The following is a 71,303-nucleotide window of genomic DNA, read 5'->3' as shown; positions in this document are numbered from 1 at the left end:
ATTATAGAAGGAAATTGTGCCCTAGTGATCTAGGTTGATAATGTTCCCAAGAGGAGCTCATAAAGATTGTCATGTTAAACCCTGTAGGTGGACTTAGTCCGACATGACGATAAGGTTGAGTGGTACTACTCTTGGATTAAGATATTAATTAAATGAGTTGTCAGTAACTCACTTAATTAGTGGACATTTGACATCTTAAACACAGGGAGACTAACACACTCATAATAAGAATGAGCCCAAAATGTAATTTGGGATTGGTGCGGTAGTTCAATAATAGTTCTTTAGTGGAATGAATTATTATTGATGGAATTAAGTTGTGTGTTCGGGGCGAACACAGGAAGCTTAATTTCATCGGGAGACCAAAACCAATTCCTCCTCTCGGTCCCTATCGTAGCCTCTTGTATATAGAGATTTATACCCACCACATACCCACCTTCTTACCCAACCAATAGGGGTCGGCCAAGCTAAGCTTGAAGCTCAAGCTTAGGGCAGGCCAAGCCTAAAGGTTGGCCCAATAGCTTGGAGTCCAAGCTTAGGTGGCCGGCCACATCATATTAAAAAGGATTTTTATTAAAATTATTTCTTATGTGGATATCATAGTTTTAAAGAGAGTTTAAAAATTAAATCTTTCCTTTTAAAGCTTTCTACAAAAGATTAAGAAAGATTTGAAATCTTTCCTTATTTGTAGATTGAAAGGAGATTTTATTTTTAAGAAAAACTTTCCTTTTTAACCATGATAATAATTTAAAAGAGAAGTTTAAAAATTAAATATTCTCTTTTATTAGTTTCTACAAAAGATTAAGAAAAGATTTGATATCTTTCCTTATTTGCAGATTGAAAAGAGATTTTAATTTTTAGAGATAACTTTCCTTTTGGAAATTATCCACATGTTTAAAAGAAGAATTTTAATTTATAAAATTTCCTTTTTATTAACCAATCATGAAGGGATAAAAATTATTGGAGAAATTTTTATAAATTTCTAGAAACAAATTAGGAAGTTTTAATTCTTGTGTGAATTAAATTTTCCTTGTTTTGGAATTAGAAGTGGCCGACCATTATTTTAATGAGAAGAAAATTATTTTTTAATTAAAATAAATTTTCCTTTTCATGGCAAAAGAATTAAGGAAGTTTTTATTAAAATTTCCTTATTTGCCAAGACCAAGGATTATAAAAGAGGGGGTAGAGGTGCCTTCATGGGTGAATAACTCTATTATTCTTCTCCTCTCTTTTCCTCCTTGGTGGCCGGCCCTAGCTTCTTCTTCTTCTCTTCTTCTTATGGCCGGCGGCAACCTCTCTTGGAGCTCTTGATGGTGGCCGGTTCTAGCTAGGAGAAGAAGGAGAGAAAGGTGGTTTTGTTTCTTGCATCCCTTAGAGCTTGGTGGTGGTGGCTGGACCTTTACTTCTCTTGGAGAATTGTGGTGGCTGAAACTTGCAAGGAAGAAGAAGGTGCTTGGTGGTTCTCATCTCGGAAGATCGTTGCCCACACAACGTCCGAGGTTAGAAAAGGAATACGGTAGAAGATCAAGAGGTTATTTTTGCTTACAAAGAAAGGTATAACTAGTAATTGTTTTCCGCATCATACTAGTTTTTCTTTGTATAGTTATTTATGGAAATACCAAACACAAGAGGCATATGATTCTAGAGTTTTCGAAATAGTTTTCTTTTCGAGTTTGTGTTTTCCTTCTTTTTCGAATTTGTGATTCGATTGTTCTTTTTGGTTAACCTAGAGTTATTTAAGGAAATAAATATTAGCTTTCCTTAAAAGGCTTTGCCTAGGCGGTGGTGGTTGCTCCCATATCCAAGAAGGCCATGTGCCTCGCCATGCAGTCCTGGAAGCCAATTTTGGAAATTAATATTTATGGAATTAATAACTTAAGTAGATTTGAATCAATAGTGTTAAGTTCCGCTTGCGATTCAAATCTAAACCATTAAGAACATATAAGTTAAATTTGGAATCAATGATGTTAAGTTCCGTCTGCGATTTCTAATTTAACTTTTAAAGAACACAATAGGTTATTTAAGGAAAGATTCGACACTTGTACAAAAATTTTTTGTACAGTGGAACTGGTACGTTTTCCTAGGACTAACCAACATAAGGAAGAAGAGAAGAGAAGAGGGAAAAAACTCTAGGGCCGGCCACCACCAAGGGAAGAGAGGGAGGAAAAATAGAATAGAGTTGTTTTCATGAAGGCACCTCTACCCCCTTTTTTATAATCCTTGGTCTTGGCAAATAAGGAAAATTTAAATAAAAAACTTCCTTATTACTTTTTCAAGAAAAGGAAAATTTAATTTGATTAAAATCAAATTCCTTTTCTTATATCATATGGCCGGCCACCTTAAGAGCTTCCAAAATAGGTAAGCTTTAAACAAAAATTAAAACATCCTTATTTGTTTCCGGGAATTTTAAAAATAAAATTTCTTTAATAATTTATCCCTTCGTTGGTTATAAAAAGAAATTTCTTTAAATTAAAATCTCTCTTTTAAAACATGTGGATGATTTCCAAAAAGGAAAGTTATCTCTAAAATTAAAATCTCCTTTCAATCTATAAATAAGTAAAGATATCAAATCTCTTCTTAATCTTTTGTAGAAACTTATAAAAAGGAATATTTAATTTTTAAACTCTCTTTTTAAATCATGAACATGGTTACAAAAAAGGAAAGTTTTCTTAAAATTAAAATTTACCTTTCAATCTACAAATAAGGAAAGATTTCAAGTCTTTTCTTAATCTTTTATAGAAAGCTATAAAAAGGAAAATTTTAATTTTAAACTCTTTTTTAAAACCATGGAATCCACATAAGAAAATTTTTAAATAAAATCCCTTTTATTTTATATGTGGCCGGCCACACCTAGCTTGGACTCCAAGCTAGGGTCAGCCACTAATCTTGGCTCAATCTTTGGGTTTTGGCCGACCCTAGATTGGGCTCCAAGCCAGCTTGGCCGACCACCAAAAAGTGAGTAAGAAGGTGGGTATAGGTGGGTATAATTTTCTATATACAAGAGGCTACGATAGGGACCGAGAGGAGGAATTGGTTTTGGTCTCTCGATAAAATTAAGCTTCCTGTGTTTGCCCCGAACACCCAACTTAATTTCATCAATAATAATTCATACCACTAAAGAATTATTATTGAACTATCGCACCAATCCCAAATTACATTTTGGGCTCCTTCTTATTATGAGTGTGTTAGTCTCCCTGTGTTTAAGATATCGAATGTCCACTAATTAAATGAGTTACTGACAACTCTCTTTAATTAATATCTTAGTCCAAGAATAGTACCACTCAACCTTATCGTCATGTCAGACTAAGTCCACCTGCAGGGTTTAACATGACAATCCTTATGAACTCCTCTTGGGGACATTATCAATCTAAATTACTAGGACACAGTTTCTTTCTATAATCAACAACACACACTATAAGTAATATCGTTTCCCAACTTATCGGGTCTTTTGATTTATCAAGCTAAATCTCACTCTTTGATAAGTTAAAGAAATGAATACTAAATATATGTGTTTGTTATTATATTAGGATTAAGAGCACACACTTCCATAATAACTAAGGACTTGTTCTTTTATTAAGTCAGTATAAAAAGAACTTTCCTTAAATGGTCCTGCTCAATACACTTAGAGTGTACTAGTGTAATTTATTAGTCAAGATAAACTAATACCTAATTATACTATAACTATTCCAATGGTTTGTTCCTTTCCATCTTAGTCGTGAGCTACTGTTTATAATTTATAAAGAATCGATAACACGATCTCCTGTGTGTAACACCACACACCGTGTTATCTACAATATAAATTAATTGAACGACTACACTCAGTATATATAAATGTAGATACTTGACCAATGTGATTCTTATTTCTAAATAAATATTTATACAAAAGCTAGGCTTTTAGTATATACTCTAACAGAGCGGAGTCGGAAAATCGAGTCACCGAGTTGGGAGATGTCGAGAGGAGTTGGGAAGCTAAGTCGCTAAGTCAAAAGACTGAGTTGTCGATCAGAAGATGGCAAGACATGCTTTCAAGTAGTTTTCTCGAAACAGGTTCATCCCACCTTCAGTTGTGCATCGAGGTTCTCTCGGATCATTTGTTTTCCAGAATACAACTACAGAACCACGCACACAACCAAACACTGGTTGTTTAGTCAAGCAGATGCATGATAATTGAGAGGAAAGGATCAGGGAACAAAGGTGGGGGAATTTTTTACTATTGCTTTTGCTCCTTTCTTTGCCTAAGATCTAAACTTCTTATTTTGGAGGGCTCACCCCTAGCTACAATGAATGATCGAGTTATGACCATTCAATGTTGAGTTTAATGTCAGTCATTATTATTGAGATGTTATGAAATTACCATTAATGGATTTAATATTTGCCATTATTGTCGAGATATTACAAAATCATCATTAATAGACTTTATGTCAGTCATTATTATTTAGACGTTATATAATCACAATTAATGAGTTTAATGTTTTCGTTACACTCTTGAGTCGGTAGCAAAAGGAGACTTAGGTGGTAAAATGTTGGTTCATTCACTTGAGCAAATTTTGCCTCGATCGGTTTGACATTTGACGCTCACAGGTCGTGTTCGCACATAAGTCAACTTGGTTCAGTAGAATTCCAGGCCCTGGATTTGCGCCCCTGCATACCCACGTGCGAGAGAGAACCTCTCCTCATATATATGTTTATAACATCAATGCATGTATCATAATCTAAACAACAATAAAGTTAAGAGACTTCTAATGCAGGACTAAAAATTTATGCACAATAAAGTCTCTTCTTCTTCATCACTTTATTCCATTCACATTTTCAACAATCCCCCACATGAATGAAAAATAAGATATGTGATAGCATTCAACAGTTGTGTCTAGTATAGGATAGGTAATTCCTTTGAATATTCTCTTATGAAAATCTGTTTACTTACTTGCTAACAGTAGACACGATGTTCTTGAACTATTATGTCGTCTGTGTAAACATTAAAATATCTCACCCAAGACTCTTTCTAATAACCCTAAGTTCTCATGAGTGTTTTTATTCTTGGCCATAAACACACATGGTTCTATGAGAAGTTCAAAGAATTGTGCTTCTAATTCTCTTCGAAGCGGTTCTACTTCTTTTTTATATAGGTGATCTCTTAAAAGTATTCCACATTACTCTACTGGATCATAAAAGTCATAAGCTTATCCTCTTTCCTTCATTGATCTATTGGGTCATTCTCTCATAGTGAGCAACATTGTCAGTGTAGTTAGGTTATCACTTTGAACCTAGTTCTTGAGATCTTTAGTTTGCATAGAATGGGTTTCTTTTACACTAATATTTTTCATCGGCATCATGCACATCCCTTGCAATGAACTTGCAACTAACTCTCTGTTTAACCCTTTGATTTGTTAGGACCAAAAGTAGCTAGAGGGGGGGGGGGTGAATAGCTCGTCGCGTGCTCGTTGCTCGGCGTCGCTTGTTTCTTCAAAGATACGCAGCGGAAAATACAGAAACAAATCACACAACGCTAACACGGTTGGTTTACTTGGTATCCACCTCACAAGAGGTGACTAGTCCAAGGATCCACACCACGCACGCACCCTCCACTATGAAAACACTCCTTTTCGGTAACTACCGAGGGCGGAGAAGCCCTACAAGACTCTCAGTACAAGAAGAAAGGAAAGGGAAACAAAATACAAGCTTACAAGCTTACAATGAGTACAAAACCCTAACCCTAGCTTCTCTTCTTGCCTTTGATCCGCCTCTTGACTTGGAAAGCTTCCAAGATCCTTCAAGAACTGGCGATCTGATCTTTGAGAGCGCTGTGGGAGAGTTGGCGAGAGCTCTGGAGTGAATCGGAGAAGATCTTTCGCAGCCATCGAACGCTGCAGCTTAAAGCGACGCCAGCGGTCGGATCCCGATCGATTCGAATGTTCCCAATCGATCGGGAGGCTTTGGATCGATCCACGGATCGATCCAGCTTCGGGCTGAAGGGCGGCGCGTTCCAGGCCACCCTCACCTATCGCCGGGGCCGCAACCTCAGCGACGACGCCGCGCTCGGCACGCTGCATCGATCCAGGAGGTCTATTGGGGACAGGTCTGGATCGATCCACGGATCGATCCAGAGCCTGGATCGATCCACGGATCGATCCAGCACTTGATTTTTGTCCAAAACCAAGTCCCAAACCTCCCAAACCAATATCCGGTCAACCTTGACCTGTTGGTATGTCATGCCTAGCATCTAGTCACTCCCTTGACCTGCTAGGACTCCCTTACCAAGTGTCCGGTCAATCCCTTTGACCCACTTGGACTTTTCTCTGTGCCAAGTATCCGGTCAATCCCTTTGACCTACTTGGACTTTTCTTTCATGCCAAGTATCCAGTCAATCCTTTGACCTACTTGGACTTCCCAACACCAGATGTCCGATCATCCTTGATCCATCTGGATTTTCCCTTGCCTGGCTTCACTCACCAGGACTTTCACCTAGCTTCACTCACTAGGATTTTCCATCTGCCTAGCTTTACTCACTAGGACTTTCACCTGACTTCACTCACCAGGGTTTTCCATCTGCCTAGCTTCACTCACTAGGACTTTCACCTGGCTTCACTCACCAGGGTTTTCCATCTGCCTAGCTTCACTCACTAGGACTTTCACCTGGCTTCACTCACCAGGGTTTTCCATCTGCCTAGCTTCACTCACTAGGACTTTCACCTGGCTTCACTCACCAGGATTTTCACCTGGCTTCACTTACCAGGATTTCCATCTGCCTAGCTTCACTCACTAGGACTTCCATCTGCCTAGCTTCACTCACTAGGACTTTCACTTTGCCTAACATCCCAGTTAGGACTTCCCAGTCAAGTATTTAGTCAACCTTGACCTACTTGACTTTTCTTCAATCAATATCTTATTGTCAAACATCTAAACCCAAACCAAGACTCAGCTTGGTTACCCAGGTCAACCTTGACCTGAGGGATATTGCACCAACATGATTAACGGATCTACTAGGTTATCCTTTGACTTCACATAATCAATAGTGATAACTCCAGATGAAAGTTGTTGTCTAATGTTATTATTGTTGGTGCAATCGACCTCTAGGGTTTCGATGTTTGACAATATGGCCAAGGGTTGACTCAAATAGGACTTGATGTTTGGGAGTGAGAAGTCTAGTCAGGACTAGATGACTAGCAAAGGTAAGTCCTAACCAAAGGTTAGGCAAAGTGGAAGTCTCGGTGAGTGAAACCAGGCCATAGTGAGTGAAGCTAGGTGGTGGAAGTCCCGGTGAGTGAAGTCGGGTCCTAGTGAGTGAAGCTAGGTGGTGGAAGTCCTGGTGAGCGAAGCCGGACCTTAGTGAGTGAAGCTAGGTGGTGGAAGTCCCGGTGAGTGAAACCAGACCCTAGTGTGTGAAGATAGGTGGAGGAAGTCCTGGTGAGTGAAGTCAGGCAATGAAAGTCCTAGTGAGTGAAGCTAGGCAACCCTAGGAAGTAACCCTATGTTATACTTGAATTTTGTTAATATTGTGCTAACTCAGTGTTGCAGGGAAGCTCAGCTAGGTCGACGGGCTGACCAGGTATCTGACACGATGTCCAAACGGGTCAAAGGGCTGACCGAACGTCTGACAGGTAAGTTGAGGTAAGTCACTAGAGGAAAGTGACTGTGAGGACGTCTTCCTGGGAAGGAAACATTAGGCGTCGATCTAACTTAGATCCATTTCAGAAATCTAAGTTGAGATCGTGACTAGATTCTGGTCTCGAGGAGACGGAATCTAATTACTAGTCCTTTTTATAACTATACTGTGCTAACATTTTATTTTGCAGGGTAGTTTGCATTTTACCTCGGACTAACACTTTTTTTGCATGTTGCTGGAAAAGTGGGGTCCGGACGCTCGAAAGTGCAAACTTATCCCCTTATCGCGTCACCACGTGGAGCTTACTGATTGGCTCGGCTACGTCACATTCAGGGCGCCCTGAAGGGATCCGGACGCCCCAAACCTCCTATATAAGGAGGGTAAAGGCTGGAGTCAAAGAACAACAACGAAACAACTCACGCTCTTCTGTGCTTCTGCGACGTTGCGAAGGCTCTCCGACAAAGCTCTATTTTTCTGTCTTATTGTCTATTGTCGGTATTTTCTTTCTAGCATTTCTGTACCTAACTTTTTGTAATCAAATATTCAAATTGCTAGTGGATTGCTCAACGAAAGCACTCAACGAGTACGGGCCTTGGAGTAGGAGTCGATATAGCCTTTGAACCAAGTAAAAAATGACACTTGTTAGCATTGCTCTATTCTTTTGCCTTACTTTTCCGCTGTACGCTCTACGTTTTTTTTTTTTATCTCTATTCACCCCCCCCCTCTAGCAAAACTCATCAATCCAACGAGTGGTATCAGAGCAAGTACCTCTCTGATTTGGTGCAACCACCAATCAGACAAAAGGTTTTTTTTTTTTTAAAAAAAAAGAAAAATTAGATATCGTTTGTTCTTAAAATATATTCTTACGCCTTTCATTTTTTCCCTCCAAAAATATTTTTGAAAAATTCATTTTCATTTTTTTACCATTGGTTAATATTAATAAAATATCGTATTTATCAAAATTTGAAATAATATTTATTATTAATATTTTATTATTTTTTTAGTGGTATATTATATTGTTTCTCCAACACTGCTAATCCAAGACCAAGTCTTGGGAACTTTCTTTTGTTTCCTTGTGTGCAAGACCAATGTCTCTTCTAGAAGGACGGAGCATCGACGAACTACCTCCATATGAGATATACGAGAGACATGAATTCAATTTGTGGAGGGTGCAGATGGAAAGCTTCATCTTCATGAATGACTTTGATAGTGGCTTGGCACTGAGAAGATCAACACAAAAACCAAAAGGTAATAAAGTTAGTTTTAGATTTATTACCTGACAAAGTTAATTGCAGGATAGGAAAAGTTAAGGGTGGCCATAGTTTTGGACCTGTCTGACCAAGCTTCACGAGAAGTCAATGGAGCTAGAGGATCAAGTCGAACTAGAGTTCGAATCTGATTTTGAATCCCCAGAGTCATTCTCAGAATCAAACCAAACAAGCTTTATGACCTTAATTGCACAAGAAGAGGTGGAAGGATCGGAATCAGAGTTAAAATAAAAGTCGGAATTCAAATCTGAGACAACGGTGGACAAGGAGGAGAATCCTAACAAGAATTCTAAAGGTAAAATTGAAAATTCAAAATTTAAATATCATTTAATATGTTGTAAATGCAGTGAAAGAGGGCATTACAAAAGTAAGTGTCCCGCTTATAAGACTCGAACCATATAACTAGAGGTAAAGGAGAAGTCGACACCTAAAGTTCAAAAAGGGAAGCAGTATATCCAATGCTTCAATTGCAAAAAGATGGGTCACTATAAACCTCAATGCCCAGAAAGAAGACTCAAGAATTTAGGGGAAGCAAAGGTTAGTAAGTTTACTATACATGACAATCCAATTTTTCTACGTATGTTAGTAAATTATATAATTATCATTGCTCTAGGTTTGATTTACCTCAACGATTAGATATGCATGCTCAACTAAATAAATTAATTAATAAAAATCTAAACAACAATTTAGAATATAATTTTTTAATCTTTGAAATTACATATTCAAGGTTTAGGAAATTAGAAAAACAAAACAATCTTTTGAAAAATAAAATTCGTAAACAAAAACAGATAATCAAATCATTAAACATAGACTCAAATTACAAGTCTAAACCAAATCTAAGATATAATAAGTATATTTTGATTATGTAATTAATCAACAAATATAATTCAAATAATTTAATTAATTCAAAACTTAAATTGAATTAAAACTTAAAAATTAAATTAAAACTTAAAACTAAAATGTAAATTAAAAGTTAAACATTAAATCTTAATTACACAAAAATCTTAAAAGAAAAATCAACAATTTAGGGAGAGGCTCCAGAATAGCTAACACTTCCAAAATTAACCTATCCGAGAGGGTAACTAAAACCAACCTACCCGGTAGGGTAATTAGGACTAGCTTAAAAAGGGATAATAATTTAACTTGACCTACAGTACTTGTGAAATTTTGGATGATAGTACGTTAGGGAAACTATGTCTATGCATGTCTAGGAAAATATGACTTCGACCTGGTACATTTGGCTTAGTGAAACTAACCGTAGCTACCCTTTATGAATCCTAACTAGTTAAACCAAGGTTTTGTATTAAGTTTAATGGATAGGACTATTTGGAAAACCTCGAAGGCATGGTAACTTTAATGATGTCCAAATAACTCACCATAACCTAGAAGTTTATCCAGAGAATAACTATTTGTTGAGCCTAAAGCTAAACCTGAATCTAACACAAAGTTAAACTAAATTCTAAAATTGAATCCAACTCATCTCACAAAAATTCTAGGATTCCCTGATTGAAAACCTAGATCGGTTGAGATTACTAAGGCTAGATTGGGTGAGATGACAAAGGACTTCGAATCGAATCGAAACAAATAGAATCGAATCGAAAAATATTGAATCGAATCAAAACAAATCAAATAGAAACGAAGTAAATAAAATAAAATTAAATTAAATTTTAAAATTATTTTAAAATTTTTAAAAATTATTTTAAAAATATCTTTTAAAAACTTTAAAAATTATTTTAAAAACATCTTTTAAAAATTATTTTAAAAATATCATTTAAAAACTTTAAAAATTATTTTAAAAATACCTTTTATAAACTTTAAAAATTATTTTTAAAATCTTTTAAAAACTTTAATTTTTATTAAAAAAGTATTTTAAAAACTTTAAATATTATTTTAAAAATATATTTTAAAAACTTTAAAAAAATATTTTAAAAAAATCTTTTAAAAACCTTAAAAAATTATTTTTAAAAAAATCTTTTAAAACTTAAAAAATTATTTTAAAAAAAAATTTTAAAAACTTTGAAAATTATTTTTAAAACTTTAAAAATTCAATTAAAAACTTTAAAAATTATTTTAAAAATCTTTTAAAAACTTTAAAAATTATTTTAAAAATCTTTTAAAAACTTTAAAAATTATTTTAAAAATATCTTTTGAAAACTTTAAAAATTATTTTAAAAACTTTAAAAATTATTTTACAAAATCTTTAAAAATTATTTTAAAAATATCTTTTAAAAACTTAAAAAATCATTTTGAAAATAACTTTTATAAACTTTAAAAAATATCTTAAAAATCTTTTTGAACTTTAAAAATTATTTTAAAAATATCTTTAAAAAACTTTAAAAATTATTTTAAAAAATATTTTAAAAACTTTAAAAATTATTTTAAAAACTTTAAAAATTCTTTTTAAAACCATTTTAAAAATTATTTTCAAAAAATTATTTTAAAAAATATTTTCAAATTTATTTTAGAAATTATTTTTAAAAAAATTATTTAAAAATCATTTTCAAAAATTAAAAATTCTTTTTAAAAAAATCTTTTTAAAAAATTCTTTTAAAATCTTTTTAAAAATTAATTTAAAAATTTATTTTAAAAAATTATTTTAAAAATTATTTAATAAATTCTTTTAAAAATTCTTTTTAAAATATTTTAAAATTATTTTAAAAATCCTTTAAAAATTCTTTTAAAAATTATTTAAAAATATTTATAAAAATTAATTTAAAAATTATTGTAACTTAAAAATTATTTTTACTTAAAAATTATTTTAACTTTAAAAATAATTTAACTTAAAAATTATTTTGAAAATTAATTTAACTTAAAAATTATTTTAAATCTTTTTTAAAAATTATTTTCAACTCTTTTTAAACATTAATTTAAAAAAAAAACTTAAAAATTATCTTAAAAATGATTTCAAAAATTATTTTAAACCTAACTTAATGAAAACTAAATCAAAAATCAAATTTAAAATCAACTTAACTAATAATTAAATTAAATTAAATTAATACTGATTAAATTAAATTTAAAATTTACTAAACTAAATTATAGTAATTAAATTAAGTTAAACTTAAAACTTAAATTAAGTTAAAAAATTAAAATTTAAAATTAAAATTTATACTTAAAATAAATCTTAAATTTAAAATTAGAATTAAACTTTAAAATTATATTTTAATTAAGTTAAACTTAAACTAAACCCAAACTTAAAGTTAAATTGAAATTAAAATCAAAATTAAAATTAATTCTAAGTCTATGTTACTTAAATGTAATTTAACAACTTAAAATTAACAACTTATTTAATTTACTTAATTCTTAATCTTTTTTTTAAATAATAGATTATTTAATCTACTAATTTATTCAACTTCGAATTAATATTGACTACAAACTTAATTAATCCTACTTTAATTAGATTTTAAAACAAAAATTTTAATAAATTTTATAACTAAGATTGTCATTAAATTAACTCTTTCAATTAATACAAAATTTAAGTTATTTTAATCAAATATGTATTAAATTATTGAATTAGTAATAAATTATTTTAATACATCTAAATCTAAAATTAATTATCTTTTAGACTAGTTGTTTAATAAATGAATAATTATACTAAGTATATACAGATAATTATATTACATATTTTGAAAAATTATTGAAAAAATCTATCAATACAAAAATATTTTGAATAACCTTCTCACACTTTATTTGAAAAATATTTTTTTTTTTATTTTGAAAATTATTTTACAAATTTTTGTTATACAAAAAAACACTCTATGCTTTTCAAAAACTATTACATATTTTGAAAAATTATTTTATTATTTAGTAAATATTTTAAAAACTTAAGTTGACAAGGTCTTCTTAAAAGGTGTTGATGCACAATGATTTTTTTTTAAAAAAAATATTTTGAAAACTCACCTTCAATTTGAACCAACCCCCTAGACACATAGGAAGTTTTTCTTGTGGTTAACAAGAAGTCCTAAGAATGTGTCAGGTTAAGGGGGGAGCCCTGATTGAATGACTAAAAGTAATCTTTAAAAAATTACTATTGAAAATCTTTGAAACTAAGTTTGAAAAATTATTTTCATAACCTTTTACAAAATTACTCTTTGCTTTGCAAATTTTTGTGAAAACACTTTGAAAAATATTTTGAAAATACACTATCAAAAAGGAACTTAAACTTTCAAAAGTCACTTTTTGTCACTTAGAAAACTCACTTTCAAAAAGTTTTTCGCACATTGTTGGTGCAAAACCTAATAGAAGCTAACCCTTAAGTTCATATCTTTTTGATGTGTGCCAAAGGGGGAGAGTGATATCTTAAGTTAGAAAAATCTTAAGTTAAGTTAAAAACATTCCTAACCTACTCTCAAACGTTTTCGAATTTCTCAAATCTTGAGAATTAACCCTTAAAAAACTCAAGTCTAACTTAATAAAATTGTCAAACATCAAAAAGGGGGAGATTATTGGTGCAATCGACCTCTAGGGTTTCGATGTTTGACAATATGGCCAAGAGTTGACCCAAACAAGACTTGATGTTTGGGAGTGAGAAGTCTAGTCAGGACTAGATGACTAGCAAAGGTAAGTCCTAAACAAAGGTTAGGCAAAGTGGAAGTCTCGGTGAGTGAAACTGGGCCATAGTGAGTGAAGCTAGGTGGTGGAAGTCCCGGTGAGTGAAGTCGGGCCCTAGTGAGTGAAGCTAGGTGGTAGAAGTCCTGGTGAGTGAAGCCGGACCCTAGTGAGTGAAGCTAGGTGGTGGAAGTCCCGGTGAGTGAAGCCATACCCTAGTGAGTGAAGCTAGGTGGAGGAAGTCCTGGTGAGTGAAGTTAGACAATAGAAGTCCTAGTGAGTGAAGCTAGGCAACCCTAGGAGGTAACCCTAAGTTATACTTGAATTCTGTTAATACTGTGCTAACTCAGTGTTGCAGGGAAGCTCAGCTAGGTCGACGGGCTGACCAGGTACCTGACACGAAGTCCAGACGGGTCGAAGGGCTGACCGAACTTCTGGCAGGTAAGTTGAGGTAAGTCACTAGAGGAAAGTGACTGTGAGGACACGTTCTCGAGAAGGAAACATTATGCGTCGATCCAACTTAGATCTATTTCAGAAATCTAAGTTGAGATCGTGACTAGATTCCGGTCTCGAGAAGACAGAATCTAATTACTCGTCCTTTTTATAACTATACTGTGATAATATTTTGTTTTGTAGGGTAGTTTGTATTTTGCCTCGGACTAACACTTTTTTGCAGGTTGCTGGAAAAGTGGGGTACGGGCGCCCGGAGGTCCTAGCGCCCAGAAGTGCAAACTTATCCCCTTATCGCGTCACCACGTGGAGCTCGCTGACTGGCTCGACTACGTCACATTCAAGGCACCCTGAAAGGATCCGAACGTCCCGAACCTTCTATATAAGGAGGGTAAAGGTTGGAGTCAAAGAACAACAATGAAACAACTCATGCTCTTCTGTGCTTCTGCAACGTTACGAAGGCTCTCCGACAAAGCTCTGTTTTTCTGTCTTATTGTCTATTGTCGGTATTTTCTTTCTAGCATTTCTGTACCTAAATTTTTATAATCAAATATTCAAATTGCTAGTGGATTGCTCAACGAAAGCACTTAACGAGTGCGGGCCTTGGAGTAGGAGTCGATAAAGGCTCCGAACCAAGTAAAAAACGACTCTTGTTAGCGTTGCTCTATTATTTTGCCTTTACTTTTCCGCTGTGCGCTCTACGTTTTTTTATCGCTATTCACTCCCTCTAGCGAAACTCATCGATCCAACAATTATGTTTATGACATATATGTCTAGACTTATCATTTTATAGATAGCTCTATATCTGACCAATTAATAATTGACTTCCGTAATGAATGCAAATTATCGGCACGAGTTTCGATCATCTAGGAACATCTTCTAAGAATTATCATATCCATCCAGCATATTCACCATATTTATCAAAAACTACAAACTCAGATTTCATCGTGAATCTGGTTATTATGATTTGCTCAGAAGATTTCTATGAAATAGCTGCATGTTCAAAGTGAATACATATTCACTTATATACTTAGGGTCTTTTATGTCAGATATCCAACTGGCATCATTGTACCATTCAATCATAATAAGATATCTTGTATAATACAGTCCATATCTTGTATAATACAGTCCATATTCATGAGTATTATACGAAAACACATACTAAAAGAACGATACGTTTGTTGATTCTATCATCAAGTTTTTATGTAAAATAGGTATTTGTGACTCATACACTAAAAATCGATACACACTGTTGTTATATGCATATCCAATAAATATGCAATCAATAAATTTTGGTCATATTTTAATCTTTTTTAGATTAGGTACCAAAACATTGACAGAACACCCTTATATTTGCAAATATTTATTGGACGATTGTCTTTTATTCCATAACTCATAAGAACTTTTATCCATTTTCTTTCAAGGTGCCTTATTTAAAAGGTAATTAGTTGTTAACACAGCTTCCCGCCACATGAATTCTGGCAGTCTAGAGCTCAATATATAGAAAAGTGTTCATTATCTCCTTAAGAGTGTGATTCTTTCACTCAACAATTTTATTTTACTGAAGAGTATAAGGAGTTGTTATTTTGTGTTTGATCTCATGTTTATCACATATTCAGCAAACGGTGATACATATTCATTATCTCGATTACTTTGAACTACCTTAATCTTCTTATTAAGTTGATTTTCTACTTTATTCTTATAAAGAATAAATTAATGTATAGTTTCATCCTTATTTTTGAGAAGGTACACAATAATATTTTATATTATCATCTACAAAAATGATGAAGTATTTATTTTCACCACATGTTGGTGTACCTTTTAAGTTACACACATCGATGTGAATTAAGTCAAGTGGTTCACTGCTTCTTTCAACATGTTGAAAGGATGACTTCGTCATTTTCGCTTCAACACAAATTTTACACTTGTGTTTCAAGTCAAGATGAAATGTTGGTATATTTTGCATTTGTTGTGCCCAAAAGGATGTCCATATATCTCCCCAATGACATGATATTGTCCATTTTGGACTTAGACTCTCATGCCTTTGCTCTTGGGCTCTCCCCAAAAAATTTCATGCCAATGGAGATATCATAAATCCTTTTAAAGTCATTATCTTTACCAAATCTTTCAAATATAGGATTTTGATTGAATCTCAACAATCCTTCATTTAAATGAAGGATCACAATTACTCTCATGGTCCGGGCCTCCTCGCGAGCATCCGGTCACTTTTGACCTACTTCGAGCCTTCACCGTGAGCATCCGCATTAAGTCACCTTGGCATGCTCCGGGCCTCCCCGCGTGCATCCTGCCACCTTGACAAGCTCTGAGCCTCCCTGCGAACATTCAGTCACCCTGACTTGCTCTAGGTCTCCTCGCAAGCATCCAGTCATCCTGACCTACTTCGGGCCTCCCCGCAAGTATCTAGTCATCTTGACCTACTCCAGGCCTCCCTATAAGTAACCAATCACCCTAACTCGCTTTGAGCCTCCCCTCAACTTTTTTCAAAGCCAACCGACATGGAATCTAGTCTGGATCATAACTCTGATACCATTTGTTGTGCCCAAAATGATGTTCACATATCTCTACAATGACATGATATTGTCTACTTTGGGTATGAATCTTCATAATTTTACTCTTGGGCTTTCCCTAAATAGCCTCATGCCAATGAAGATATCCTACATCCTTTTAAACCCATAATCTTTTTCAAATCTTTCTAATGTGGGACTTTGATTGAATCCCAATAGCATGTTAATTAATCTACGCAACACATCATAGTTGACATGTTATAGTCTACCATGCTACAAACACGAAGACTCAAACATATAAATGAAAGAGTTTGTAATTTTATTAACCTTAAGCGTAATTGTTATTACATTGAGCTTAAATAATCCATCGGTTACATAACTCTTTGCTAAAAATATTCTATTTTTGGACAGAACAACTCTGTCAAACTCAAAAATAATGAAGAAGTCATGCTTGCTAAATAATGATCCGGATACTAGATTCTTCCGAATCTTCAGAACATACAACATATAATTGAGAGTTAACTCCTTGCCCAAGGTCAACTTCAACACTACTTTTTTCTTGGACCATGATATCCGAGGTTATTGAGTTCCCCATGAATACTTTCTTTTTATCTTTGATTTCTTCAAAGTTATGGAGCATCTCCTTATTGCAGTAGATATGTCTAATGGCACTGATATCAATCCACTATTTTCACTAGTTTGTATCCACCAGGTTCAGTTCGGAGACCAGGTACAGAGGTCGTCCATTTCTGATCCCTCGTTCAGGTTGGTCTCCTACTTCTTATTTGGCTTTCTGCATTCCGAAGATTTGTGATCGACTCTATCATAATTTAAGCATTTTCAGAGAATTTCTTCTTTCATATGCCTCCTCTCGGTCCCATCTTAGAATACTTGGAATTATTTCATTTCAAATTTTGACTGTACTCAACCATGTTGGCTTTTACATTTATAGTTGTAAATGAACCAAGCATTCGTGAATAAGCATGGTGTTCAGCTTGATAAGAGTATGTTTATGTTCATTCAATATACACACGATTAATTAAACAAATAAGCTTGAACAACTCGTTAAACTAAACAAACAATCTTGAACACATATGTGTTTTAGCTCATTAACGTTCGTGAACGATGTTCATGAACAACGTTCGTAAATAATGTTCATGAACCATATTCATTAATACTCTTTTTAATATGCTAAATAAATAATAAAATAAAATAAATAAGTTTAATAACCAATCAAACAACTAAAGGTTTCAAACAATCAAACAACTTTGAATTGAGAGCTCGATAATATCTAAACGAACAAGCTCGAACCAAGCTCAAACCAAGTTCAAACCAAGCTCAAGCCAAGCCTGAATTGAAAGATCAATAACATCTAAACCAACCAAGCTCAAGCTAAGCTTTAAACAAGCTTAAGCTCATAAAAAATAAACCAAGCCAAGCTTGAGCAATCATTTCAAAAGCTTGGTTCATTTTAAGCTCGGCTCGTCTTGGCTTAGTTATCTTATCAAACAAGCTTGAATACCCCAAAGCTTGACTCGGCTCAGCTTGTTTACAACCCTATTTATAGTAATATGAGAGAACAACTTGTGGGTGCAACGGAGACCGGCAAGAGGGGGGTGAATTGCTGAAAACAAAAATAAAAACTACCCTTCTCTGATTTCAACTCAGAAATTAAATCAGCAAAAAAATGATAGCAACTAAATTAAAGAAATAGAAAAAGAAACAAGAACATAATAGACTCAGGGAATTAACCTGGTTACAACCAAGGAGGTTGTTAATCTAGGACAGTAGAAAAAGCGCAGTAAGAAAAATCTCCTTCTCTGAAGGCGGAGAAGCCTTTTACAGTTTGGAAGCTCACTAGTTGCTTAGAAATTGCTTGCAGATTGATTGCTTGAGTTGTTGTTGAATTCCTAGCTCCAGGGGCTTTTTTATAACTCCTGGAAAGTCTATCCCGAGGGTCCAAGGTGCCTCCAACAAGGTTCAAGGCGCCTCCAGCTCAGTCAGCGGATAAAACTTTATCCGCAGCGCAAACGGTCAAAACTGACCTGTTGAAGGCGCCTTCAACAGGGTTGAAGACACCTTCAAGCTGGAGGCGCCTCCAAGCCTGCTGGAGGCGCCTCCAAGCTAGCAACTCAAGTTCTAGCTTGGTTTCTTCAGCTTCCGACACTCCGTTCTTTTGGGTGATTACGACCAACCGGAATAGGGCTCACCCGAACCCAATTCCCGGCCTTCTCCTCGAGCAGCCTTCCGTCCCGGCTTAACGTCCCTCAAACACCGCGCACGCTCTTCACGCCCACCGGAGTACTCTTCCACAGCTCTCTCGTCCTTCGGACGCACCGAGCCCGTCGGCTCCCTTCCCGTGCTGTCCTTCTCGCTAGCTGTGTATTCCGCTCGACTTCCTGTGCTCCTAAGCTCCTGCACACTCAGACACAGGGATCAAACACAGCAGGACCTAACTAACTTGGTTGATCACATCAAAACTACCAGGGGGTCCAACACAACTTTCTCTCGGAACTCTTTTTGTCTTCCTCAATTTGAAGTATAATAATGAGTTTTTTCATATCCATCTCCTTTCACTTGTACTTCATGTAGTTTTTGAAATCCTTCCAACTGGGAGACAATTTCTCAATAATTGTTGCCACCTAGAAAGTTTCACTTAGCACCGCCTTTTAAGTGAATCTCGAGTAAAATCACCTTAAGCTCCTAGACTTGGCTGATCATCATCTTAGAGTCAACCATCTCATAGTCTAGGAATTAACCTATAATGAATTTTTTGGCACTTGCATCCTCCATTTTATATTTGTCAAAGGACTTTCACAGCTCCTTAGTTGTTTTCCTCATACTATACACATCGTATAGAGAGTCAGCAAGATCAGAATGAGTATTTGCCTCCATTGCACTGATGGTCTGAACATTAGCATCCTCAACATGCTTGAGTGTATCCTCGGTCAAGTACCGAGCCAGATTGAGTGTGGTCAAGTAAAAGAGTATTTTCTGTTGAACTTCTCTTGCCTTTCCTCGTGGTTGATTGGAACATTTTCAATCGGGGTGGAGGGGACCTTCACGCGTTGAGCCTGTTGCATCTCAACTATTTTCGTGGTCATCTCAACAGAATATAATGTGTTTCAAGATTGTTGGATAATTTGTTGTCGGTGATAGAGGAGAAGTTTAGCTGAATTGAAATTACACAATCAATTTCAACTTTTCTATCAAGATGACCTAAGCAAATAGTCTCAGGTTGTTGGCCTTGAAAGTCAGATCGAGCTGCTAAGTTGTCTGGAAGATGGCTGCCTACTGCTAATTTGAGTGCAGAGTGGAGATTCTCGAGTACAAACTTTCAAGTGCAGATTCTCAAATGTAGACTCTTAAGTGGATGTCGAGTCAAGAGATGCCAAGTCGTGTCAGGAAGCCGAGTTGCAGAGTTGGGAGATGCCAAGAGGAGTCAGGAAGCTGATTCATTGAGTCGGAAGACGGAGTTGCCAAACAAAAGATGTCGAAACTTGCTTTCAAGCAGTTTTCTTGAAACATATTCATCCCACCTCTAGCTGTGCTTCGAGGTGTAAGTATCCCGTGGTAGTTTTGATATGATCAACCAAGTCAAGTTAGGTCCTGTTATGATTTGATGTCCTGTATCTAAATATGCAGAAACTTAGAAGCACAAAAAGTCAAGCGAAAGATGTAACTAGTGAGAAGGATGGCACGAGAGAGAGTCGATGGGCTTGGTGCGTTCGAGGGACGAGGTGCTGCAGAAGAGTACGCTAGTAGACGAGAAGGAAGCGCATGACGGTTCTGAGGGACGATAAGCAAGAGCGGAAGGTTGCTCGAGAAGACCGAAAAATGGATTCGGGTAAGCCTAATTTTGGATGGTCGAAATCACCCGGAGTAGAGCTGGAGCGGAAGACACGGACAGGAAGTCAACTCTGAGGTGACCCTAGTCCGGGCGCTCGAATCACCCAGGGCAGCCAAGGCACCCCGGGTGTGAGCCCACGGTCATGGGCTGATTTAGCCCGGTCCAAGTGCCCAGACTAGAAAATTTATCAAAACACACGCCATTACAATCTGATGCGATGCAGATAAAATTCTATCCACGTCCAGGCTCCTAGAACTTTTCCAGGCGCCTCGATCTGAGTTATAAATACAGTCCTGATCCTAAAAGCTAAATACAACACTTGTAATCACTTCTATTTGAGTTTAGCTTTGTAATTCAGTGTGTCAACTGCTGTAAGAGGTTTTTCTGCCTGAAGGAGACTTTAGTAAGTTTTCAACATCTTGGATTAGCAATCTCCTTATTGCAAACCAAGTAAACCTCGGTGCCTCTTTCTCTCTTTAATTAGTTGTTTAAATTTTGTTTATACATGTGTTAGTTTTAATTAAGTTGTAAAGTTTGAGAAAGGTATTCATTTTTTATGCAAGGCAATTCACCCCATCTTGCCAACCTCCTAGGTGTTGGAACCCCAAGGTGTTTTGATGTGATCAAACAAGCTAAGTTAGGTTCTGCGTTTATTTAACCCTTGTGTCTAAGTGTGCAGGAGCTTAGGAACACAGGAAGTCGAGCGGAAGACGCGGCTAGCGAGAAGGACGGCACGGGGAGAGAGCCGACGGGCTCGGTGCGTCTGAGGGACGAGGTGACCGCGGAAGAGTACATCGGTGGATGAGAAGAACGTGCGCGACGTTCGAGGGACGAGAAACCGGGAAGGAAGGCTGCTCGAGGAGAAGGCCGGAACTTGGGTTCGGGTGAGCCCTATTCCGGATGGCCGAGATCACCCAAGCTAGCGGAGCCGGAGCGAACAAGACCCGGACTGAGAGGAGCTGAACCGGAGGCGAAAAAGTCAATGCTGTTGACTTCGGGCTCCGGGGCGCTCGGAGCCCTCCGGGGCGCCGGAACCCTTCCGGGTGCCCGGAGCTGGATTTTGACCAGGATCGCGTCAAACGCGATCTGATCGTTGGGGATAAAATTTTATCCCCCCCAGGGCGCCCGGAACTCCTTCCAGGCGCCCGGATCAGTACTATAAATATAGTACTGGTCTGCACATTCAGAATAACTCACTTGTAATCAATACTTTCTGTGCTTTCAGTTGTGTTCTTTTCATTTGTGTTGTCAACGTTGTAAAGAGGCTTCTCCGCCCAGAGGAGATCATAGTGCGCTTACTTTCCTTGGATTAGCAATCCTCTGATTGCAAACCAAGTAAATCTTTGGTGTATGATTTCTTTACTTAGTCTCTACTTTTTATTACAAGTGTTTATGATATAGTTGAAATCCGAGAAAGGTTCGAGTTTTATTTTGTAGGGAAATTCACCCCTCCCCTCTTGTCGGCCTCCAAAGGGACCAACAAGTGGTATCAGAGCAATGCGCTTCAGGAGGACTAACCGCCGATCGAAGCAACAAAATGGCCGGACCAAGCATCGTCCCACCAAAATTCGAGGGGAACTTCGCAGACTGGAAGCGTCGTATGGAGGTATTTCTAAGAACTGATTTTGAAATTCAGTTTATAATGAAGTATGGTTTTTTAGCTCCGACAAATCAAGATGGAAAAGAAAAAGAAGAGAGCAATTGGACAAAGAAGAAGCAGAGTGAATCTGTAGCAAATAGCCGTGCGGAATATCACCTGCTGAGTGTGTTACCACCTCAAGAGGTCAACCGCATCGGAAGTTATTCATCTGCTAAACAACTCTAGGAGAAGTTCCTGGAACTCCATGAAGGCACGTCTGAAGCGAAGCTCGCTAGAAAAGACATCCTCCGGAACAAGTTGATGAACATTCGTCTGGAAAAAGGTGAGAAGGTAGCCAATCTACACGCAAAGGTAAAAGAACTGATTACTGATCTCGAGAACCTCGGAGAAATGATAACAAATCGGGACAGCATACGCTACGCACTCAACGCGTTTCCCAGAACTCCGGAGTGGACGTCAATCATCGACGCCTACTACATCTCAAAGGACCTGGAGGTAAGTACATTAGAGGAATGTTTTTCCACCCTTGAATTACACAAAACTAGATGTGCAGAGATATCAAAGGACACAACCCAGACTATGGCACTGAACGCAACCAACAAGGATGAACCCGAGTCAGACTCCGAAGACGATCAAGAAGCGTACATGGTAAGAAATTTTAAAAAGTTTTTTAGATCTAATAAATTTAAAATACAAAAAAAAAAGAATCAAAAAGGTAGAAGAAAGGTGCGGTGCTACCAGTGTCAGAAGGAGGGACATCTAAGGGAAGACTGCCCAGAACTCAAGAAGGTTAAAATGAAGACACCCAAGAAACACAACCTAAAAGCAACTTGGGACGACACTTCTTCATCCGAATCAGAAGCTCAAGAATATGCCGGGATAGCACTGATGGCAAGCTACGAAGGACAAAGTACATCAGAACCCAGCATCGATGAAGGGGGAGCGACCTTAGATGGAAGTAGCGAAGCAGGGGGAGATTCAGGCTTCAAGTCTGATATGATAAGTGAGGTATGTCTCTTACCCCCTGATGAACTTTACTTTGGTATCAAAGCTATGACTAAATCCATGTATAAATTAGAAAATAAAAATAAATAAAATTTTAGAAACAAAGAGAATTTTGGCAAAATCATGTCTTATAGAGGATTTTGAAAAATTGAAAATCGAAAATGAAAAACTAAAAGAAGAAATAGAAAGATTGAAAAAAATCTAATGGTTCAAATATTTCTACTTTTAGGAATTATAGAGGTTTAAATTGGTATTATAGATTTCATCAAAGTCAAATCAGAAATATATCAAAAATCTATATACCTAGGAAATACTTCGTTAATCATGTAGGTAGGAACCTCTATTGAGTTCCAAAAACCTATTTAATTTAAAATTAAAATTAGACTTAGCATTTTCAGCAAGGCAATTAAACAACTAATTTCTTTATGAGGCTTTGTCTAAGGATGTGGTTGTTGCTCCAATAACCAAGAAGGCCTAGTGCCTCGCTACGACCTGGAAGCTAAGTATCGAAATGAAAAGTTTAATTGACTAACTGAAAAGCATTAATTTAAATTACTTAATGCTTTAAAAGAGTTATTCAATTTGTGTTAGAAAATATTTAAAAATTTTTAACTTGACACTTTTAAATATTTTACACTTAAAATTTTTTTTTGGATTTACCTTAGACTTGTTTATAACCCCAATTTTGATGTGATCAAAAGGGGAGAAGTATGTTAAGTCTAGGGGGAGGTAATATAATTTTTCAATTGAAAAATATTTGGACTTATTTGAATATAAATTATTTTTATTGCATATGTTTACCCTAACTTAACTTGGATTGCTCACATCAAAAAGGGGGAGATTGTTGGAACCCCAAGGTGTTTTGATGTGATCAAACAAGCTAAGTTAGGTCATGCGTTTGTTTAACCCTTGTGTCTAAGTGTGCAAGAGATTAGGAACACAGGAAGTCGAGCGGAAGACGTGGCTAACGAGAAGGACGGCACGGGGAGAGAGCCGACGGGCTCGGTGCGTCCGAGGGACGAGGTGACCGCGGAAGAGTACACCGGTGGACGAGAAGAATGTGCACGGCGTTCGAGGGACGAGAAACCGGGAAGGAAGGCTGCTCGAGGAGAAGGTCGAACTTGGGTTCGGGTGAGCCCTATTCCGGATGGTCGAGATCACCCAAGCTAGCGGAGCCGGAGCGAACAAGACCCGAACCGAGAGGAGCTGAACCGGAGGCGAAAAAGTCAACGCTGTTGACTTCGGGCTCCGGGGCGCCCGGAACCCTTCCGGGCGCCCGAAGCTGGATTTTGACCAGGATCGCGTCAAACGCGATCTGATCGTTAGGGATAAAATTGTATCCCCCCAGGGCGCTCGGAACTCCTTCCAGGCGCCCGGACCAGTACTATAAATATAGTACTGGTCTGCACATTCAGAACAACTCACTTGTAATCAATACTTTCTGTGCTTTCAGTTGTGTTCTTTTCATTTGTGCTGTCAACGTTGTAAAGAGGCTTCTCCGCCCAGAGGAGATCATAGTGCGCTTACTTTCCTTGGATTAGCAATCCTCTTATTGCAAACCAAGTAAATCTTTGGTGTATGATTTTTTTGCTTAGTCTCTACTTTTTATTACAAGTGTTTATGATATAGTTGAAATCCGAGAAAGGTTCGAGTTTTATTTTGTAGGGCAATTCACCCCTCCCCTCTTGCCGGCCTCCAAAGAGACCAACACTAGGGACCAACAAATGATATCAAAATGAGGTTCGCTTCAAAAGGACTAATCGTCGACCGAAGCACAAGAGATGGTCGAAACAAGCATCTACCCACCTAAATTTGAGGGGAAATTCGTGATTTGGAAAATAAAGATAAAGGTATTCTTCAAAACGAACTTTGAGTTATTACTAATATTGAAATATAATTTTGTAGCACCAATGGACAAAGAAGAATGTCAATGGACCAAGAAGGTGTTGGTGCAATATCCCCTAGGCCAAGGTTGACTAGGCTTGACTTGGCTTAAGCCTAAGTCTTGATGTTTGAGTTTCTATGTTTAACAATACGTGGAGATTGCAGGTGCAATCGTTCGATTGGGGAGATTGTGTTGGTGCAATATTTCCTAGGTCAATGTTGACCTGGTTGACTAAGCTTGAGTTGAGTCAAGCTCGAGTCTTGATATTTGGGTTTCGATGTTTGACAATACATGTAGACAGCACATGAAGATTGCAGGTGCGATTGTTCATGTGGGGAGATTGTGAAGGAGAGTCAAGTAGGTCAAGGTTGACTGGATACTTGACTGGAAATCCTGGTGAGTGAAGCCAGGTGAAAGACCTAGTGAGTGAAGCTAGGCAGTATGGGAAGTCCTGGTGAGTGAAGTCAGGCAGATGGGAAGATCTAATGAGTAAAGCTAGGCAGTATGGGAAGTCCTGGTGAGTGAAGTCAGGCAGATGGGAAGACCTAGTGAGTGAAGCTAGACAGATGAGAAATCCTGGTGAGTGAAGTCAGGTAGAGGAAAAGTCCTAGTGAGTGAAGCTAGGCTGAAGGAAAGTCCTGGTGAGTGAAGTCAGGCAGAGGCGAAGTCCTAGTGAGTGAAGCTAGGCAAAAGGGAAGTCCTGGCGAGTGAAGCCAGGCACAAGAAATCCAGATGGGTCAAGGTTGACTAGACATCTGGTGGAAGTCCAAGTGGGTCATGGAGGACCGGACAGTTTGTATGAGGAGAAAAGTCCAAGTGGGTCAAAGAGATTGACCGGACACTTGGTAAGAGAGTCCTAGTAGGTCAAGGATGGTCGGATGCTAGGCATAATGTACCAACATGTCATGGTTGACCGAATGTTGGTTTAGGGGACTTTGAACTTGGTTTTGGGCAAAAACAAGGAGTTGGATCGATCAGCCGATCGATTGGCTCATGCCCAATTAATCAGCTGATCGATTGGGTGAGTCCCCGCGACAAAGGCTTCCATAATCGATCAGCCGATCGATTAGGGATAATTCCCGATCACAGAGAAAGCCTCCCAATCGATCGGCCGATCGATTGGGAGCCTCCAATCGATCGACCGATCGATTGGGAGCCTCCAATCGATCGGCTGATCGATTGGGAGCTGCGATTTCGTGGAATAAGCCCTGGGCCGATCGATCCAGGCAATTACAGAGAGCAAAAAGGTGCTCTGGATCGATAAGGCCGATCGATCCAAAGCCTCTCCAATCAATTGGGAGCAATCCAATCGATTGGGATCCGACCGTTGGCGCAGATATTAGCCATTGGCGAGCGTTTCTTCGGGAACAACTTCGATTCTTCTCCACGGGTGATCATAGCAGCTCTCCACAGCGATCTTTTTTTCCTCACCGCCAGTTCTTGAAGGTTCTTGGAGGCTCATCCAAGTCAAGAGGTGAGTTGCAACAAGAAGAAGAAGAAGCTAGGGTTTTCATTGTAATCTTGTAAGATTCATTTGTATTTTGCTTCTTTCTTTCTCATTGTTGTATTGTGAGGTTGTAAGGCTTCTTCGCCTTCGGTAGTTACCGAGAAGAAGTGTTTTTATAGTAGAGGGTGCGTGAGTGTGTGGATCCTTAGACTAGTCACCTCTTCTTGAGGTGGATACCAAGTAAATCCCTAGAGTTAGCGTTGTTGTTTGTGTTTCTTATATTTCCGCTGCACATCATCCCAAGAAGCGAGCAACGACGAGTACGACAATCGCAACGAGCTATTCACCCCCCCTCTAGCTACTTTTCGGTCCCAACAGATTGCTGGTACAATTCCCCTCTAGTCAAGATTGACCAATTAGATGTGAAGAAGAGTCAAGTAAGTCAAAGAATTGACCGGATACATGACTGGGAAAGTTCTAACTGGAGGTTAGGCAGTTGAAAGTGTTAGGATCCTTCGTACTCGGCTAGAGAGGGGGGGTGTGAATAGCCGCCCCAAATCGCTCGTTTCTTCCTACAATTTGTTAGCGCAGCGGAAAATACAAATAGAAACGAAAGGAAGAATACCAAACCTTAACACAAGGATGTAACGAGGTTCGGAGATGAAACTCCTACTCCTCGGCGTGTCCGTAAGGTGGACGAAGCCTATCAATCCGTCGGTGGATGAGTCCCCGGAAAACCGGCTAATACAATATACTCCTTGTGGGTGGAGAAACCTCGCCACAATATTCTTGCAACAGCAAGAAAGGAATACAACAAGAAATACAAGAAGACAAGAACAATGAATGTAAAAACACAGGTTTTCTTGCCTCCTCGCCGACTGGATTTCGTTGAAGCAGCAGCTCCTCAGAACACCTACAACAGCAGGATATCCTAGTCGAGAAGCTCACGCGAAGCTTCGAAGAAGAGCTCAACAAAGCTCAAGCACGACAGCACTACTGAGTAAGAGAAGAGGAAGAATAGCAAAAACCCTCGACCCCTTTATACTGCGAAGAAGACAGCGAAGAAACTAGCCGTTTCATCGCTGCTCGATCTGGAGACCGATCAGCCTGGGCGCATGAGGCTTCTGTTTGTCACCTGATCGGTCCCCAGACCGATCAGGTGTCGCGATCGAAGCCCTGATCGGTCTGTGGACCGATCAGGCTTCAGCTCCTCACGCCACTGATCTATGCCTGATCGGTCTGCCGCCCGATCAGGCCATGGGTGGACCGGTCAGTAGACCGATCCCACCTCTCTCGGCTGCGTCTCTGATCTCCTTCTGATCGGTCTCCAGACCGATCAGATAACCATCAGTAGCATACTGATCGGTCACTGATCGGTCACCAGACCGATCAGGAAACACTGAGTATCACTGGATCGGTCTGCAGACCGATCCAACTCCTAGGTTTAGAGTGCCCTCTCTAACCTAGTTCGGAGAACGAGCTACCGAGCCCTCTCCGACTCCATATGCCAAGCTTCACTCACTTGGACTTCTCAACACCAGATGTCCGATCACCCTTGATCCATCTGGATTTTCCCTTGCCCGGCTTCACTCACCAGGACTTTCCACCTGGCTTCACTCACCAGGATTTCACACTGCCTAACATCCCAGTTAGGACTTTCTCATTCACCTAGCTTCACTCACTAGGATTTTCACCTGGCTTCACTCACCAGGATTTTCCCGAATGCCTGGCTTCACTCACCAGGACTTTCACCTTCACCTAGCTTCACTCACTAGGATTTTCACCTGGATTCACTCACCAGGATTTCCCGACTGCCTGGCTTCACTCACCAGGACTTTCACCTTCACCTAGCTTCACTCACTAGGATTTTCACCTGGATTCACTCACCAGGATTTCCCGACTGCCTGGCTTCACTCACCAGGACTTTTCCCCGTGCCAAACTCCCTGTTTGGACTTTCCCAGTGCCAAGTCTCCATACTTGGACTTTTCCAGTGCCAAGTCTCCATACTTGGACTTTTCGCGTGCCAAGCTCCCTGCTTGGACTTTTCCGTGCCAAGTCTCCATACTTGGACTTTTCCAGTGCCAAGCTCCCTGCTTGGACTTTTCCGTGCCAAGTCTCCATACTTGGACTTTTCCCGAATCAGGTCAACCAGGTCAACCTTGACCTGCGGTTGCACCAATAATCTCCCAAACATCTATTCTTGTCCCACATCAAGAATAGAACTCTCTCACGAGTGTCAAACATCAACATGCAACACAACTAGGTCAACCTTGACCTAAGGTTGCACCGACAATCTTCCCAAGTCAAACATCAAAATACAACTCGAGTCACGTCAACTCGAGTCAGGTCAACCAGGTCAACCTTGACCTAAGGTTGCACCAACAATCTCCCCCTTTTTGATGTTTGACAAAACCATAATCAAGTTAGGTTAACCCGATAACCTAACTTAGGTTTTCCAACCATCTTCCAATGTCCAATGTTCTTTCCTTGAACATTCTCTGGACATTCTCCCCTTAGGTTAACCCGATAACCTAACTTGGGTTCTCCAATAATTCTCCCCCTTTTTGACACACATCAAAAAGATTACCAATGTTCTTCCTTGAACATTCCTTGACATTCTTTCCCTAGCTTAGGTTAACCCGATAACCTAACTTGGGTTCTCCAATAATTCTCCCCCTTTTTGACACACATCAAAAAGATTACCAATGTTCTTCCTTGAACATTCCTTGACATTCTTTCCCTAGCTTAGGTTAACCCGATAACCTAACTTGGGTTCTCCAATAATTCTCCAATGAACACTCTCCCCTTTTTGACACACATCAAAAAGAAAAAGGAGGGTATCAAGGTCAAGAGTTTCTTCCTAATGAAAGTCCCATACCTTTCATTTGAAACTCTTAATTTCCCCCTTGATACTAAACTCAACAATCAACTTAGTGATAATCCCATATCACTAATCCTTAAAAGTCTTTTGGAGTAAAAACTCCCCCTAAAAGTCAACTCCCCCTTGACAATTAGGTAAAACTTCCCCTAAAGGTCAACTCCCCCTTGACTATTGCACCAACAATGTCTTGGCGAGTTTCAAACCTTTAGAAATCCACAAAACCCAACTTCCAGCTGAAATTTCAGACCAACAGCTGAAAATCGAACTCCTGATCGGTCCCGGACCGATCAGAATCCTCGATCGGTCCCCGGACCGATCCACGCTCATCGATCGCCTGGATCGTCACCGATCGGTCACCGGACCGATCGAACTTCTGGATCGGTCCGGTGACCGATCCACACTCTGAAATCAGATTTGATTTCCCTTCCCGGAAGAAACTCCTAATAAATTCCAGAAAATTCCAAAATCGTAAAATTTTGAGGATACACTCCTCATACCATATACTATCACGGAAAAATAATTTTCTATGAAAATAGTTTCCATTTTCAATCTTGATACAAAGTTCAAAAACTTTGAAATAGTTCAAGTTTAACTCAACTTTGTATCATAATGTTCAATGATGAATGCTATCACTAGGAAAGCTTCATCAAGGTTTTTCAAATCAATTTTAAAATGCTTTTAAAATCATTTGAATTTAGGACCATAATCTTAGGGCTAGATGTACATGACTTGTGCACAAGCTTTCCTATGATCCTCCTTTTCTTGAATTAGGCTCATCTAGGTACAAGAACTATGCACCTTGATCCTAACTCATGATCCTAATATCTCACACACATCTAAGGTGTATCAAACCACATTCAAGTCAATTTGATGTGAGATATGGGTTAAGGTCAACTTAGGCTAAGTTCTCATGCATTTTCTAAACATCAATTTGATCTCAATATCAAATTATATGTTTGTCCTTAAATCAATTTCATTGATTATAATGCAAGAGATGATGACATGGCATATAATGATATCATAAGTAAAAACATGTGCCAATGTCATGATGTCATGGCATAAAGTTTGAAACTAAACTAACACATGACATATAATAACCTAAGCATTATCATGGCATTTCAAATGATCATAAATTAAATATGATGTCATGACATGGCATATGGCAAACAACCATGGTAAGTTAACACAAATAAAATACCTAGATTACCTATCTAAGTATCCTTAATCACTTAGCTAACTTAAATTCTAATCCTAGATTGCCCAAAGTGCTCCAAGAAAATGTCAAAACCCAAATTGACATTTCTTGATCTCTTGTTTGATTTATACCATTTAAAATTCTACAAGAGTAGCACTTCTAAGTTAAGGCCCGGATTGCCTTGATTACCTAAGAGAATATCAAAATCCCAATTTGATATTTCTCTAGGTTTTTCCAAATTGTGTCAATTTAAAGTAAGATTAATATATTCTCACTTTGGCACAACTTACTCTTCCAAGGAGTGAATGACAAAGATTATTCCATTTCATTTTCAAAGGTTCCCAAAAACCTTGAAAATGCTCCTTGAGTGTCAATTTCCTCAAAGTTGGGTTAACTACCCTTCTTATTGAGTTGACACTCTAACCCATCTATGGGGTAGAGAAAATGCTCCTAGGAACCCAATACCTATTAGAGCTCATTGGGTTCACTAAATATTCACTAGGGATGACTTCCCTAGCAACCCTCCTAATGACCCTCTTAGGCTTTAAAGCCTTGGTCATTTGGGTCTCATCAAGGTCAACTATAGGGGTGACTTCCCTTGTGACCTTGGTGGTGGTCTTCCTAGTCCTAGATTTTGTTCCATAATCGAATGAAACATTATGGTAAGTGGGCTTGACCAATTGGGACTTAGGTTTGTGACCCAAAACTTTCTTGTCCTTGGGCTTTGAAATTTGACCCTTAAACCCTAGAGATGACTTCTCCAAGTTCTTAAGAGCCTTTTCCAAAGTATCAAGTCTTGACCTCAAGACTTGATTCTCCTTCTCTAATACCTCAATTTTTGATTTGTCATTTTTCTTTGAGGCATTCCTAGGCATGTGTCTAGTTGATTTGGGATTCCTACCTAGGTTCTCCTTAACCTTAGATGAGGTAATTCTAGGGTTGGCATTCCTAGTAGTATCCCTATCTAGGTTGACATGTTTAGCACCTAAGCACATGTGTTGATTTCTAGTGTTAACATGCTCATCATTATTTGCAATAGCAATAAAACTACTAGCATGTTTCTTATTTGAATTGCAATAGTATGCCTTAAAAGGTACCTTAGGGTTTGCCTTAGCTCCCCCTATCGATGTGCATCCCTTGTGAGGTTGCCTCCCCCTTGGACAATGGCTCCTATAGTGCCCCCTTCGCTTGCATTGGAAGCACACTACGTGCTCCTTGCCTTTGCGTATCGGGACTCCGGCTTTCTTGACCTTTGGTGCCGGTGGAGTCTTTCTTACCCTCTTTGGACACTTACTCTTGTAGTGCCCAAATTCCCTACACTCAAAACACATTATATGCAATTTACTTGAAATTAACATGTTTGAGTTACCTAGGTTTGAAGATGGATGAATGCTCTTTTCTTCATCCCTTCCGGAGGTAGATGCTTCTTCTTCTTGCTCCAATCTTGAAGAAGTGCTCTCATCCTCTTCTTCCTTAGATGTTGAGTAACCCTCAACTTCTAATTCCTCTCCTCCATGGTGTGAGCTACTTAGCTCACTTGACTCCTCTTCATGGCTTGAAGTGGAGCTCTCCTCATGGAACTTGGCCAAGTTGTTCCACAACCCCTTGGCGTTGTTGTAACCACCTATCTCACACAAGATGTCATTAGGTAATGAAAACTCAAGAATTTTCGTTACCTCATCGTTGATCTCGGATTGGTGGATTTGTTCCTCCGTCCACTTCTTCTTTTCTAAAGGTCCTCCTTCTTTATCTATCGGAGGATTGAACCCTAATTGTACACAACTCCAATGCACTAAGTTAGTCATAAGAAAATACTTCATTCTTACCTTCCAAAACGTGAAATCGTCGCGGTCGTAGAAAGGCGGAATTGTGACATCTTCTCCGAACCGATCCATTCTCTAGCGCTTGTGCTCCCACGGGTGTGAATCCGATGAAGAGCGACCTCGCTCTGATACCACTTGTTAGGATCCTTCGTACTCGGCTAGAGAGGGGGGGTGTGAATAGCCGCCCCAAATCGCTCGTTTCTTCCTACAATTTGTTAGCGCAGCGGAAAATACAAATAGAAACGAAAGGAAGAATACCAAACCTTAACACAAGGATGTAACGAGGTTCGGAGATGAAACTCCTACTCCTCGGCGTGTCCGTAAGGTGGACGAAGCCTATCAATCCGTCGGTGGATGAGTCCCCGGAAAACCGGCTAATACAATATACTCCTTGTGGGTGGAGAAACCTCGCCACAATATTCTTGCAACAGCAAGAAAGGAATACAACAAGAAATACAAGAAGACAAGAACAATGAATGTAAAAAACACAGGTTTTCTTGCCTCCTTGCCGACTGGATTTCGTTGAAGCAGCAGCTCCTCAGAACACCTACAACAGCAGGATATCCTAGTCGAGAAGCTCACGCGAAGCTTGCGAAGAAGAGCTCAACAAAGCTCAAGCACCAGCAGCAGAAGAGAAGAGGAAGAAGTGTCAGCCTCCACCCTTTATACCTGCGAAGAAGACAGTGAAGAAACTAGCGTTGCGTCGCAACGGCTAGAACCCCGATCGGTCCGCAGACCGATCGGCCTAAGCGCATGAGGCTTGTTTGTCACCGATCGGTCCCGACCGATCGGTGTCGCGATCGAAGCCCCGATGGGTCTGCGGACCGATCGGGAACCTCTGATCGGTCCATAGACCGATCGGGCTCGCCTCACGCCATCGATCTATGCACGATCGGTCCGCCGATCGGGCCATAAATGGATCGGTCGGCGACCGATCCACGATTTCTTCTCGCAAGGTTGCGTTGCCTCGATCGGTCTCCGCATCGATTCTGTCGATGAGCGAGCCAGCGATCGATTACGATCGGTCACCGCCGATCGGCAAACGCAGATCACCGGATCGGTCACCGACCGATCCAACTCCGGTTTAGAGTGCTCTCTCTAACCTAGTTCGGAGAACGAGCTACCGAGCCCTCTCCGACTCCATATGCCAAGCTTCACTCACTTGGACTTCTCAACACCGATGTCCGATCACCCTTGATCCATCTGGATTTTCCTCGCCTGCTTCACTCACGGGACTTTCCACAGCTTCACTCACCAGGATTTCACACTGCCTAACATCCCGGTTAGGACTTTCTCATTCACCTAGCTTCACTCACTAGGATTTTCACGGCTTCACTCACCAGGATTTTCCCGATGCGGCTTCACTTACCAGGACTTTCACCTTCACCTAGCTTCACTCACTAGGATTTTCACTGGATTCACTCACCTGGATTTCCAGCTTCACTCACCGTGATTTCCAGATGCCGGCTTCACTTACCGGACTTTCACCTTCACCTAGCTTCACTAGGATTTTCACACTGACTCACCTCTTTCCCAGTGCCCGCTTCACTCACGAGGACTTTTCCCCGTGCCAAACTCCCTGTTTGGACTTTCCCAGTGCCAAGTCTCCATACTTGGACTTTTCCAGTGCCAAGTCTCCATACTTGGACTTTTCGCGTGCCAAGCTCCCTGCTTGGACTTTTCCGTGCCAAGCTCCCTGCTTGGACTTTTCCGTGCTAAGTCTCCATACTTGGACTTTTCCCGAATCAGGTCAACCAGGTCAACCTTGACCTGCGGTTGCACCAATAATCTCCCAAACATCTATTCTTGTCCCACATCAAGAATAGAACTCTCTCACGAGTGTCAAACATCAACATGCAACACAACTAGGTCAACCTTGACCTAAGGTTGCACCGACAATCTTCCCAAGTCAAACATCAAAATACAACTCGAGTCACGTCAACTCGAGTCGGGTCAACCAGGTCAACCTTGACCTAAGGTTGCACCAACAGAAAGTTCTGGTGAGTGAAGCTAGACAGAAGAAAATCCTGGTGAATGAAGCCAAATAAAAATCCTAGTGAGTGAAGCTAGGTGAAAGTCCTGGTGAGTGAAGCCAGGCAGATGAAAGTCCTGGTGAGTGAAGTCAGACGAAAGAAAAATTCTGGTAAGTGAAGCAAGGTGAAAATCCTAGTGAGTGAAGCTAGGTGAAAGCCCCGGTGAGTGAAGCCAGGTATATGGAAATCTAAGTGTGTCAAGGTTGACTGAACACCTGGTGTTGGAAAGTCCAAGTAGGTCAAAGGATTGACCAGATACTTAGCACGAGGAAATCTAGATTAGTCAAAGATGACCAGACATCTGGTGGAAGTCCAAGTGGGTCATAGAGGACCAGACACTTGACACGAGACGGTAAGTCCAAGTGGGTCAAAGTTGACCGAACACTTGGCACGAAAGTCCTAACTGGAGGTTAGGAAGTTGAAAGTCCTGGTGAGTGAAGCCAGACAGAAAAAAATCCTGGTGAATAAAGCTAGGTGAAAATCCTAGTGAGTGAAGCTAGGTGAAAATCCTAGTGAGTGAAGCTAGGTGAAAGTCTTAGTGAGTGAAGCTAGGTGAAAGTCTTAGTGAGTGAAGCCAGACAGATGAAAGTCCTGGTGAGTGAAGATAGGTGAAAATCTTAGTGAGTAAAGCTAGGTGAAAGTCCTGGTGAGTGAAGCCATGCAGATGGTAAGTCCTAGTGAGTGAAGCCAGGCACGTAGAAATCCAGGTGGGTCAAGGTTGACCGGACACCTAGTGTTGGGAAGTCCAAGTAGGTCAAAGGATTGACCGGATACTTGGCACGAGGAAATCCAGATGGGTCAAGGGTGACCGGACATCTGGTAGAAGTCCAAGTGGGTCAAGATTGACCAGACACTTGGCACGAGAAGAAAAGTCCAACTGGGTCAAAGAGATTGACCAAACACTTGGTGAAGGAGTCCTAGCAGGTCAAGGTTGACCAGATGCTAGGCATCAGGTTCCAACAGGTCACGGTTGACCAGATGTTAGATCTGGGAACTCTAGACTTGGTTTAAGCAACTCAAGGGGAGACCAATCGATCAACCGATCGATTGAACAGTGGTTCAATCAATCAGTCGATCGATTGGCATTGTGCTGCGATAAGCAACGGGCCAAATCGATCGGTGGATTGATTGAGAGTCTTTGTCACAAGCACAGAACGCTTTCCAATTGATCAGTCGATCGATTGGGTACCTCCAATCGATCGGCCGATCGATTGGGGACTGGATTTTCTCGTGCGATCATGAGAAAGCTTGAATCAATTGGTCGATCGATTCAGATGTTTTCCAGAGGGGCACAGAGACGCTCTGAATCGGTCGACCGATCAATTCAAGTCTCCCCAATTGATCAACCGATCGATTGGGATCCGACTGTTACACAGGAGGCAAGCAATGGACGGCTAAGATGGCACAGATCTGACATGACAATTGATTGGGAGCATGCCCAATCGATTGGGAGCCCTAGGAGCGTGAGGTATATAGCTGTTGGCGAGCTTCTTCTCCGCAACTCTTCTCCCGATCTACACACGACTTCTTCGACTACTCACTGCCAGTTCTTGGAAGCTCTTGGAGACAAGTGTTGTTGCACTTCCAAGGTTCAAGAGGCGTCTACAAGCATCAAGTGAGCAAGAAGAAAGGGTTTTCAGTTGTATTCTTTGTATTTTCTTCTTATGTTGAGTTGTATGCTTGGGTGAGTCTTGTACGAGGTTTCTCCACCTCGAGTAATTACTGAGAATGAGTATTTTCGTTAGTGTAGTGTGTCGCATGTGGATTTTTGGATTAGTCATCTCTTCTTGAGGTGGATACCAAGTAAATCCTACTTGTTAGCATTGTATTATGTTCCGTGTTCTTTCCGATGCACATCATCATCACGAAGCAAGCAACAAAAGCGTGACGAGTTATTCACCCCCCTATCATATTTCGACCGTAACAGAAGGACCAAGCAGACTTCGTAGCAAATGAATGAGCTGAATTCCATCTGCTGAGCGTGCTACCTCCGCAAGAAGTCAACAGAATCGGCATTTACGAATCAACAAAAGAACTTTGGGAGAAGTTCTTGTTGGAGCAATCCCAATGGTCCGCGGGACCATGTATTTTGGTGTTTGGGCAAAGGGTTTAAGTTAGGTTCACCCTTGTATTTGATATGTGTATTTGAGTTGTGCAGGTTTACAGGATACACATGTGACTCAGGTTGATGGCTTCGGGTCCGGTGAAGGATGGAGCATCCAAGGGACCGTAGACAAGGCAGCGAGGACAAGGGCTGAGGGAAGCAACTTCGAGGCATACGCGAAGGATGACATTGGGGATGAGTTGCGGGCTTGAATGCATCCGAGGGACGAGAGCCAAAGGAAGTAAACTTGAAGGCAAGAGGTCAAGGCTACAAAGAAGCATCAAGTGAGTCATAAGGGTGAGGGTACGAGTGCACGAGAGATTGTACTCGGAGTAAAATCCTAATTTTAGGGTTTTATTGTAGCAGTACTGTAGCACTACTGTAGCGTTATTGTAGCAATCGACTGCATGTTTTAGCAGTCGACTGGTGCAGTCGACCGGGGCAGTCGACTGGCAGCGAACAGAATGTCTCTGTTCGTATGGAATCGAGCCGTTGGGATGTAACGGTCGAATTTCCACTGAGGGCAGTCGACTGCATGTTTTGGCAGTCGACTGGTAGGCGGGGTTTTCAACCCGCGACCTATATAACCAAAGCTTGGGAGCTTGGTTAGAGTTGACGAAATTAGACTTGGTTAAGGTTTAATTAGTAGTCTACAAGTGCTCAAGAGTTTCCCTTGTGTCCAAGAGGTCTTGGTGAGTTTGTGGTGAGGTTTCTCCACCCACAAGGAGGTTTGAGCTAGCAGGAGATCTTCCGGGGAGTAATCCACCGACGGATAGGGATCGTCCACCTTACGGACATGCCGTGGAGTAGGAGCTTTATCTCCGAACCACGTAAATGATCGTGTAGCTTGGTTTGCATTTCTTGTCTTGTATTTTGTTTAGCTTGTTTATTTTTGTATTATTCCGCTGCGCAAGCTAACAACGTAGGAAGCGAACGATTTGGGGGCGCCGTCTATCCAACCCCCCTTCAAGCCGGCCATCCGATCCCCAACAGTTCTTGGAGCTACAGGAAGGTACGCCCGAAGTCAAACTCGTGAAACGGGACCTACTCCGGAACCAGATCTGCAACCTCCGATTGGAAAAAGGAGAAACTGTCACACACCTCTACTCAAAAATCAAGGAGCTCATCACCGGACTCATAAATCTCGGAGAAAAGATAACACTTGTAATCAATTCTATTTGAGCTTAGCTTTGTAATTCAGTTTGTCAACTGCTGTAAGAGGTTTCTTTGCCCGAAGGAGACTTTAGTAAGCTTTCAACGTCATGGATTAGCAATCTTCTAATTGTAAACCAAGTAAACCTTGGTGCCTCTTTTTCTCTTTAATTAGTTGTTTAAAGCCTGTTTATGCAAGTGTTAGTTTTAATTAAGTTGTAAAGTTTGATAAATGTATTCAATGTTTTGTGCAGGGCAATTCACCTCCTCTTGCCGCTCTCCAAGGGACCAACACGAGGTTCTCTCAGCCAATTTGTTTCCCAAGATACAACAGCAGAATCATGCACACAACAAAACATTGGTTGTTTTTAGCGAACTAATAATACACTCGAGTGCTATCATGAGTAGTTCAGTCAAGTGAATATACGATAAAGAGAAAAGAATCGAGGAATAAAGGTGAAGAAATTCTTCTGCTATTGCTTTTGTGTTTTTTTTACTCAAGATCTAGCTTCCTTATATAGGAGGGCTCACCCCTGGCTAAAGTGGATGATCGAGTTATGACCATTTAATATTGGGTTTAATGTCGGTCATTATTATCGACACGTTACGGAATCACTATTAATGAATTGAATGTCAATCATTATTATCGAGATGTTATAGAATCGTCATTAATAAATTAATGAGAGTCATTATTGTTAAGATGTTACTGAATAACCATTAATGATTTAATATTTTAATTACACTCTTAAGCAAGTAGCAAAAAAAGAGATTCACATTACAAAACGTTAATTCATTCACTTAGATAAATTTCACCTCAATCGATCCGATATTCGACGCACATAGATTATGCTCATATACAAATCAATTTAGTTCATTATAAATCTAAACCCTAAATTTATAGTCACTACATATCCATGTGTAATATTCGTAACATTAATATATATATATATTTTTTGATGATATGCTGCGCGCCGCACAGTGTGTGACTGTGCACGACTCCACGCGCAGCATATCAGAATTTTTTTTTATTATTTTTTCGATTTTGAGTTTAAAAAATTAATATCTCCTTAGATAAATCCTAATATATAAATATATCCCCTAAACATAGTATAATACTCCATAAATACTTAAATTTATTTCATTTTTAATTATTCTTTTTACAAAATATTATAATTCAATTGGGAAACATCAAATCCTAAAAGGAAATCTTACATAAATATTTTAATTATTTTTTAATTTAAAATTTTAAAAAATAAAAATAAGTTGATATCCTGCACGACTTGCACTGTCGTATTAAGCATCGCGCCTGATATTAAAATTATATAATAATAATAATAATAACAGACTTCTCATATGAAACTAAAAATCATACATAATAAAATCTATTCCACTCCGCCTATTTATCATTTTCAAGTATATTTGTTTCACCAAACTGTTTGTACATCGTCTAAAAGCATTAAAAAAAAAACAAATATATATTTTGTCTCTTTCATGTTCTGTTTTTGTCTCTGACTCGTACAGTCCACTGCGCCGCCACCTTACTGTATATTATCCCTTCTCATCTGTGTCATCTCCGTCAAAATTCCCATCGGACCATCAAATCTCAACCCTTCATCTCCGAGCCCAAGCCAATGCTCTCCTCTCCTCCAGCGTTTTGTCATCTTCCTCCTCCTTCCGAGCTCCAGCCATTTATTTTCTTCCAGAAAAAAAATGATTCTTCTGTTTCTGATTCCAAGGTCTCCCACCGCCAAGCTGTCCCCTGCACCCCTGCAGTGCAGTAGTAGCCCCTGAGGCCATAAATTACAGCCACTTATCATGCAAACAAACCTCATTCTACGGTCACCTACTCTTACCCAACTTGCTAATATTATCCTACAACAAATTAAACTGTACGTAATCAATAAAGTCTCAACAACTCCAGTAAGTTAATAAGTTCTTTCGAATTCTCATTTTATATGAAACGTTAGCACTAATCTCGAGCTTAAATTTGATGTACTGGCGGTATAAATGGAGGTCATGGAATGATAGGGCAGTTCAGACTGCGGAGTAGTGGGAATTATGAGGAGCACAGGAGGAGCGAAGAGCAGGGTCGGTGGAGAACAGGGGAAGGCCGAGAGGGAGAGGGAGAAGACGAAGCTGAGGGAGCGAATGAGGCGGTCGATCACTTCCAAGATCATGGAGGGCCTCCGGAAGCACGGCGGCTACGACCTCCCTGGCCGCGCCGACATCAACGACGTCCTCCGCGCCCTCGCCGCAGAGGCCGGCTGGGTCGTCGAGCCCGACGGCACCACCTACCGCCGCGCCGCCTCCCAAAATCTCGTGCGTTTATATATTTTATGATGCATTTTTTTCCTTCTTGCTATTGTGTCTCATTGTTCTACATATGAAACATTCCTCATCACGAGTTAGATCGACACAGCTATTCTTTACTTTTGTTTTGTGCGCAGGTGCCGCCGGTCTCAACTGCCGTCGCTGGGGCGGGCAACAGAGGAGGCGCCGGCAACAAAGGAATAGGGAGTTTTGCCGTCGCTGTTCCTCCGCCGGCCGAGCAGGGCCAGTCTCTGTTCTCACTACAGTCGTACGAGTGCTGCGGCGCCGGAGCCGGGTTCCCAGACCTCCTCCTCTTCGGAGGTGGCGCCGCTCCTGTCGCGGACGCGTGGCTGCCGGAGGTGTGGGCGTGGGGACAGAACGCCCAGCGGAACGTCTGATGGGAGGTCGACGATTAACGAAAGGCAGTTTTTTGTTTCCTTTTATGCCTTTTTTTTTTTTTTTTGTCACTGTGTTTTGTCGTGTGGCTTGTGTCGTGCTTACTGAACTGCCAAACTAGTTATTTAGAAGTATTTCATTGCTTTTTTGAGAAAAACAATGAGTAATGCCGTAATTACCAATTAGTTGATCTATAAAAATTCTAAATTTCGTGATCTAATATTCATTAAAGAAAAATATTTTAGTTTAATTCCATCCGGGATTCGTCTTAGTTGGCTAGGTCAGTTGCTGGGATTGCGTGGTAGACCAGGGTTCGAAACTCGCCTACCACTTTTCCTGACAATTATTGAGCGATGATGAAATGTTGATGAGGACCCAGGGTTCTTCTTCACGACCATCGGATTCAATATGATGGATGATATCACCTCTGAGCTCAAATTGTTTTTTTGTCCTTTTTTAAGAAAAAATCCTAATAGGACCGAGAATATCTCTTCGATTTCAAACAATCATATAAAACAAAATTACAAGATTCATCTAATTATAATATATGCTCATTAGAGCATAATTTTATGGAATCGTCACATCAACAACCCCGGAATCGGTCTTATAAATATAGAGAAAGATAAATGTAAATACATAATTGAAAGTATATGACCGAGATGTTAATTTCAGATAATGATATCTCGAAGATTGAACTTTGAATCACTCGACTAGAAAATTATGCGCCCCCAATTGTGCTACATTTGGGGACTTAATTTTAGCTTTATAGATTAGCGAGATGATCATTATTTTTGATTTCCCTGCGCCCTTATAATTGAACCGCCGGTCGAATTGGAAAATTGAAATTAGACACTTTTCGAGTTAGACCATTCGCTTTAAATAATTACATAATCAATACCACTACTACCGAGTTTTTAGCCTTCTTAATTTTTCGGATGTGTCAATTAAAAATTATAAAATAATCAACCATCACGATTAAATAAGGCATTACATCCACGGCTGAGACGTGTTGTTTCTTTACTATATCAATTCGCCTCTCCCGACCTTAACCCTAACCCTCGAAGTGGTGCGCCGTCCGTTCTCTGTTCTTCTTCGAGTCTCCGGCGTTCATCGGTTCCGACCCTTCAACTCCAGCAAACAAAATGGCGGCGTAAGCTTTCTTCTTCTCACTTTATATCGTTGCTGATTTTAGTATTTATGCTAATTAGTACTTTGATGTTCACGTGGTTACCTGCAACTTTGATTTTTTGTCACAGACGGGTTATTAGGATTGTCGTAGACATGCATAATGAGGCCCGTAGATCAGGAAACCTTGTTCTTTTATCACAATTTCCTTTTCTTTTTTCTTGACAGTAGTGTAGTTTTGGGGCTGTATGCTTTCCGAGTTTATCATATCAAGGATACTCAGTAGCAAATTATAAGAAGTAATTCAAAAAGGAGCTAATAATGTAATTGTAAAAAAGTACAGACAATAATACATCTCCGTAGATACAGTATGGATACTTGGACATTGTTTTTTTGAGGAATCGTGTAACCTTGTTGCTTCTTGATTTGAGATGCACTAATTTATCATCAAAAACATGTACAGGAGTGGAGGATTTACAATTAACTGGGATACTTTTCTTCCGTAGTGGCTGTTGAAGTTGTGAGATTTAATGTGTCATATTAGTTTATGAATCGAGAAATTTCAAAGTATCCCTCAGTCAACTTTTCATCAAGATATTGAAGCTGAATTACTTTAAACTTTATTTAATGGCAATGCCCTCCTATATGCCCTCAAGTCCTCATGACAAAGATATTTTACTCAGGTTGACATCTAAAATTTTTTGAAATAAAATTGAAGCCAAGTTCACATAAAAGCATAATCAAACTGTCACGTTTGTGTAATGATGAAATGCTATCTGCTATAAGGGTTAATTCCAAATGCAGATTATTTGGATCACTTGCTAAAGCCATTTTTTTAAATCTGCCATTCTCATAATGCATTTGCCTGTACTGTTGACTTGAATCTTTTTATGTGGCAGCGATGATGCGGTTGTTGAATCTGCTCCAGTCCTTGGTGAACCAATGGACCTGATGACTGCTCTGCAGCTCGTGATGAAGAAATCTTTGGCCCATGATGGACTTATCCGAGGTCTTCGTGAGGCTGCTAAGGCAATTGAGAAACATGCTGCACTTCTTTGCATTCTGGCAGAGGATTGCAACCAGGCTGACTATGCCAAGCTGGTCAAGGCACTGTGTGCTGAGCACAACGTGCACTTGGTGACCGTGCCAAGTGCTAAATCCCTTGGCGAGTGGGCTGGGGTTAGTTGATTTTTTTTTAAAAAATTTTCTTTTATGATCATCTCTATATTCACATCAATGCTTATTGCTGGCAAAGAGCTGAGACATAAAATAAACAAAACCATTTGGTTATTGTCATGCAACTAATTTGTTCCTTGCAAAATGGCATTTACTTCTTTTCATGTATAATAGTTTTTGGGGTTAGCTTTAGAATTTAGTTCGTATTTCTCTTCTTTTATTATATTCAATCTTATGCAGCTTTGCAAGATTGATTCAGAGGGTAAGGCAAGGAAAGTGGTGGGTTGCTCTTGTGTTGTCCTCAGGGTAATGAAGCACTTTCCAGTTACGATTTGCTCATCCCACTCAGGTTTAAGATTTGCAGCTAATTTCCTTTCCACACTTATTTGCAGGATTACGGTGAGGAGTCGGAGGGTCTTCACGTAGTTCAGGAATATGTCAAGTCACACTGAGCCTGGATGTTTTTTATTTTGTTTCCATTAAGGCATCGTAAGAACTTTCTGTTATGACCATTCAAATAGATGACATTTTGAAGTTTGAAAATTTTTCTACTTATTCTCATCGAACAAAATTATCTCCATCTCCTGGAATTCTGTGATAGCAAATGAAGTTGCCTCTTGTCATTATTTGCCGTGATCAGCACTATTATACCAGCATAGAGATGAATTTTATTGAAGCTTACAATTATAGAATCCTTCAGGATTGGTTTTGGTTACAGAATTTGGTATATTTCGAGTTTTCATTTTTTATCTATTTTACTAAAATGTTTTTAATTGAATTGCATTGTAAATTGCTGTGATAGTATATCCGAAAACTAGAATAGAAACTTTTAATACTTGAGTTTTAATAAAATTTATATAAAAATTAAAGTTTTTACAGATTATGGAATCAATTTGCTTTTGTTGCTCTGTTAGTCATTGTGTATTACTATGAACTAACATCTAGATTTATAACTATTATAACATTATTCTATGAGAAGCTGTATTAAACAATTATGAATCATCTAATTATCAATTTCAATTTTAATTCCATTTGTCAATTTTTATACAATATTTAGATATTATCTTTCCGAATACATCAAACGGTTAATTTGATTAATAATGATCTTCAAGCATCGAATAGCGAGATTCACACCAGTGCAAATATTCGTGTTACAAACATCATATATAATGATCCTCACAGTTCATCTCCAAATTATATAATGTTCAACTCATCTTGTTTTGAATAACATCTTGTGTTGAGCATTAACCTTGACAAATTAAAATCTAACGCAACCATGTTTGCCGCAGGGTAGCAATATTTTTACATCAAATCTTTAGTCCTTATTCATTCCATTATGCACGTTTGAGGCATATGAGTTAACATGGATTTTGCTAAACTCCCATTGTTAAATTGAGAGGCTATTGCGTTATCTTTGCTCACCAATCTATGCCCAATTGCCTAACGTTAAATAGGTCTTCAATAGAGTTGATGACAGGACCAGAACATATGATGTAAGTCTGCATATAAGTCCTCGCAGATGCTTCTGTATTCATGGAACAGCTTGTCAGTAAAAATGTTTCTGCATTTGACTCTGAATGCAAGCAAACAATAATAATGTATACTTATTTTAAAGAGGTTTAAGCTCTACTCGTCAAGCAAATGTTCCAGTGATATGAGATAAACCATAGAATAAGTAGGTATCCTACACAAGTTTATCTACCATTAAATAGAGAATGCCAAAGGGAAGTAGAACATTTAGAAGATGGAACTCATATAATTTTGATATCCTCAAAACATAAAACATGCAAACTACTGGCACAGTCAAACAGTTAAGCATGCGAACATCATTTTGTCAACCAATTCCTGAGACAATGTCTTTTGATCTAATCAAATATTACGTTGATGTTTTGATGCTGTTAAAGCACATAAACAAGGATAATACACTAAAACTGTTAAAAGTATTTTTGACCATTTGATATTGCCATGGAGAAGAGAAAAAAATGATTTCACATTTGTAAGAATACCCTGATGAATAATTTGAAGTGATAGGATTAAGATTTCAGTTGTCCTGATAGAACTTTATCTTTAATCCTCATCACTCCACTCTTTGTATAATCTTCAAGTTGTAAGTCAATTGCCATTAGCAGAAACATACTGTACGAATGGGATCAAATGTTAACAAAAAGAAATTAACATAGGGTTAATAGTTATTTTTCACATGTATGAGGACTGCATAATGCTCATTTTCGTATCTGTCCAACTATACTCAAAAGTGTTACTGTATCAACCGTGTTCAAATTTCAGAAGCAGAACCTCACCGTCTTCATTCAGCTTCCTCAATAGCTGTGCTTTTGAAGGAAGGGCATACATTCCCGCAGCAACTGCTTTCCTTATTGCCCAGCCATGGTGAGGAGCAAATACCTTTGCATAGGCTACTGATGCTGGATCCCTCAGGGAATTTCCACTGTGACAGAGAAGAAAACCGTCAAAGAGAATTAGTGCACTTAATCTCATGACGCGTAACAATATAAGACAGCAAACAACAAAGAAGATACCAAGACTGTGAACTGAAATGAACATGAATGTATTCTATATAGTAGAATTGAAAAGGAAGACTGCAAAGGTTTTTCTTGTTTATGGTAACTGACGTTGGTCTAACAACTCAGTAAATTCATTCCATTTTATGACAGATAGAAGGCATTTTATAAGAATTTCAGATGTAGCAGACACATTAAATATTAAATGTTAACAAAGCCTTTGGCGTGGAAGTCTATCTTATCACTTCTAAAGCCATCAGATATCATGAGGTACTGAGCTCCATAAGCAGCCAAGATGCCCAGAGAAACGCCTTCAAAATGACGATATGACATAGGCATACTGAATAGAAAGGAATGATTTCAGTGTATAGAGAAGATTAATCTTTAATGCTCAAATAAAATTTCATGAACTTCTGAATTTTATAACTAGAAACAAATATAATCACCTTTTAATTGTCTAATCACACATTTGAAACCAGGAAATATTTTTAGATAAGTTCAGAACCTCAAATATTTTATTATAAGCATCAGGTGACTAATTACCAGTTCTTGTAACAACTTTATGCCGGATAAATAATCAACCTGTTATAAAAATAAATTTAAGGTGACTAAGGATCGAGTTCGGTGAATTAACAGATAAATTTTCTTTAATGAGCGATTGACCTAAGAACACTAGATTGATGGACGCTTCCTGATTTACCCTAGTGGTTGGTGGGAGACTTCCGTGGGACTAGACCGGTCACCTCAAGGATTAGTCGGTATAAACTCGATACCTAGTGCCAACTAAAAAAAATAAATTCAACTGTCATATCTAATATATTTTTAACTGCATTCTAAGCATGGCATAGGCTGGATACTTAAATCAATAAAGAATTACTAATGGATTTGAATCATCCTTGTAGGATGGTGAAAACCTGAATGTTCCCTCTCTCTCTCTCAGGATTGTGTTTTTATGAAGCTTATCCATGTTATGTACTAAACGGGCAGCATGGTGCACGAAACTCTCGCTAATGTCATCTTCTATATACAACCTTACCCTGCTTTGCAAAAGATTATTTCCGAGAGTCGAACCCGTGATCTCCAGATCACACGACAGTAACTTTACTATTGCACCAAGGCCTTATCCATGTTATGTACTAAAGGTTAAATTTGCTATCATATTAGAGAATGTTTAGCGTACATTTGCGAATGGAAATAAAAGGGAGTCAGCATCATACTCTTTTTGAAGAATTTGTTCAAACAACACCTTAACCATGTCAAGCCCACGCTTCACTCGAAGTAGATTACGAGAATGGCTCCCACCACGTCTAACGCAATCCTGTTGAATATCTATTTCAAGCAAATTGTTCAATGTTGAGATAGATTTTGATGCCTCAGACAGATCTTCAACCTATGCTCAGGAACCACAAGAGAAAGGTCAAAATATGAGGAAGGCAGCATTACAAAAATGACTTAAGCATGCTCAAGGTATTAAAAGGCATTTTCAGACAGTAAACAAAAAAGAAGTAAATTAAATTAAGACTGATTAATATTTGAAACCAAAAAAGCAAAAAAAAAAAATGATAAACAAGTAAACACATAGAAAATCTGAAAATTTTCATTATCTAGTTTATAAACAAGTAAACATATAGTTACTGTCAAATGAACCAACATTTTTTTTTATAAAAAAAAAAATCCTTACACCCACTTGGACTGCCCACATGATCCTCTTGGGCTCTTTTTAAAGGGGTGCCTAGCCACTACATGGAGCAACAACTTGGTGAAACCAAGTTTGCTTAGGTGTGTAGTGTGTGAAAAATCAAATATTTGGGGCGCTATTTTGTCCCAAATTTGTTTTAAAAATTGAACTAATTAAATTTATAAAATTCAATCTGATCCACACTATAAATTCAAGGAGTACAACACCAGAGTCTATGTACTTGACCACACTTGCCATGAACGGTTTCCTAAAAACTTCATGCTTGCTTCTCTAGCCCTTTAAAATTGTGAGGAAATTTGGTGTGAATTTATACATTATTGGCTTACTTGCTAACCGATACTTCAATCAGCATATCGTACCATTGGTCTTGCACTCGAAATTAATAGATAAATGTTTAATATCATTTTGCAAGAAAAAATAGAAAAGAAAGGGGAAAAAAGAAAAAAAAAAAAACAGCTTGCTGAACTAGATAAGTTAGGTTTGACAACACTTTTCCTGAACAACCTATGCAAGTGCTCAACCAACTAAACGATCACAACTACACGGAAAGTTGTCATACAAATACAACTTCTTTCTATACCACTGACCTCCTTTTAGCTACAGATCGCTAAGATGATGCACTGCCTCCGCTCACTCTCGTGGCCCATGGTTTAAAGTTCCCAAAACCCTAAGATCGTATCCTCAAGACGAAGACTCACAGCAACCAATCAGTTTGTTAACAAATTTAAAGTCTGTGAGAAAAAAACATTCATTTTGGTGTTCAAGCTTGTTTGAAAAGATAACTGAGCCAAGTCGAGCCGAACCCAAAATGAAATACACAGTTAAAATGATTGTTCAAGCTTGGTTTAATTTCCTTTTTATGATCTTGAGCTTGGTTTGAGTTTGGTTCGTTTAGATATTATTGAGCTATCAATTCAAGCTTGTTTGATTGTTTGAAACTTTTAGATATTAAGCTTGTTTGATTAGTTATTGAGCTTGATAATATAAATTTGTTTGTTTATTTTGAAAGTTTCTTTATTTATTTAGCAAGTTGATAAGAGTTTTATTGATGACCATGATCCATGTGTTCAAACTTATTTGTTTAGTTAAATGAGTTATTTAAGCTGTTCATTTAATTGATCTTATGTATATTAAATGAACATAAATAAATTTTTACCAAGCTAAACACTATGCTTGTTCACGCACAGTTCGGTTCATTTACCGCCCTACTCAAAACCAATTCAGGAGATCTACCACGACCCCGTAGGGCGAAGGAAAAAATACCTTGGCCACATAATCCATCTCCGCAAACTTGAACGCGACTCCTAAACATCTGAAGAGGACGGAAACTTGGGAGCAGGCCCGGGAGAAGGCATCAACCTCCATGGGCGCCGTCTGGGAGTTAGCAGCCAAGCCCTCAAACGCCTCCGCGATCCGCCTCAAGGGCTTCTCCCTTCCTCCCTCCATTTCTCCCTTCTCTCTCGGTCTCTCCGCCGTCTTCCGATCTAACTTTTCCAGCAACAAGCAATAGAAAATAGGAAAAAACGCGAAAAGTAAGTCAAGAATAATTGGGAAATTATCAACATAGCCCTTAATGTTTCTTAATTTGTATAATATACTCCCTGAAGCTTCATCAATATAAAATACTTTTAATATTTTTTCCTTGTCAAAATACTTCCTTCTAAAATTAAACTATTAATATCATTTTCATATGAATAAAATTTTAGAAGTATTTAGAGAAACAAATGATTTTACTTATTTTTTACAAAGTTTTTTTGACACTTGTTCTTAAAATGAACAGAAATTGTGTATAATTCTTGAAAACATTCAAATCAAAAGAATAAAAAGCTACTGCTCAAAACAAATGGAGTTGAGCTAAATAGTTGGATTCATATTTAAGTTTTTTCTAATCTATATAAACTTGATTGAAACATGTGGCAAGACAAGAACCAAAATGGGAGGAAAAGAAGAAACTAATCGCGATCGAGAACACCATGATCTAACAACCTTATTTCAAGTGTCAAAAGTGCAAGCTTGATAAGAATTTCCTCGAGATTAAAGTATATAAACAACATTTCTGAAAAATAGAACTGAAGCTCGAGAATCAGGAGATGGCTGTTGCATTTGTTCTGCAATCATGGTTTATAACTCGTGCGCATCTTTGCCACTCTTAACCTTCTGATTCTCGCTTACGGAATTCCCCATTGCGCTGCATATCTGCAACCTGCTCTTTAGGCCAAACTTCTTTCGCATATTGATCCATCCACTTCTTCCCCGACCCAACTTTTCGATCTCTTCCTTCATGCTGGTGCACTCTTTTTCAAGCTCAGACACTCTCGTCCTCATGCTATCCATGCCAACCTTCAGGACCCGGTTATCCTTGATGGTGGTCATCCATCCTCCAGCTTCACCTGAACAACCAATTCCACCTCTCAATGGCCGAGAACCATCAAGGTTGTCAGCCACAAGCAAGCATCCAGCAACTGAAGTCCTTAGTTGGAGCTGCTCAAAGAAGAGGACTTGAACAATTACTCGCAGAGGAAGTCGCTCATTCTGTGCAGCATGAGTGCAAGCTTCAAGCGAGAGCTTCTGACAGTCCATCAGCCGGCACAGTTGTTCCCTCTCAGATTCTGAGAGCCAAGGGTGTGCCTGATAGCAACATATGGACTAGTTTCAACAAATCAAAGACAGCTGATGCCCAATTTTTTTATGAACGACAATAAAAAAGAACAAGCTGTACATGACCTATTGATTATGATTGATCAAAAGTTGATTGAGTTTGGAATCTATGATTTTCTTTGTTCATATTTTCCCTTAATTTTATCCTCTGGGACTTCTTTTTTGCCTGTTCAGTATAACCATTTCGTTTTGTCTCATCCTTTCTAGTAATTGTAAACACACCACCTAAACCTTGTCATCTTTTCTCAGGCTAACCCATCATATGCAACTTGTCTTGACTTCCATACACTACTAAAAGCTGAATCATAAAGCAACAAAGCAAAGGGAAATGTAGTGGAAGAAACCTTTATGCAATTACCTAATATCTAGTGGCATAAAATTTACATGAACCAATTGATTAGTGTGTCATGCTCGAACACGTACCTTTAGGTATATATCAATAGCACGGTATAGTCCATCATCCAAAGGCCGGGCATAATCAGGTATAGCAATGGCTATGGATTGGAATTTTGGAAGCTTTAAGTTGATATCCGGTGCAATCTCCGCTAGAAAACCATCAATTAGCTTGGCAACAGCAGTAATTGGCATCAAAGAAGGGGAGCCAATCGACTGCCCATTACTGACAGAACCAGGGGAGGCTGCTGCAGATGCTTGATCCATGGCTAAGAAATATTCCAGCATTCGTTGGACGCAATCAACATTGTACAGTGCCTCCATGGAATAAGCAAAAGTAGGGAAAAGTAGGTCTTCCAGCTCGGCCTGGTCTAGTTGCATGCCTATTCTTTTCTCTAAATTAGAAATGCATGTTGGGCTAGCTTGTAGAATTATGGCAGTGCGGAGAAGACCAATCAAAGTCTTTGTTGATGCTACACCCTTGTCAATAGGCAACAAACTATCAATCTCTTCAAGGAGATGCCTCTGTTCTTCATCCGGAGCACTTTTCAAAGTTCCATGTGCCACATTCGGTCGCCTATCTAGACCAGGCAGATACTGTTTAGCATAACAAATCAGAGAGCCTGCAATAGTTTCATGTTTTAAACCTCTAGATTTCATAGCAGAGATCAACCTTTTATACAAGGGGAAGCTCAAAGAACAGACATCCTCGTACCACCAATCTGAGCTACAATATCTGGGTCTAGCTCCTGTGCTTATGCCATTCCATAAAACACTGCCACCAGGACTTTGCATGGCATCATGTTCCATTGGCCAGCCAAATAGATTTGGATCTGTACGTGCTTTTACAGCTAAAGATTCTATGAATTTCTTAATAATCTGAAGGTTTTCAGCATGAGGAAGAAGATGATCACATGTTTCAAGTGCTTTGATTGAATCGTTCCAGCTGTGAAGCACATCTTGATCAATGAAGGTCTCTGTCTGAGCAATCAAGTTTCCTTCTGCTATTTCTTCGGTCATTTCTAGGTGCTCGGCAGCACAACGCAGGCAAACAACATTTGAGGAAGTGAGCTCTATCTTAACACCATAACAGAACTTAGCCACAAGTTCAAATGCTTGTGCACCACCAGGAACATCAGCCAGTCTTATCACAGTATCCTCTTCATCAGAGTTCTTAATTAACCTTTCCAAAAGGCTACTTTTTGATAACAAAGGAAACTGCAAGAAGTACGTGAATTAATTTTATAGCACAAGGAATTTGCCTATCCTCGCAAACTAACTCAAAGCCATGAAATCTAGCATGGATACCAAAAATGATCATTATCCAATATACTACAACATTCAGAATAAATCTGTTTAAATCCTTCAATGAGGTATTTAGAATGCCTAAAATGGTAAGTAGTGAATAATCCATATTGCTTGTGAGGCTAGTCCATGATTATATAAATGCCATGACTTGAACCTTAAAACTATGACCAGTAGAATTGAAAAGTAGTTACACCTTCAAATTGTTGCAGCTATGTATTACTTGCGAAACAAATGAAAGTGTAGGAATATTCAAATCAAAACTTGGCTGATGCAAATCAATTTGGAAAAAACTACAACTATATCAAAGCTTTAAAAAAAACATTCCCACTTCAATTGATTTAAGTTAATAGTATGATTGAGGAATGCAAAAGATATCAATGAACATGACTAACTGGTACAAGCCAATTTCAAGATAAAATTCTGAGTTAGTGCCCTCGCCTTGTGGAGATGGAAGGTCATTTCTTCAACTTCGACAATAACATCACTAGGAAGTCCTGTTGTGCAAAACCTGAAAAATACAAATATATAATTTTGATGTCTTATTTCCTTATTCAGGTACAGGGCCTCTTGAAAGGTTATGTGGGGAAAAAGTGAACACACATGATTTAATTGCATTTGGAAGCTTACGGTAGAAATAAAATTTAGAAACCAATATCAACCTTCTGCAAGGTCTCAGCAATGATGAGACCAACATAATTGGTTATGTTTCAAATGTAGCCAACATAAATATCAGAAAACTATCTTGCAAATCCATAATGTGTCATGAAGTTACAAGGACAAGCATTTCATCTACTGAACCCGTGGGGGCATCTTCAAGTCAGTAGCAGCATGCATGCTAGCTGTTTCATTCTGTCAAACATAGTAGTTGATACTAATTAACACATATCTTGCTCATGCAATTGTAGTCAATATAATCATATGTGAGAACTTTGTTGCCCATCCAATGATTGGAAAAGTAAAACTATGAAAAAAATGAGCAGCAGGAAATTCGATAGGAAAATTCTGAACTAGGTACCACATCCAGTAAAATGAATTTGCAGAAACCAGCAATGACATTCTTCTAGACAAGAAGCACAAAACTGATACTTGATAGAGATTTTTGCTAAAAAACTTCATGGAGGCGTAATAGATCAGAGTAAAACCTTTTCAAAGGCAGGACACTTTTTGAATGCCAAAATTATATATGTCATCAATATCATAAATCATATAAGTACTTTAAAATAGAACCAGAAAGCAGCGTGGAGATGTAAATCTCATCAAACTACCAAAAATAAAATAAAATGGCAGATCTGAACTACTTAATTCCTGCAGCCTAGAAAAGAAGAAGTAGGTCTAATAACTTCAATTATTACAGAAGTAGATTTCCAGTTGACATCAATAAACGAAGTAAAAGAACAGAATGAACCATACCAAGCTTGCCCTTGTTGGTGGAAGGCATCAGGTTTTGATCCCAGTTTCATGCATGCCATCTTGTACGTCCTAAGCAAAGAAAGCTCAAAACAAAAACTCTCAAACAGAGTCAAGTAGAAACCAAGAATCCCTCTGCCACCAGTTTGATTTTAGAGTGCCTTGGTTGATGTGAAGCCTATCTGCTTAAATTGCTAACGAAATCGACAAATCTACAGAAAACCAAAAGAAACAGGCTAAAGGAAAAATCTTTGCAGCTTGGTTTCCGACTACAGTAGCAGAGAAACTCTCAACCAAGAGGGACGCTGAGTTCATCGCCCATCTATCCAACTCTATTAGACTCCTCTCATCTGTGCAACCCTAAAAATGCCTCACCTGAAGCAATGTCAATGGCATTCTCCTAAAATCCGCAGATCTGATTCCCAACTCCAACCCTAGTTAAAAATGGGGATCTGAAATAGCAATAGAAGATTAAAAAAAACAAATCTTTGATCCGGAATCAAGGTCGCAGTCCCATGGTAACCTCGGTAAATCCCTGAAGAACTAGAAACCAGTCCACCATTTTGATCCAATCCTAACAGAATGAATGGCGAGGCTCTCCAAAAGCGCAAATGCCAAAAGGTTTTGGTGGATTTCCAAATTATCCATCGGAGGGGACCAAAGCACCTCAATTTCCTAATTTGCGGTGAAAATGTCAAAATTCACAAGCCAAAGTGAAGACAAAAAGGAAAAATGAAACAGGGGGCAGGGGCAGATCAACAGTGGTGGGGATGCAGATCCGAGAGATATGAGAAATATTTGATGAACAAGCTTTGCTTTTGGTGCATGGAGCTGCCAGATTCCCTGAAGGGGAACAGGTTGTATAGGGCAATTTAAGACCTGGCGAACACTGGTCTGGAGCAGGAACTTCCATGATAATTTCCTTCTGGTATTGGTGCCAGTTCTCCAGTCTTCACAGCAAACGCATGTGATGCTGGATTTGGCAGTGTTTATTTTATAATCTTGAAAACATTTTAAAATGACCTAAACATTAGGGATGGCATAGATTGAGTTCTTACTCTTTCATGTCTATAATCTGATTCATATAATTACTAGAGAGATAAATCCAACTCTATAATCTGATTCATATAATTACTAGAAAGATAAACCCAACTCAAAATATGAACCATAAAAGAAAATACTTATTAAATCGATCACAGAAATATCAACTATAATACCCACCAACCAAAAATCAAAGATGAATCCTTTCAGTAGTATCGGTTATTTCCCTTATTTTTTCACATTTTTTCAAATGGTCATACTATAGATAAAAATCGTCATTGATAATTATGAGGATAGTATCTTTCCGAATGAGATTAGAAAATTCCTATTATTCTTTTTCTCTCAATTGAAGAAATACTTGAAAAATAAAATAGCAAGTACAAAAATGAGTAATAAACCCTAATATAGGCTGGTATGATTCAATTCAATATTTTGTTCATTCGGATTTGATTCTACTAGAACTCTATAATTCAAATTAGGTTTATCGTTGGATGAACTGCATTGTTGATATTGATCCCAAAAAATAAACAGTAGGTACAACTAGTTTGTAAACAATCAACCAACGTACTATAAAAATGGGATAAGTTCGATCTATGGTCATTGGGAGTCTCCTAAAAGGATTTACTAAATTCATCGAGTTATTCTAAAGAATCAAAACGGCTAGTTATCAATGGAATCCCTTGTTAGCTCCCTGTGAAATACTAGTTTGACCTAGGACTTCCATCATAAGCTAAACACGTACTGACAAATAACCAACTCACAATGAATAAGGAAGGTATAATAATGCAATGAATGACCCAACAATTATAGTGAAAGTTACATTTATAATTTTATTTGTACCAAAAATAAAAATAGTAGTGAGAGTGATCCTTCTATTATAAGAACTAGTAAAAATATTGATGATTTAAATATTAGAGTAAAATCTAGTCATAATAATAATCCTTTTCATAAATTCAGACATTTATGGATTTAATGTGAAAATGATTATGAATCACATTATAAATAATTTTTTGGTGAAAAAATATATATTTGTGAATTTGTGGATATTATTTGAAAATGAGTAGTTCAAATAGAATTGAACTTTCGATTGATCTCAGAATTGAAATCCTATGGATGAAGATATGGTATTTGGAGACATCATTGAATTTGATTCACCCGTTGAATTTGATTCACCTGTTGAATTTGATGAAGAATCGGACTCATGCAAGAAGGAAGTTTGAGCTTGATGCAAATGGTTAAAATTTCTTCCACTTTTTAAAATTATCAATTAGATTAAAAGTTATTTTATGTAGTAAATTTTACAGATGTTATAACCGATGGAGTAATGGTCAGTTTTGTTATGTTAAGAGATATCATTACTGTTGAACCTAATGCAACTATTGCATTTGTAGGTAAAAGAGTAATTAAACAAACATTGAATACGACGGTACCCAATAGTTCATAAACATCTGAGTATTTATTTGAAAAAGATTTATTTGACATAATAGTACCACATAATCTTTTAAAAGGTGTTTTAAGTGAGTTATTTCAACTCCACAATTTCTTTCCTTTGAATTAGAGTTCTAAAAATTAAAGTATAACACTAGATTTACTTATTTTATTTGTAGCAAACAAAAATAAATATTTAATTCATCGTAATCGATGAGATGGAAACGTAACTATGTGGCGCTCCCGTTGACCATGTGTAGACTCCACTTGGACTTGTAATACCAATTACGTCAGTACGGAGTTAGGGATGTTAGGATGTATACTAAAAGCCTAGTTTTTGGTATAAACATTTATCTAGAAATAAGAATCACATTGGTCAAATGTCTACATTTATGATAAATGTAGTTGTTCAATTAATTTATATTGTACATAACATGGTGTGTGGTGTCACACACAGAGGATCATGTTATCAGTACCTTATAAATTATAAACAGTAGCTCACGACCATGATGGAAAGGAACAAACCATTGGAAGGTCGTAGTGTAATTAGGTATTAGTTTATCTTAACTATATAATTACACTAGTACACTTAGAGTGTATTGAGTAGGACCATTAGAGGCCGTTTCTTTTATACTGACTTTATAAAGGAACAAAGATCTCAGTTATTATGGAAGTGTGTGCTCTTAATCCTAATATAATAACAAGCACATATATTTGATATTTATTTATTTAATTTATCAATGGGTGAGATTTAGTTCGATAAATCAATAAGCCCGATAAGTTGGGGAATGATATCACTTATAGTGTGTGTTGTTGATTATAGAAGGAAACTGTGTCCTAGTGATCTAGGTTGAGAATGTCCCCAAGAGGAGCTCATAAGGATTGTCATGTTAAACCCTGCAGGTGGACTTAGTCCGACATGACGATGAAGTTGAGTGGTACTACTCTTGGACTAAGATATTAATTAAATGAGTTGTCAGTAACTCACTTAATTAAGAAGGAGCCCAAAATGTAATTTGGGATTGGTGCGGCAGTTCAATAATAGTTCTCTAGTGGAATGAATTATTATTGATAAAATTAAGTTGTGTGTTCGGGGCGAACACGGGATGCTTAATTTTATCGGGAGACCAAAACCAATTCCTCCTCTCGGTCCCTATCGTAACCTCTTAATTATAGAGTACTATACACACCTATACTCACCTTCTTACCTATCCCATAGGGGCCGGCCAAGCTAGCTTGGAGACCAAGCTAGGGCCGGCCAAAGTTTGGTTCATGGGTGCTTCAAGGTGGCCGGCCCTAGCTTGGGTTCAAGCTTGGTGTGGCCGACCCAAATTAAAATAAAAGGATTTTTATTTTTAAAATTTTTCTTATGTGGATAACATGATTTAAAAGAGAGTTTAAAAATTTAAATCTTTCCTTTTATAAGATTCTACAAAAGATTAAGATAAGAGTTAAAATCTCTTTCCTTATTTGTAGATTAAAAGGTTGATTTTAATTTTGGTAAAACTTTCCTTTTAAATATATTCATGATTTAAAAGAAAGTTTAAAAATTAAAAATTCTTTTTTATTAGTTTCTACAAAAGATTAAGAAAAGATTTAATATCTTTCCTTATTTGTAAATTGAAAGGAGATTTTAATTTTTAGAGATAACTTTCATTTTTGGAAATTATCCACATGTTTAAAAGAAAGATTTTAATTTATAAAATTTCTTTTTATTAACCAATCATGAAGGGATTAAAATTATTGGAGAAATTTTTATAAATTTCTAAAAACAAATTAGGAAGTTTTAATTTTTGTTTTAATTAAAACTCTCCTTGTTTTGGGGAAAGAGGTGGCCGACCAAATAAATTGGAGAAGAGAAAATTATTTTTAATTAAATAAATTTTCCTTTTCATGGAAAAAGAATTAAGGAAGTTTTTATTTAAATTTCCTTATTTGTCAAGACCAAGAATTATAAAAGAGGGGGTAGAGGAGGCTTCATGGCGAATAACTCTTTTTTTTTTCTTCCTCTCTTTTCTTCCTTGGTGTGGCCGGCCCCTAGAGGCTCCCCTTCTCCTTCTCTCTTCTCCTTCTTGTGGCCGAGACTTCATCATCTCTTGGAGGCATAGAAGTGGCCGGATCTAGCTTGGAGAAAAGGAGAGAAAGGAGTCTTGTTTCTTGCATCCTTTGGAGCTTGGTTGGTGGAAAAATGTCTTCATCTTTTGGAAGCTTTGTGCTTGGCCGAAACTTGAAGAAAGGAGAAGAAGGTGCTTTGGTGGTTTCTCATCTCGGAAGATCGTTGCCCACACAACGTCCGAGGTTAGAAGAGGAATATGGTAGAAGATCAAGAGGTTTTTCTAAAAGGTATAACTAGTATTTTTCCTTTCCGTATCATACTAGTTATTTTTGGAAATAATACCAAATACAAGAGGCATACGATTCTAGTATTTCGAATTTATTTTCGATGTTGTGTTCTTTTGTTTTTTCTTTTCCTTGTGATTTGATTGTTCTTTTCGGTTGACCTAAAGTTATTTAAGGAAATTAAATATTAACTTTCCTTAAAAGGCTTTGTCTAGTCGATGGTGGTTGTTCTCATATCCAAGAAGGTTATGTGCCTCGCCACGTCAGTACTGGGAGCAAATTTTGGAAACTAATATTTAATGAAATTAATAACCTAGGTGATTTGGATCGAACGTGTTAAGTTCCGCAGGAGATCCGAGTCTAAACCTAAAAAGAACAAATAGATTAAACTTTGGATCAAATGTGTTAAGTTCCGCAGGCGATCCAAGTTTAATTTAAAAGAACACATGGTAGCTAGGAAAATGTTCAGACATTTGTACAAAATTTTTGTACAGTGGAACCATTAGGTTTTCCGAGTAGCAACCAACAAGGGAAGGGGTTCTCGGCATTGGCCATCCGACGCTTAAGTCAGTCATCGACGATGAAGTATGCGGAGCAATAATAATGAACAGTAATGAGAATAGTGTCTATCGCGTATTGCGTACCTCCGTCGATACTTGGACCCCCTTTATATAGAGCTCCTGTAATGTGCGTGCACGTTTCCCAAGATAAGCACACTTCTCCAAATTTTCTCTGAAAATATTTGTCAGTAAAGTGTCCCTGACACAATATCTTAACAGATCGAGCATATCTCTAAAGTGACAGTGGAAGCTTCCACCGTACGATCTTCTGGTTATCCATGCCCGATGTTGGCGGCATTAACTCCCAAAGGGATGTCGATGAGTACCCCAGAGAGTATGTTGCTAGGCCGAGCGGGCTGGCCGCTCGGCCAAAATTTTGTTGTTCCTGTATCTCGTCCGCTCGGTCGGAACTCAATCGTGCTTGTGTCATGTCTGCTCGGTCGGAACTCCACTATGTTTGTGTCGCGTCCGCTCGGCCGAAGTTCCACTCTACTTGTGCCACGTCCTGCTACCTGGTCAAGTGGGGTAGCCGCTAGGCAGAAGTTCCGCTCTGCCAATGCCAATTCCTGTTGTCTGGCCGAGCGGGGTAGCCACTGTTAGTTAGTCCTAAGAAAATCGTACCAGTTCTACTGTACAAACATTTTGTACAAGTGTCGAACATTTCCTTAAATAACCTATTGTGTTCTTTAGAAGTTAAATTAGGAGTCACAGACGGAACTTAACATCATTGATTCCAAATTTAACTTATCTGTTCTTGATAGTTTAGATTTGGATCGCAAGCGGAACTTAACACTATTGATCCAAATCTACCTATGTTATTAATTCCATTAAATATTAATTTCCAAAATTAGCTTCCAGGACTACATGGCGAGGCACATGACCTTCTTGGATATGGGAGCAACCACCACCACCTAGACAAAACCTTTTAAAGAAAGCTAATATTTAATTTCCTTAAATAACTCTAGGTTAACCAAAAAGAACAATCGAATTACAAATTCGAAAAAATAAAGAAAACATAAACTCGAAAAACTAATTCGGAAAAACTAGATCTAATGTCTTTTGTGTTTGGAATTCTTACAAAGAAAAATAATTAGTATGATGCGGAAGAAAAATACTAGTTACACCTTCTCTTTGTATGCTAATGACCTCGAGATCTTCTACCGTATTCCTCGTCTCGCCTTGGACGTCGTGTGGGCGATGATCCTCCAAGATGAATACCACCCAAAGAGATTTCTTCTTCCTCCTCTAATATTTGGCCACCACCATCACCAAAAAAAAGAGAGCAAGGAAAAGGAGAGGGAGAGAGGGGTCTGCCACACCAAGATCTCCAAGCAAGAGAATAAGAATTGATATTTCATGAGGCCTCCCCTCCCCTTCTTTTATATTACTTGCCCAAGGCAAATAAGGAAAGACTTTTTATAAAAATTAAAATCTTCTTCATGGTTTTCCTTTTCCCTTTTAATTTTTCCTTTTCTTTCCTCTTGATTGAATCAATCACCAAATCATGAATTGGTTTTAATTTTGATTAGTCGGCCCCTTGCTTGGGCACCAAGCAAGGTGGCCAGCCATCTCATCAAGGAAAAGGAAAATAATTTTTTTATAAAATTTTATAAACCCTTATAAAATTTTACAAGCTCACTTCTAATTTCCTAAAGTAGAAGTTAAAAAATGAAAGTTTTAAAAATTAAAATCATGTTTTAAAATTTAAAATTTCTCTTATAAAATTTTCCTTTTTAGCATGGTGATAGAAAATTTAAATTTTAAAACTTTTCTTCCTTTTTTTCTTAAACCATGAGGATGGTTAAAAAAGGAAAGTTTTAAAACTTTTAAACTTTCTTTTAAAACATGTGGCCTAATTCAAATAAGGAAAGTTTTTAAATTTAAAATCTCTTTTTTAAAACTTATAGTTTTCTACAAAGAGAAGATTTTAAAAATTCAAAACATTCCTTCTTGTTTGAATTATTATGGTCGGCCCCTACATGCTTGAGAACCAAGTAAAGGGGTCGGCCCCTTAAGAGGATAATGTGGCCGGCCATTGCTTGGTCACCAAGCAATGGACCGACCCCCTTCTTGGACACCAAGATGAGTCTTTCTTTGGATGGACTTGAGGGTTTAATGAGGCTACGACAGGGACCTAGAGGAGAAATTGGTTTTGATCTTCCGATGAGATTGAGTATCCCATGTTCGCCCTGAACACACAACTTAAGTTCATCGATAATAACTCATTCCACTAGAGAGTTATTATCATACTACCGCACCAATCCCAAATTACATTATGTGCTCCTTCTTATCATGAGTGTGTTAGTCTCCCTGTGTTTAAGATAATGAATGTCCACTAATTAAGTAAGTTACTGACAACTCAGTTAATTAATATCTAACTCCAAGAGTAGTACCACTCAACTTCATTGTTATGTCGGACTAAGTCCACCTGCAGGGTTTAACATGACAATCCTTATGATCTCCTCTTGGGGACATTCTCAACCTAAATTACTAGGACACAGTTTCCTTCTATAATTAACAACATATACTATAAGTAATATCATTTCCCAATTTATCGGGCCTATTGATTTATCAAGTTAAATCTCACCCTTTGACAAATTAAATAAATAGATACTAAATATATATGCTTGTTATTATATTAGGATTAAGAGTACACACTTCCATAATAATTTATGTCTAGTTCTTTTATTAAGTCAGTATAAAAAGAATTTACCTAAAATGATCCTACTCAATACACTTAGAGTGTACTAGTATAATTTATTAGTCAAGATAAACTAATACCTAATTACACTATGACTATACTAATGATTTGTTCCTTTCCATCTTAGTCGTGAGCAACTGTTTATAATTTAGATCTTCTATGTGTGACACCACACACCATGCTATCTACTTTATAAATTAATTGAACAACTATATTCAACAAATAAATATAGACATTTGACCAATGTGATTCTTTTATTTCAAAAATAAATGTTTACAAAAGCTAGGCTTTTAGTATACACTCTAATGTCCCAAAGGGATGTCGATGGGTACCCCAGAGAGTATACTGCTAGGTCGAGTGGGCTGGCCACTCGGTCAAAATTTTGTTGTTCCTGTATCTCGTCCGCTCGGTCGGAACTGAATCGTGCTTGTGCCATGTCAGCTCGGTTGGAACTCCACTATGTTTGTGTCGCGTCTGCTCGGCCGAAGTTCCACTCTACTTGTGCCACATCCTGCTGCCTGGTTGAGTAGGGTAGCCGCTAGGCAGAAGTTCCGCTCTGCCAATGCCAAATTCTGCTGTCTGCCCGAGCGGGGTAGTCGCTCGGCCTGGCTTCTGCACATCGTCTTCTTCTCCGTCCGGCGTCCCCTACTTCATTGAGCGTCGGTCATTTGACACCTCTCTGTGTCGAAGACGGGATCGGATCGAGATCTTCTCCTCTCGGTCAGGGTATACTCACTCGATCGGCTGATGCTATTTATGCGTTGATTATTTTAATTTTGATCTCCACTGTGATTATTATCCTCCGTTAGATGAAATTCTTCCTTATCACCGCATCATAAATATTTATTACCATATCATAAATGTTTATTGTTTACTTTTAGACGTAGTGTAGTGACAAAAGGAATAGTGAGTTTCAAGGTCCCACGATAATAATTATTGGTCCATTACATGAATAAGAATTTATTTTAACACACAAAATGTTATTTTATTTCGCATCACATTCACATCGAGGTCCATCCCATTTAATTGTTCGTTGTAAGCTTCTACATAAATGCATGTTGTGTCATTATTAGGGTAATACGTTAAAGACCTTTTATCGAAGGTAAAAAAAAAATGTTCAGATTATACGCTCGTATCTTTATTTTCTTTACTCTCCCTCAAATTTTACCCATAATTTAAATTACTCAGATTAATTTTTTTAATGCCTAAATGTGAAGTCGTGAAGAGTTATTGATCTTAATCTCTATTTAAATTACTCATATTACTTTATAGATCAAAACCAATATACATACTAAACAAAAGTATTACACTATAGTATTTTAAACAAGATCTGAATAGCTGAAAGGGGACCAATCACCAAAGTAGCAAGCATATTTTGATGTAGATATGCAAAAAAATTCCAAAAAGTGAAGAGGATAAACGTCTTTTTTGTACTGATCTTTGAATTCTCTGACATATTCTTGAGCATGAAAAATTGGAGGCATCTGCACCCCCTTAAAAAAAAGAAAAATCACTTGAAGATAAACAAGAATGTGATGTAAATTATGTGAATTACATCTCTCCGTTCTATAAGGATTTGGTTTTACTGCTTTGATTACAGTGAATCTTAATATTCTTTATCAAGAAAAAAGGTTTATGATGCTAAGAATCATTCTTTTGTAACTGTTATATCAGCAGAGAAACTTAGATCGGAAAAAATAATCGAATGCATAATTCAGATTTTTTGGATTGAAATTTCTGTGAAGCTTAATCAGTTATGTACAGAGATCATAAGGCAGAGACAAGCATCGTATAAATCAGAGCCAGAGAGCGCCGGCTTGTTTGAGGAGAGGCACGAGGGAGCCATTGATATGGCACGACATCACTTCCTCCACCCCGCCCAGCAACTTCCCGCCGACGAACACGGCCGGCACCCCGGCGGCATTGGCGGAAGACGAGAAATGATCGGTAACCCCGCCCCCGCCCTCGGCGAGGAGGTGGGCTAGCACCGCCTGGATCTCGCCGCCGCCGGCCTTGTCGTCGTCTTCGTCGAGCTCGTAGACGGTGGGGCCCACGCCCATCCCCAGCAGCAACCGCTTCACCGCGTAGCACATGCAGCAGCCGCTCACGCTGAACACCACCACAGCGTTCCCGCTGGCCATCCTCGCCACCCGCTCCAACGGGCTCCCGGCCGCCTCTCCCTCCGCCATCCTCATCGTCGCACTCGATCTACATTTGAACTTAGTGCTTCCTAGATATATAGAGGGAGGGAGGTGAGAAAAGGATGAGCGGTTCGTTAGGCAAAGCTCTGCGCAGGCAGCAGTGGCGCCGGCGGCCAGTGAAGCCCGGCAAACTCTGACCTCGTACGGGGGAATAAACGGAAGGGGGGCGAGGAACAAAAAGCAAGGGAAACCTCCCTGACGGAAGGATAACTGACAGCCCGACAACTAACGTCCTTCTCCGCCGACGTTTGACCCTCCACCTCCCTCTCCCTGTCTCTCTATCTCTCTCTCTCTCGCCGCCGCTTCACACTTTTCTGTCTGCAGCTTCCAATTTCGCGAACATTTACGGACTTTAACATTTTAAAATATATTGCTTTATTCAATTTTCTTCCTATAATTAATTATGTGCATCAGAATCATGCGGGTTGATCGTTTCGCCGTATGGCTCCTCACGCGGTTCGCCGCTCCGCTCCCGATCCGACCGTCGGAATCGGATTCGACGGTGCTGTCTCGTGAGATCATTCTTGGGAAGCGAGACAGGCGCGCAAATCGCGTTGCAACTTCACGTGGAAACGGTCCGCGCTGCAGAGTCGATTGGGATCGAAGACTGAAGAGGAATTCATTAGCTGCTGCTCAACTGCTTAACGACCTGTGCATGGACCATTCATTAGTTGAAGATTGTCCCGTGTAAATTGCCTTGTAGAATTTACACGAAATTTCTGATCTTCTCTAACCAGTAGAAAAAGTGATTATGCTTCTCTTAAGTATGTTTACCGTCTGTTCTAAGATTATATTAAGGAAGATAATATGAAGAAGAGTTTTTTATTTTTGTGAAGAGCAAAATTATGGATAATAAAAAGGAAGGATAATTTCTTTTATATGCAAAACATAAGAGTATAAAGAAGGGTGGTGATCCTGTCTACATGTGAAGAAGATGGTAAGCTAAGGATATGATTGTTGGGTTGATGAAATGGTGATTCCATACGGTCCTGTACAAAAGATGTTAGTGTCAAACTGAAAAAGGATTTTTGACGTTGGTCTTTTGACGTTTAAGATACTTTTCACTTTTCAACACATTAGAGAGCAATCAGAATGTATAGCAAAGAGTGTGTTGAATAGTAAAGTTGTACATATCTCTGTCTATAGGTGAAAACTCCCTTTTATAATGTTACTATAGTGTCTAAGCACAAGAGAACGTGGGGTCGAACCGTGGGGTTGTTGGGGGCGTAAATCCTTGGACCATGTGCATCTCACCCTACCCATCACTTTCCTGCTCGATTACCATGATTTACCTCCCTCGTGATGACTTGGGGTCGGGTGCGGCGAGGCACTGGGGGCGAGTGATTTCGCCTGTTTGCCACTATAGTGTCTGAGCACACATCCCAAAATGTATGCATGTTTTCCAAAGAGTTATAGGAAAAAATAAGTCAAAATGTATCTCTAACACATTTCCTTAACACCCTATTTGGAAACAACTTAAGTGAAAGAATTGAATTCAATTCCATTAGGAATTGAATTCTGACAGGAATTGAATTCAATTCCTATGTTTGGAATGGATTAGTGAATAATAGAATTGAATTGAATTTCTTAATTTGGAATCTATTTGAATTGAATTCCATTCTTATATATTTACCATTTTATCCTCATAACTAGCCATTTATCAAGTTAAGTATTAGAGAATAGGAAGAATGGATCGCACAGTTAAGACAACACTGAAAAAACTCAAAACTTGAAATTCTTAACAAACACAAAGATTTGACAAGTTATCTACGAGGTCTTACTTCGCTCACTAAATTGTTATTAAAATGTTTACGAGACAACTTCCATTCTGGAACATCTCACTACACTTCGAAGCTTGGATATTTGTAATTGTCAAGACTTAATTTCACCTGGAGGCTTATATATAAAATCTCTTAAACATCTAGATATTGATGATTGTCCGAAATTCCTTTCTGCTAAGGTTGAGTCACAAGAATTTGTTAGCATCCTTTCTGCTTGGATATTTGTAATTGTCAAGACTTAATTTCACCTACGACATCATCTTCCTCAGTTTTTTATCATAGTAATAAAGCTGTTAGCATCCTTCCATGAATCCCTAGAAATTTCAATGTCAGAGATTTGCAGGCATTTGATCAGCAACAGCAGGACTTGGTTGATGTTGCATCAAAATCTATTTCTAATAGACAAGAAATTATAGAGGAAAATATCCGTTTGATATAATAGGTTTGCAACTCATGATAATCAAATAGTCAAATAATTCAAGAAAACATATAGTCAAATAATCACATATTGCAGCTCATAATCAAGAAGCAAATACAAAAGAAAGTAGCAACCTGAGTATTTTCCTACACAAACATACCGTAGCAAACCTAACTCCCCTAAAAAACATACCAAAGTACCAAGTTAAGTTGTTGTATGAACACAACAACAAAAAAAAAAATACATACATAAAATCACCAACTTAACTTTTTAGCTAACCATTGCAAGCGTAGCTCTTCTGGGAAACCAAAAAAAACTCCAATAAGATTAGGATGTTCATTTACCAATTCAACAGCTTCAAAAAGTTTGTCAGCGTCCAAACCCAATTTAGCTACTGCTTCATATATTTCTGCAGGCTTCCAAACTTGAGTGTTTGTATTTAAAATAGCTTGTGCAATATCTTTCATTGCCGAAGACACCTCATTTAATTGGGATGAGTACTCATTTGTCATTGGTACTTTTCTTTTTTTACCTTTCGCAACTGAAGCATTAGGTACAAAGGGATTTGATGTTCCAAATTGTGATCCCGGTGTTGATGGCAAACTTTCAAAATCAAAGGTAGAAAAATTATCCAAATAAACCTGATTGTTTGCTTGCATCTCATCAATTTCATGAATACTAATATGGGCCTCCTCCCTTTCCCATCTTTGTACTTTTTTCTCTAGCACTCTCAGCTTGAGTTCCAGTTGCTACATCTTTCTCATGTATCTCTCTGAGAATCTCCAAGTGATGAAAGGATTTTCCTTTGATATTTTTGTACTTTGGATTGACCTAGTAACAAAAGGGAATCACAATAAGAAAGTTCGTAAACAAGCATGTGCAAGGAAGATGCTACCAACTATATTATAGGAAATGAAATATAATACTCATACCTTTATCAGAGATTTCCACACCTCTAGAGGAGCCTCAAATGTTTTAGAAGAATCATTCCATCCTATTTCACTTTTAAACTCAATTTCTTTTGCTAGCACCATTTGCTCTTTAAGAGTTTTGAGACGATTCATCACTTTGGTTTTGTTGATGTTCAAAGAAAATTTATCATTAATTTCCTCTACCACCTTCCTATATGCTTCAGCAGAAAAAAACTCTATCTTCCTTTTGACCCTTACTCTTTTGCTCCCTAAGAACTTCAAGCATCACACCATCCATTTCTGTGGTCCACTTAAAGTATGCATTACAATCATTTCCTCCTTCCACTTCAAAAACTTTTTTAGCATCCCTATCACCACCTAGAAATTAAAATAACACAATAATAAATTATAAAATATGAAAGTTAATCATCCATTATAATGTCACATCCAATAACAACTAATAAATCAAACCATACATCAACTCTAATTCATGTTTGAGAGCAACAATAATACACACAAAAAAAAAAATCAATGTCTAGTTATATAATCATTCCACATTTGTGCGGCAATAGAGTCTCTTAAGATTTCCCCCCTTCGTCCATCTTCTCCTCTAGCAATTGCTCCATTAGCAAGTTCATGATCAGACTCATTATTCATGAGATCCCTATCAACTTGTGCAATAATTTCTTCATCTGGATCAAAATCTACTAAGAAGTTGTGCAAGATGCAGCATGCTAAAACAATTTCATTCACTGTCTCTACATCATATCTAGACATTTCTGCTAATATTGGAAACCTATTCTTCAAAACACCAAAAGTTCTTTCAATTGCATTGCGTAATGAGGAATGTCTTAAGTTGAATAACTCTTTTGGGTTTTCAGGCGGATGTCGAGAATATTCTTTCAAATGATATCGAGTGCCTCGATATGGAGTGAGAAATGTTGACCTCAACATATATCCAGCATCGACCAAGTAGAACTTACCTAAAAAATAGAATTTAAAATATTTATATAAAAAAATTCAGAAAAGTTTTAAATAGACATGAAACAAATTTATGGAAAAACCTAATACCTTGAGGGGCATTTAGATTATCTTCTCTACTTAACACATTATCTAAAATTCTTGAATCTGAAGCGGAGCCCTCCCACCCAAGTAATACGTACGTGAATTTCAAGTCAAAAGTACAAGCTGTCAAGACATTCATTGTAGGATAGTTTTTCCTTCCTCTATACCTTGACACATCTTCTTTTGAAACCTTCACTCGGATATGTGTTCCATCTATTGCACCGATACAATTCTAAAAGTTTCAATATAAACCAGTAATCATTATCATGTGACATTACAAAAATAAATCCAAAACAATATTTATATTTAAAAATACCTTAAAGTATGGATAGAATCTTCCTCCACTATTGAGTATTTGTGGTGAGACAGTAGAACTATTTGGTTGGACTAAAAATTGATCTTGAAGTGTTATTAAAGCTCTAAGAACTTTGTGGAAATGACGACTAATGCTCTCAGTAGATCGACGAAAGAAAAAATTTTCTGATCGAACACGTCCTTGACCACTTAAAATATATAGAATCTTAGCAACTTGTTCCTCAACAAAACTGTATTGATTATCCCTCAGAAATCTTCTTCCACGAAGTATTGCAACTAATCGAGTGAAAGCATCATAACTCATGCGTATTATAGAGCGTGAGTTATAATGGGCTTCTAATCGAGCCATCAATTCTCGGTGCACTTGATTTCCATTACATCGTTGTGATTGGGTAGTTGGTCTTTCAAGCTAAATAACCAGCATAAGCAACTATGGCTAAGATTGCATTTCTATCAAATTGCCTCATATTACGTACAATGTAAGTGTCTTTCAATTTTCCAATCTTGGTTCACTTATAGTCATATTGAATGCTAACTCTGGATTTACCAATCTTTGCTTGAACAAGTACCAACTTCCATGTAGTAGACAATAGTTTGGAAAGAAATAAATAACAAGATAAGTTGTACCACACAAACAAGCAGTATAGTTTGTACCTTCTATATTTTGTACCACACAAACAAATAACAAGATTGTAAAGTACTGAAAATTAGCGAATAATGATAAGGGATTTTTCCGGAATTTTGGGAAATTTTTTAGAAATTTTTCAGAGCTCGTATGGAAGAGTTAACGGGGATAAAAAAAAAATAGGCTTCCGAGAAAGCATGTTTGGGTTTCCCCATTTAAATAAGGAAATGCTTGATTTCTTTTTATTTTCTTTTCTTTTTCCTTATTCCTATTTCCTCCGATCCCTTACTGTGCCATTTTCTTTCTCGCGCACCCGAGCCGCCTCGCCCGGTGCTTCTCCAGCGTGCCCTAGCCCGCCGTCGTCGTGCCCTAGCACCGCCGCCGACCCAGCTCCTCACCTCTTACCGCCGGCCACAGCCCGAGCACCGTCGGCCGCCAGATTCGACTCAGCACAGTGTCGACGCCGTTGTGCCCTAGCCACATCACGTCGACGCCCTCTTCCTCTCGTCTTCTCAGCCGATAGACGACGCCGCGCCCTAGACAAAGCCAACCGCCATGACCGATCACCGACGGCCAGTATCTCAGATACCTGCGCGCAGCCTTTCTGTGCCCTAGCCCTGGATCCGATTCCCTTCATTCTCCGGCCACGCGAGCACTAGGGGATGCAGATCCACCTCAAGCCACTGGATCACCTTCTTCCGTCCCTTGCAAGCGTTGTGGTCTCAAATTTGTCACAGGCAGACATGGGCTTATCTTTGGCACTGCACGCCTTTCTGTTCTCTACACTGATGAGAATCGGAATAAGGCTAGGAAGTGAAGGCAGGGAGGAAGGAGTTGTAAACCTTTGTGGCCAGCTTGTACCACCATCCACCACTTGCGAATTTGGGTAAGTTATGCTCTTGATCTCTAATATTTTCAAAACCCTAATTGCCTATTGGTTGGATGTATAAGCAACTCCGGGATATGTTTGGTATCAACAGGATTAAACTGTTGTGGAGATGAGGAATCTGATCATTTTTCATACACTTAGGTGAGCATGTTGATGTTCAGTGATTTTCTTTAGATTCCTATTGAGGATGATCTATTCTATACAAATTCTGCATAGGTTATTATATTACATCTGAGTTGATCCAATTGGAAATTTTCATTTGGAACGAGGATTTGAATTGGTTATTAGGAGGATACATTGGTGGTTGATTCTTATTCTTGTTACTCTTTGATCTCCGACGATCTTGAAGGTAAGGTTTGGTTTCAGGAATTAGGTTGTTGTTTGAATTTGGAATGCTTGGTTGAATTTGTGATCTTCTCATCTTGATCCGATCTAGGGAGGTGAGGTTCTGTGATTGTGAAGGTGTTCTTGGGTTCCAGCAGTGATGATTCTCGATTGTGGATCAAAGAATAAGGATTGTGAGGCAGCACTCCTTCCAGCAGTTCCTCTTTGGCTGCGGATTAAGAACAGAGATCTGGGAATGAGGACTTTGATTCGAGACGGGCGTCTCGACATCGGATTTGTTCGATTCGATCTATATCGGAAGCGGGTACCTCTTGACTTATCTTTTATGATATTGTCATTTGGATATGCATAGTACTTTATGTTGGTGCAACCTTAGGTCAAGGTTGACCTGGTTGACCCGACTCGAGTTGACTTGACTCGAATTGTATTTTGATGTTTGACTTGGGAAGATTGTTGATGCAACCTTAGGTCAAGATTGACCTAGTTGAGTTGTATGTTGATATTTGACGAGAAGAGAGTTGTATTCTTGATGTTTGACAAGAATAGGTGTTTGGGAGATTGTAGGTGCAACCTTAGGTCAAGGTTGACCTGATTCGGGAAAAGTCCAAGCATGGAGCTTGGCACGCGAAAAGTCCAAGTATGGAGACTTGGCACTGGAAAAGTCCAAGTATGGAGACTTGGCACGGGGAAAAGTCCAAGCAGGTAGCTTGGCACGCGGAAAGTCCAAGTATGGAGACTTGGCACGGGGAAAAGTCCTGGTGAGTGAAGCCAGGCAGTCGGAGAAGTCCTGGTGAGTGAAGCCAGGCAGTCGGGAAGTCCTGGTGAGTGAAGCCAGGCAGTGGGAAAGTCCTAACTGGGATGTTAGGCAGTGTGGAAAGTCCTGGTGAGTGAAGCCAGGCAGTGGGAAAGTCCTAACTGGGATGTTAGGCAGTTGGAAAGTCCTGGTGAGTGAAGCCAGGCAGTGGGAAAGTCCTAACTGGGATGTTAGGCAGTTGGAAAGTCCTGGTGAGTGAAGCCAGGCAGTGGGAAAGTCCTAACTGGGATGTTAGGCAGTGTGGAAAGTCCTGGTGAGTGAAGCCAGGCAATGGGAAAGTCCTAACTGGATGTTAGGCAGTTGGAAAGTCCTGGTGAGTGAAGCCAGGCAGTGAGAAAGTCCTAACTGGGATGTTAGGCAGTGTGGAAATCCTGGTGAGTGAAGCCAGGTGAAAGTCCGGGTGAGTGAAGCCAGGCAAGGGAAAATCCAGATGGATCAGGGATGATCGGACATCTGGTGTTGAGGAAAGTCCAAGTAGGTCAAAGGGATTGACCGGACACTTGGCGGGGAATTCTAGCAGGTCAAGGGAGTGACCAGATGCTAGGAATGAAGTACCAACAGGTCGAGGTTGACCGAATGTTGGTTTGGAAGGCTTGGGACTTGGTTTGGGCAAAAACCAAGTCACTAGTTATCTGATCGGTCTGGTGACCGATCAGAAGGTGATCGATGAGCGAGAAAGGCGCGTGATCGGTGCGTGGACCGATCGGGAGCTTCCGATCGATGCGTGGGACCGATCGGAGTTCCTGATCGATGCGTGGACCGATCGAAGGTTCTGATCGGTCCATGGACCGATCGACCGAACAGGGAGGGAATGGATCGGTCCGTGGACCGATCCACATGGAGCTGATCGGTCCACGCCGAGCACTAGCCGTTGCGACACAACGGCTAGATTTCTTCTGTGTTTCTTCGCTTTCTTCGCAGGTGATAAAAGGAGGGCTGCTGCTGCGAGCCTCCTTCTTCTTCTTCCTTCTTCTTCTTCCTTGGATTGAAGCTTCTGCTTCTGTGCTCTGAGGTTCTGAGCTTTGTTGAGCTCGCTTCCGAAGCTTCGCGTGAGCTTCCAGTCGTCGACCAGCTGCTGCGTTTGGGTTGTGAAGTTGCTGCTTCACCTCCAGTCGACAAGAAAGCAAGCAATTGGTAGAGTGCTATTGTATTCATATTGTATTGTTTTTCTTACTGTTCTTGTACTCTTTGTTTGCTGTTGCAAACGTTTGTGGCAAGGTTTCTCCACCCACAAGGAGTATATTGTATTAGTCGGTTCTCCGGGGGCTCATCCACCGACGGATTGACTGGACTCGTCCACCTTACGGACACGCCGAGGAGTAGGAGCCCTAATCTCCGAACCTCGTTACATCCTTGTGTTAAGGTTTGGTTTTCTTCTCTTTCGTTTCTTTGTATTTTCCGCTGCGCTAACACGTTTTGTAGAAAAAAACGACGATTTGGGGTCGGCTATTCACACCCCCCTCTCTAGCCGAGTACGAAGGATCCTAACACTTTATAGCTGCAAACAATGAACA

At 38.7% G+C, this 71,303-nt stretch overlaps 6 protein-coding genes across 7 annotated transcripts; 2 read left to right on the top strand and 4 right to left on the bottom strand.

Moving 5' to 3' along the window:
• Window positions 1-39,422: 39,422 nt before the first annotated feature.
• On the top strand, window positions 39,423-40,072 carry LOC122010483 (protein BZR1 homolog 2-like). The gene is made up of 2 exons (XM_042567024.1): window positions 39,423-39,683; window positions 39,812-40,072. The coding sequence occupies exons 1-2, from the start codon at window positions 39,423-39,425 to the stop codon at window positions 40,070-40,072; spliced, it is 522 nt and encodes a 173-aa protein (XP_042422958.1).
• Window positions 40,073-41,084: 1,012 nt separating this feature from the next.
• LOC122012544 (40S ribosomal protein S12-like) lies at window positions 41,085-42,997 on the top strand. The gene is made up of 4 exons (XM_042569116.1): window positions 41,085-41,220; window positions 42,095-42,374; window positions 42,612-42,677; window positions 42,764-42,997. Exons 1-4 carry the CDS (start codon window positions 41,213-41,215, stop codon window positions 42,821-42,823), a joined length of 414 nt encoding a protein of 137 aa, XP_042425050.1. The 5' UTR covers window positions 41,085-41,212; the 3' UTR covers window positions 42,824-42,997.
• Window positions 42,998-43,472: 475 nt separating this feature from the next.
• On the bottom strand, window positions 43,473-48,115 carry LOC122012242 (accelerated cell death 11-like). The gene is made up of 4 exons (XM_042568718.1): window positions 47,853-48,115; window positions 46,108-46,280; window positions 44,672-44,817; window positions 43,473-43,896 (listed from the first exon to the last, which is right to left on the bottom strand). The coding sequence occupies exons 1-4, from the start codon at window positions 48,033-48,035 to the stop codon at window positions 43,790-43,792; spliced, it is 609 nt and encodes a 202-aa protein (XP_042424652.1). The 5' UTR covers window positions 48,036-48,115; the 3' UTR covers window positions 43,473-43,789.
• Window positions 48,116-48,523: 408 nt separating this feature from the next.
• LOC122012241 (BTB/POZ domain-containing protein At1g30440-like) lies at window positions 48,524-53,324 on the bottom strand. 2 transcript variants are annotated; one of them, XM_042568716.1, is made up of 6 exons: window positions 52,879-53,324; window positions 52,731-52,807; window positions 52,359-52,567; window positions 51,387-51,456; window positions 49,671-50,858; window positions 48,524-49,217 (listed from the first exon to the last, which is right to left on the bottom strand). In XM_042568716.1, exons 3-6 carry the CDS (start codon window positions 52,415-52,417, stop codon window positions 48,711-48,713), a joined length of 1,824 nt encoding a protein of 607 aa, XP_042424650.1. In that variant the 5' UTR covers window positions 52,418-52,567; window positions 52,731-52,807; window positions 52,879-53,324; the 3' UTR covers window positions 48,524-48,710. The 2 variants fall into 2 exon arrangements, with proteins under 2 accessions (XP_042424650.1, XP_042424649.1); XM_042568715.1 differs by having other exon boundaries at window positions 52,731-53,324.
• An 8,897-nt stretch (window positions 53,325-62,221) lies between these two features.
• Window positions 62,222-62,967, bottom strand: LOC122011978 (glutaredoxin-C9-like). The gene has a single exon (XM_042568424.1). It carries the CDS (start codon window positions 62,618-62,620, stop codon window positions 62,222-62,224), a length of 399 nt encoding a protein of 132 aa, XP_042424358.1. The 5' UTR covers window positions 62,621-62,967.
• Window positions 62,968-66,264: 3,297 nt separating this feature from the next.
• On the bottom strand, window positions 66,265-66,940 carry LOC122010482 (protein ALP1-like). Its single transcript, XM_042567023.1, has 2 exons — window positions 66,808-66,940; window positions 66,265-66,719 (listed from the first exon to the last, which is right to left on the bottom strand). The coding sequence occupies exons 1-2, from the start codon at window positions 66,938-66,940 to the stop codon at window positions 66,265-66,267; spliced, it is 588 nt and encodes a 195-aa protein (XP_042422957.1).
• Window positions 66,941-71,303: the final 4,363 nt, after the last annotated feature.

Source organism: Zingiber officinale, chromosome 8A, assembly GCF_018446385.1.
Source record: "Zingiber officinale cultivar Zhangliang chromosome 8A, Zo_v1.1, whole genome shotgun sequence".
NCBI lineage: Eukaryota > Viridiplantae > Streptophyta > Magnoliopsida > Zingiberales > Zingiberaceae > Zingiber > Zingiber officinale.
The sequence above is the reverse complement of the archived record's forward strand: the minus strand, read 5'-3'. Positions and strand labels throughout refer to the sequence as shown.

Coding starts and splice junctions, on each gene's coding strand:
- LOC122010483 (XM_042567024.1), top strand. CDS start 39,423: ATGAGGAGCACAGGAGGAGCGAAGAGCAGGGTCGGTGGAGAACAGGGG. Junction 39,684..39,811: donor GCGCCGCCTCCCAAAATCTC/GTGCGTTTATAT, acceptor TTTTGTGCGCAG/GTGCCGCCGGTCTCAACTGC.
- LOC122012544 (XM_042569116.1), top strand. Junction 42,375..42,611: donor CCCTTGGCGAGTGGGCTGGG/GTTAGTTGATTT, acceptor AATCTTATGCAG/CTTTGCAAGATTGATTCAGA. Junction 42,678..42,763: donor GCTCTTGTGTTGTCCTCAGG/GTAATGAAGCAC, acceptor ACTTATTTGCAG/GATTACGGTGAGGAGTCGGA.
- LOC122012242 (XM_042568718.1), bottom strand. CDS start 48,035: ATGGAGGGAGGAAGGGAGAAGCCCTTGAGGCGGATCGCGGAGGCGTTT. Junction 44,818..46,107: donor GAACAAATTCTTCAAAAAGA/GTATGATGCTGA, acceptor TCTCTGTCACAG/TGGAAATTCCCTGAGGGATC. Junction 43,897..44,671: donor GAGGAAGCTGAATGAAGACG/GTGAGGTTCTGC, acceptor CCATGAATACAG/AAGCATCTGCGAGGACTTAT.
- LOC122012241 (XM_042568715.1), bottom strand. CDS start 52,417: ATGGCATGCATGAAACTGGGATCAAAACCTGATGCCTTCCACCAACAA. Junction 51,457..52,358: donor CACCAACAAGGGCAAGCTTG/GTATGGTTCATT, acceptor TGTATTTTTCAG/GTTTTGCACAACAGGACTTC. Junction 49,218..49,670: donor CTATTGATATATACCTAAAG/GTACGTGTTCGA, acceptor TGTTGCTATCAG/GCACACCCTTGGCTCTCAGA.
- LOC122011978 (XM_042568424.1), bottom strand. CDS start 62,620: ATGAGGATGGCGGAGGGAGAGGCGGCCGGGAGCCCGTTGGAGCGGGTG.
- LOC122010482 (XM_042567023.1), bottom strand. CDS start 66,940: ATGAATGTCTTGACAGCTTGTACTTTTGACTTGAAATTCACGTACGTA. Junction 66,720..66,807: donor TAATCTAAATGCCCCTCAAG/GTATTAGGTTTT, acceptor TCTATTTTTTAG/GTAAGTTCTACTTGGTCGAT.